This window comes from Solanum dulcamara, chromosome 6 (assembly GCF_947179165.1).
Source record: "Solanum dulcamara chromosome 6, daSolDulc1.2, whole genome shotgun sequence".
Taxonomy (NCBI): Eukaryota; Viridiplantae; Streptophyta; class Magnoliopsida; order Solanales; family Solanaceae; genus Solanum; species Solanum dulcamara.
Window position 1 is genome coordinate 64795333 of NC_077242.1, and position 72089 is coordinate 64867421.

General features: G+C 38.2%; 1 protein-coding gene and 2 pseudogenes across 1 annotated transcript; all 3 read left to right on the forward strand.

Annotated features, from left to right (window-relative positions):
* Positions 1-9959: 9959 nt before the first annotated feature.
* Positions 9960-10625, forward strand: LOC129892898 (G-type lectin S-receptor-like serine/threonine-protein kinase At2g19130). The gene has a single exon (XM_055968421.1). It carries the CDS (start codon positions 9960-9962, stop codon positions 10623-10625), a length of 666 nt encoding a protein of 221 aa, XP_055824396.1.
* Position 10626: 1 nt separating this feature from the next.
* Positions 10627-32351, forward strand: LOC129892899 (G-type lectin S-receptor-like serine/threonine-protein kinase At4g03230; annotated as a pseudogene).
* A 1046-nt stretch (positions 32352-33397) lies between these two features.
* Positions 33398-34610, forward strand: LOC129892900 (putative F-box protein At4g38870; annotated as a pseudogene).
* Positions 34611-72089: the final 37479 nt, after the last annotated feature.

Sequence of the window (72089 nt, forward strand, 5' to 3'; positions counted from 1 at the left end):
ACATCCTAAGGGACCCATCTTTCTTTCGAACAAATAGGACCGGAGCTCCCCATGGTGAGACACTCGGCCTAATACATCCCTTATCTAACAAGTCCTTCAACTGCTCCTTCAACTCTTTCAACTCGGCTGGGGCCATTCTATAAGGAGGAATTGAGATAGGCTGGGTATCAGGAAGAACATCAATCCCAAAGTCGATCTCCCTATCAGGAGGGACTCCAGGCAGATCTTCAGAAAAGACATCCGGAAACTCATTGACAATCGGAACCAACTCAAGGGATGGAGACTCAATGCTGTCATCTTTCACTCGAACAATATGATAAACACACCCCTTTGAGATTAGGTTCTTGGACCTAAGGTATGAAATAAACTTACCCTTAGGCACAATAGGACTACCCTTCCACTCTATGACAGCCTCATTCGGGAATTTGAATGTGACAATCTGGGTTCTACAATCAATAGAGGCATAACAGACATAAAGCCAGTCAATGCCAAGGATCACGTCAAAATCAACCATGTCCAACTCAACTAGGTCGGCCAAGGTATCCCTGTGATGAATGGACACAGTGCAATCTCTATAGACTCTCTCAGCTAAGACAGAATCACCGATAGGAGTGACCACACTAAAAGGCTCAAGAAGACGTTTAGGAATTTTATTGAATTTACTAGCCACATAAGGAGTCACAAAAGATAGAGTGGCACCCGGATCCATCAATACATAACAATCAAAAGAAGAGACTCGAATCATACCCGTCACAACGTTTGGAGAGTTCTCCTGATCTTGGCGACTACCCATGGCATATAGGCAGTTTGTACCTCCACTCGTACCTGAAGTAGTGCCCCTCTGATTACCCCTAGCTGGTGGTGCGGTGGTAGAGGATTGGGCCCTGTTCCCCTATGTTGGACACTCCTTCAGAAAATGGTCCATTTGGCCGCATTTATAACAACCAACCCTTCCCGCTCTGCTTTCTCCCAAGTGGAGCCTACCATACTTGCTGCATGGTGGCTTCCCCCTCGTACCTTGAGTTACACTGGCCTGGAATTAAGAACCCTGGGGTCTGAGATTCTGGCGACTCTGTCCTTGCCGGTCATACCTGTTCTACGGCAGAGGTGCACTTGCGGAAGATGAGGCATAATTAGGAGGCCTCTTCTGGAAGAAGGACTTGTTGCTCTTGTTTTGCCTCTGTTCATTCTCATGGCCCACCGATTTTGCCTTCTTTCTCAGGGCTCTTCTCTATCTTTTCTTTTCTCCTCCTCTACCTGTTGAGCATACACCATTAATCTGGAAAGATCCATATCCAAGATCAACAATGCTACCTTGCACTCCTTCTTCACATGCCTCCCTAATTCGGAGACGAACTTCCTCATCTTTGACCTCGCATCTGGAATCATTTCTGGAGCATAACTGGACAGTTGGATGAACTTTAGGCCATACTCCTTAACCGACATACCTTCCTATTTCAGGTTTACAAATTCCTCCACTTTCGCTTCCCTCAATTCTCGGGGAAAGAAGTGGTCAAGGAAGGCTCCCTTAAACTCATCCCACCTAGTAGGTTCAGCATCCTCACCCTTACTCTTTTCCCATTGGTTATACCAGTGGTTTGCCACATCTTTGAGTTGATAAGACACCAACTCAACCCCTTCGATTTCCGTAGCATGCATAGCTTTCAGAATCTTCCACATCTCATCGATAAAGTTTTGGGGGTCTTCATCGACCTTAGAACCCGTGAATGCCGGTGGATTCATCCTCAGAAAGTCTCTAATTCTAGTGGCAGCAGATGGCTCCTGGGAACTAGAGCTGAGAGTCGATGAACTCTGATTACCACTTCGGGCAGCCATTAGTTGCGTGAGCATTGCAATTGCCCCTCGAAATTTAGCCTCTGATGTGGGTATAGGTGGAGTAGATGGCACTTGAGGTGCCTCCGCATATCTCGCGGGTCAGCCTCTAGCCCTTGCTGGGCGTGCCTCTGACTGTGGCATCCCTGCATTATCAACATTCATCTGGCTAGCGGTACATTTAAGAGGCATTATCTGTAACGTATAAACGCACGAATTAGAAAGGAAGTTTCTTAGAGTTTAACTCCATCGCACGAATTAAGAGTATGAAAGAAGTGAAACAATTTCCTAATGTCCTATAGCCTCCTGCTTATAAGTGTGGTGCACAACACACCCATAAACAAGACTCTACTAGACATGGCTTCATAGACTCCCTAAGACACTTGAACTCTGTGCTCTGATACCATGTTTGTCACGCCCCGGGAGGGTACCCTAGGCGTGGTAGGCACTCGAAGGCCATTTTTGACCTCCGAGCGAACCACCTGGTCCAGTCACACATTCAATCAATCACTTTCTCTTAGCGAATAACTCAATTAAAGAAATACTATTCATATATAAAGGGCCGAAGGCTAAACATTTACAATCCAACAAGACAATAAAATAAAACTCCTCAAAATAACAGTTCGACCTCCCCACACTCCAGTCTATGAAGCCTCTATTCAAGTCTAAAAGGTGCCAATGGTAAGTCCATGGCTACCAACAATCAAAATAGAAGAAATGACAACAAAACTGTACAAGAAGGCTCAATATCCTCCGGGAACTAGGAGGACTCACCAACTGGCTGGAAGTGTATGTGGACTTCAACGTAGCGCCGGTTGATGATCTTTAGTACCTGTCTCTGCATCATGAAACGATGCAGGCCAAATGGCGTCAGTACATGGAATGTACGAGTATGTAAAATGGCCGAATACAACGAACATCAAGGAAGAATTTATCAACTCGGGAGCTCAACTCAAGAGGGATAACAACTCAATCAAATGTCCTAAGTCTAAACAAGAATATGGTTTAGACGGGACCAATCACATACCATTCAACTCAATCTGACTCAGAGTACTATCAAAACCTATTCGGGAGTTTTTCTTATCCGACAACCATCACTTATGAGCCAGTGAAGGTACAACAAAACGACGTTGTTGCCGCGCCCGTTCATACTTTGCCAGGGTATGAACGAATCAAACACTCATGGATCCAATCCAACCAAGTCCTATAATGTCAGGACAAATCTCTCGGGGAAGCATCCAAATTTAACAGTTCAATCCCCCCTACGTTTGGGAACATAGGTATTGGGTTTGAGTATGGATTATACTCTTGCCCAATTCTGTGCTCGATACTCCTCCTAAGACTCAATGCTCATAAAACTCCATCCAATCAACTCAATCAACTCATATCGACAAGTCTCGTTACAACCTTGTCATCTCATCAACTCTATCACAATCACATCTTTCTCAATCGTACTATCCGATCAATCTCAAGCATATCATTCAAAGAAATTTAAATGCACATATGTAGCATCATCTAGATATAATCAATCATTTCTTTTATCCATTTGAGAAATATTTTGAGGCTTATTACAATTTCAAGACTTTAAATTGACATTTCATATTGAGCAACATTTTCAAGAAAATGACATCCTTTATCATAATCTACATAGTTAAGAAGATAAATAAAACATATTTCACAACTCATTTCTTCATCAACTCATACTCACATAATGGCTCATTTTTGGAACCTCTTAGCTCAACAACATTGACACATATAGAATCAAATAAATAGGGAACAAAACTCATTCAACCATAAACCATACCAAGGAACTCCATTTCTTTTTTTTTGAACATCTAACCTCATACAAGAGTAGGGCACATGGGTGGACTTAACCCATGTTTGGATAGCCTTACATACCTTAGAATAGATGTTTGAAGAAACTTTGTTGTTGGATCTTCAATGGAAGCTTGAGGTCTTGAAGCTCTTGGAACAATTCCTTGTTGGAAATGGAGAAGAAGAAGAAGAAGAAGAAGAAGAGAGAGAGAGAGATAGGTTTCTAGGGCTTTTAGAGAGAGAGTGGGGGCTGAAGAAATGATCCCAAAATAGTCTAGGGTGATACATATATAATTTGGGGCAATTCCCAAATTGCCCCTTATCAAAAGTTCTAAAAAATAGGCAAAAATGCACCTGGCGCGATAGTGGCGCATCGCGCCATTGCAGCGCCAGGCCAATTACGCCTAAAACCTGCACACCTCGCAGTGGCGCGCCGCGCCAGAGACCAAACTAGTGAGGCATGTTTCTGGCGCGATAGTGGCGCGTTGCGCCCTTACAGCGCCAAGGCCATTATTTTGAGTTCTGGGAATTTGGCCTGAAAAACCCTGCACAACTTTTAGTGGCGCATCGCGCCAAGGACCAAACTACTGAGGCATGTTCCTGGCGCGATAGTGGCACATCGTGCCCTTATAGCGCCAAGGCTATTTCCCCCAGCAGTTGCAACCCAGGCCAGAAATGAAATTCCTACCATGCTAGTTCATCTTAGGATCATCATATCTTTTGACTCCGAACTCCAAAATTTACGTTCTTGGTGGCGTTGGAAAGAAGACTCAACGATCTTTGATTTGATGGGTCATGGGCTACCCAGATTGTTGTCTTTCAAAAGATAGGGTCGTTAGAAGTCGACCCCTTATGCGAACTCCTACCCAAACTTAGCCACGATGAATCTTTTGGATTTAATTTGATCCTAGGGGTCCTTCATGACCCTGCCTCACCTCTAACGCTGCTCAAATTCTCAAAGACTCATTTCGACTCATGCATACGCTCCTCAATACTCGAGTTCGACCCTACCCGTATACAAGAAGGGTTTGAATTCTAGGGGAAAATTTTGAGGGGTGTTACATAAAGTCGGATACTTCCCCAAGAGATTTGTCTTGACATTATAGGACCTGGTTGGATTGGATCCATGATTTGTTGATTCGTTCATACCCTGGCAAAGTATGAACGGACGCGGCAACAACGTCGGTTTGTTGTACTTTCACTGGCTCATAAGTGATGGTTGTCGGTTAAGAGAAATTCTCAAATAGGTCTTGATAGTACTCTGAGTCAGATTGAGTTGAATTGTATGTGATGGGTCCCGTCTAAATCATATTCTTAGTTAGACTTAGGATATTTGATTAAGTTGTTATTCCTCTTGAGTTGAGCTTCCGAGTTGATTGATTCTTCCTTGATGTTTGTTATATTCGGCCATTTTACATACTCGTACATTTCATGTACTGATGCCATTTGGCCTGCATCGTTTCATGATGCAGAGACAGGTACTAGAGATCATCAACCGGCGCTCCATTGAAGATCCACATACACTCTCAGCTAGTTGGTGAGTCCTCCTAGTTTTCGGAGGATGTTGAGCCTTCATATACAGTTTTGTTGCCATTTCCTTTATTTTGATTGTTGGTAGCCATGGACTTGTCATTGACACCTTTTATACTTTAATAGAGGCTTCATAGACTGGAGTGTGGGGAGGTTGAACTGTTATTTTGAGGAGTCTTATTATAATTGTTTGTTGGGTTGAAAATGTTTGGCCTTCGGCCCCCATATTGTGAATAGTATTTCATTAATTGAGTTTCCGCTAAGAAAATGTGATTGAATGAATGTGTGACTGGACTAGGTGGTTCCCTCGGAGGTCAGAAATGGCCTTCGGGTGCCGGTTACGTCTAGGGTACCCTCCCGGGGCGTGACAAAAACACACATAAACTATCTTCTTTTCTTGAGTTTCATACCTAAACTATCACTTATTAGTTTGAAAAACATACCTCAGTGGTGTCTGTAATACACTCTCTATTTTTTGAAAAAACCTTGCCACATGGATAAAATATTTCACCTTGACAAAAATTTAATAAACTATTAATATTAGTTAAAAGTTAAAGACTAAAGTATTTCTATCTCCAGAAGAATAAAATATTTTTTTATAAAAGAAATTACCTTTTTTTAAAAAAATTATTTTTGAAAAAAATAAATTTTAAAATATTTTGCTCACACATTCCACACCTTCCCCCCCCCCACACACAATCCTCGTCCTTTTTTTTAAAAAAAAAATTATAAAATATTTTTAAAAAATTCATGCTTCATCCCCTCCTTGCTCCTTCCTAAAAAATGTTATTGTGTTATTTTTTAAGAAAATAAAATTATACTCACTCCATCTAACCCTCCATTCTTAATTTACATTTTTCTTTTTATATTTTTCTCATTTTGTATTAGATATATACATATATTTTAAAAAAAATATTTTTTCCTAGTTGCATACCGAATATAACATTAATAAAACATTATTTTAAGAAAAAGTCTTGCGGCAAGTGAAAAATACTTTTCTAAAATTATATGTATATATATAACGCAAAACGAGAAAAAAATTTGAAAGTGGAGGGTTAGGTGGGGCTGGTTAGATTTTTTTTTAAAAAATAAAAATAAAAAATCTTAATTATTATTTGAAGGGGGGGGGGGGGGGGAGAAGTACGATATTTTTTTTAAAAAAATTATAAAAGAAATTTAATAAATAAAAACAAAACTAAAAAAATGGGGTGGGGTGGGGTGGAGAGTTTGGTGAGAGAAAGTAGTGTAGTGAGGTAAGAAAAATATTTTATATTTTATTTTATAATATTTTTTGGGCGGGAGATAGTAATACTTTAATCTTTAGTTTTAACTAATTCTAATAATTTATTTAATTTTTGTTAAGGTGGAATGTTTTGTCTATGTGGATTATGATATGACATTTTTTTTTAAATGAAGGAGAAGGTGTCGTATACGTACCATGATGAGAATGGATAAAAGAGAAATGTGTTTTTCAAATTAATAAGTGATAGTTTAAGTATGAAACTCACTCTCAATAATTTAAATATGAAAATCAAAATGACACTTGAATCTAGGGATCATTTTATTTAAAAGAAATAGAAAATGTATAAATAGATAGTTTTTTTAGTTTCATAGTTTAAAAAATATGAAAAAAAAAAGAAAAGAAAAAAAAAAGAGAAGGAAAAGAAACAAAATACGTAAGAAAAAGACAAATAATATAAAAAAAAGTCAGAAATGAGGAGGAAAAAAGAAAGACAAAAGAAAAAAAGAAGAAGATATGTTCCATTTAGTTATCAAAATATAAGGAAAATTTTGTTGAAGAAATTTCCATTAAATGAATGAAAATTATTTTTATAATTTTTTTTTTTATGAAAGACAAAATATCAACACAAATTCACAGGAAGAACATTTGTGAACTTAACCCGATAAATTTCCAGTGACAAAAAATTGTTACCTTCATGCTATTCTTCAATACCTGTGATTGGGGGGGGGGGGGGGGAGGGGATAATCATTATGTTCCCCACTTATCTCCTTCCTCTTTTTCCTTTTTGTTTTAAAAAAATATTTTGGCTTTAAATTTGTTCATCTTCACGTCATTTTATTTCTACACAATAAATATAATATTTAGCATAAACTAATATGATTGGATTAATATACGATTAAAATTACTACTAAGGCGTTTCTCAATGTCTATGCAATTATATAATTCATTTACAACCATTGAGAAAAGATTCTAAGAGATTAAAATCTATTTTACCCAATGTATTGTATACTCAAAAGGTTTTAAATCTTTGGCTTATAAGATTAAACTGGGTTAAAATTAGTTTGCCCAATCTGTTTTATACACTATTTATATGAGTAGATTACAATTCAATCCATTTTCAATCCGCCTAAATCGGATACAATGCTACCTTTTGCTACCACTAATTAGAAGTAAGAAAAATCAACTTGTTTTGACTACATTCTTCCACTCCAAAGCAGAAAAGTCTTGTTATTGTTTCAGCCTTTCAGGCATATTGAACAAACTAGTTCTCGAGCACGTGTGTTGCACGTGTATTCTATGCGGATTAGTATAAATTTCGTGAAATAATAGAAAAAAGAATAAAGAGATTGAGCAGATGCGAGAATTTGAAAAGATGATTAAATAAAATAAGTCACATAATATTAAAAATATCCGAAGATTGAAAATACAAGCAATGAACAACAAAGAGAAAAAGAGAAAAAAAATTATCAAGAGCAAAACAAAGGTCTACACAACTTAAACAAAGTTGGTTATATGTACTTAATTTAAAGGGAAGTTAATTGAAGAAACTAATATAAAAAGCATATACCTTCTTAGCTAAATATTGACTATTTTGAAGAAGAAAGCATATAATAATTTGACAATGGACTAAAGGCTTAAGCTATTGATCTGATAGAAGATAAAAGGATATGAAAAGTTCTTTTAACTGATGGAAGCTAAAAAGAAGTAGAATATAACATTAATTAAAAAAAAAGGGACAAATCGATCAAAGCTATGCAATGTATTTGCCTTCTTGTAGTTAATATAGTAAACAAAGCATTTAGCCGTTTTGTTTTCGTGAATTTACTAACATATAGTAATAACAAAAGAAATTAGTAATGTCATAACTAAAGTATAACAGTGCAACTCTTGGAATTCAAATTGTTATTATATAATTAAAATATTAATAGTTAATTAGATATTTAATCATTTTAATCAAGAAGAAGGGCAAAATGGTAATCCAATTTTGCACTTTGGAGCTTCACACTTTTAATAATATAGTAGTGTCTATGAACGTGCTTTGCACGTTACTTCTTATCAATTATCACACAAAAAAGAACTTTGATGACTAATTTAGAGTCTCATCCTGATATCCGGCACCTGACATGGAACTCGACCCCGACATCTGACCTCAACACCCGACACCTAAATTGAGACTCTACTTTTGAACCAAGACTTGACCCATTTGCTAATCCAACACTTGTTCCGAGACTCGATTCGAGACCTGACTTCTAACTTGAGATCCAATCTCGATATTCGACTCTGGACTTGACTCGAAAATCGACCCCGACATCCTACCTCGACACCTGACATCCGACATTGATTCGGGACAGCACTTCCACCACCAATTCTCGACCTAGACCCTATCTAAATCCCGGATCAAGACCTGACTTTTGACCTAAGATTCGACCCTGCATCCGACTTTCAAATTGGGATCTAACCCTACCCGACCCTTACATCCTACATGAGACTGATCCTGACTTTCGACTACTGAACCGACCCAACTTTTGACTCGAGATACAACCCCCACATTAGACCCTGTATCTGACTTGCGAATCTAGATCTAACCTCGAATCTGACTTAGGACCCAATTTCGACTTTCGACATAGGATGAGACTCCAACTTTTGATTCGGGATTCGACTTTCGAATTAGAACCCAACCACGAGATCTGACTTTCAAATCGGGATCTGATCCCGACACTTGACTCCAACGAACGATTAATGACCCACTCCGATATTTGACTTAGGACCCAAACTCAATTCTCGATCTGTAACCCGACTCCGACATCCAAGACGAAACTCTACCCTGACACCTAACTTGAGGGACCCAATCCTGATATCCCGGAATCTTATCTAGATTTCTAATTTGAGATCCGACACGCAAATTGAGATCCAATTCCGGTCCGACCTGAGTTCCAGGAGTTGGGTCTCGAATCATCTTGAATTTAGGAAAAAAAAGTTAATGATGGAAGGTTGTATCTCAATAAATTATTGATTGAACATTGCATTTATTGAAAGACTCTATAATAGATAAAATTATCATTTACTATTTTTCTACAATAGCCCAAAATGTCATTTACTATTTTCTTTAAATAATTGTTATTTAATTACTATGCAAATTTCTAGGACTTTGAAATTAATTAAAGTTATAACTATTAAATATTACTCCTTAAGGATATAAAAGTCGTTCAATATTTAATGGATATTTTGATCGATCAATATTATTAAACTTGTAGAAATTCCTTACTCATAGTTAACTTGAAATAAATTTAATGTTAAGCTCCTAGTATTAATAGGATAATAATATGTATCCTACAATAAACTTAGTCCTAATAAAAATATGTTTTGTTTAGTCCTAGTACAAAATTACATTTTTACCCGCTAGTAATTTTTTAGATGGAGAAAATTTTAACTTAAAAGGACAAATAAGTGAATCAACTTTTTGTTGATATTTTGATCAATCAACATTTATATTCGTGTTTTTATACTAATATAGTTAGATGATTGTGTAGCCATCGAAATGAACATATTTGTAGTACTCTTTTTAGGCTTGAGTCTGAACAATAATCTGTGTCTCGGAGGGGACACCATTTCTTTGAATAAATCTCTTTCATTTGGCGAAACAATAGTCTCTTCAGGTGAGAAATTTGAGCTTGGTTTCTTCAAACCAGGTAATTCTTTCAACTACTATATAGGCATATGGTACAAGAACACTATTTTATGGCAAAATGTTGTATGGGTAGCAAATAGGGATAAACCACTTGATTATGGTACTGCTAACTTAACAATTCTTCAAGGCAACTTGGTGCTTATCGATAAATTTCAAGGCATAGTTTGGTCAACACATGTTGCTAGAACTATAACTCCAAATAATTCAGTCGTCGTAGCAGTTCTTCATGACGATGGAAATTTGATTTTGAGTTATAATTCAAATTCATCAACACCCTTAATACTTTGGCAAAGTTTTGACAACCCAACAGATACATTATTGCCTGGTGCTAAGCTTGGATATGACAAACATCGTAATACACTAAGGGAACAGGTTCTGATATCATGGAAAGCTATGAGCGATCCAACACGAGGATTGTATTCTCTAGAACTAGATCCAAGGCATGCCCGATTTGTTATAAAATGGAATAGGACTAAAGAATTCATGGAATGGCCATACGTTCAGCCCATTACCTGAAATGGGGTTGGACTACATGTACAATTACAACTATACCGACAATGAAAATGGATCATATTTTACATATTCCCTTTCTAATTATACTAGTTCAAGGCCACCAAAGTTGAAAATAGATTTCTCAGGAAAAATTAACCAACTCGTATGGTTGGATAGCGACTCTCATTGGACTCTATTGTGGTCTCAACCTAGAGGAAAATGTGACGTTTATGCTTATTGTGGGGCATTTGGAGTTTACAATAATGCTAATTCATCCTGCAATTGTTTGAGCAGTTTCAAGCCAAGATCATATAGAGAATGGAGTTTGAATGATTATACGGGTGGCTGTGTAAGAAATGAAAAGCTAAAGTGCAGTGCTATTAATGAAGACGAAGATAGTTTTTGGATGAATTCAATTATGAGATTACCTACTTCTCCATATACTAATATCACCATTAAAGAAGTCTCACAGTGTAGATCTACTTGTTTCAACGATTGCTCTTGGACTGCTTATACTTATGATGGTTCCAGTGCCTGTTCAATTTGGACAGGTAATCTATTCAATCTGCAACAACTCAGCGGAAATGAAACAGGAACAAGTATCTTTGTCAAACGTGGCTCACCTGAAGGTTAGAACAGCTAAAACTTTTTAACATTTCATAATGGTAAAAAAACACTATGTTTTGTATAGATTTTCCTTATTATTATTAACCTTAGCACTTAACAACAATTCTTCTTTTCCTTTTCTTTAAGCTTGAAATAAATTCTTAAAAGATATTAACGGTAGGTTCTAAGGTCCTTCAACATCTGACTTGTTTTTGGCTCTCTACTTCCAGACCAAACGAAGGCTAAGAAACTGATGAAGCTAGAAGCTATCCTTTCATCCATAAAATCTCTTGTGTTTATACTCATAGGCAGCTTTAGCAATATTTACTATAGAAGAAGAGTGACAAAAAGAGCAGGTATTTGCTGAATGAGTCTCACTCTGGAAGATATTTTCTTTTATACCTTTTTAGACTTAATTCCAAAGGTCATTCTCAATCCAATTATGGTAATGAGATTATTATGTCCACCCTCCCCACCCCCACCCCCCGTTTTTTTTATCTCAGATAGAACAAAAGGTACTCAAGGTGCACAAATATTTCACTGGCACAAAGTTGAAAGAGAAGCAAAAGTATTGATGAATGAAATTAGTGATGAAGCTATTGATGTTCCAAACTTTCACTTGGAGACCATTTTGGCCTACAGACAACTTCTCAGATGCAAATAAGCTCGGACTAGGAGGATTTGGTCCTGTTTACAAGGTTAAAATTACAATCTTACATCTCTGTGGACGGGTATAGCCTCATTGACCTATAGTAATGAGAAGGAAAAACTTTTGGCAGGGCACCTTTCCAGGCGAAAAAGAAATTGCAGTGAAAAGGTTATCTAGTCATTCAGGACAAGACATAGATGAATTTAAGAATGAAGTGACTCTAATTGCAAAGCTTCAACATCAAAATCTGGTGAGACTATTGAGGTATTGCATCAATGCAACGTAACAAATTTTACTATATGAATATATGCCACATAAAAGTTTAGATACATTCATATTTGGTAAGTTTGCCAATATATGTTCTTTATTCTAAAGCTACTATACTTTTGACAAGAATTAATTTTGTTAATTGATGTCATCTACTCATTCCAATGATAACTATGCAAGATGGAAAACTTTGCAAATTATTGGATTGGAAGAAGCGCTATGACATCATATTGGGCATTGCACGAGGTCTTGCTTATCTTCACCATGATTCACGACTAAGGATCATTCATAGAGATTTAAAAACCTGTAACATTTTACTAGACAAGGAGATGAATCGCAAGATTGCAGACTTTGGCTTGGCGAGGATTGTTGAAGGAAAAAGAACCTAAGAAAAGACAAAGAAAATAGTGGGGACCTAGTAAGTACAACATACATCCCTTTCTATCAATTTTCTTGCAAACATCCTAATTACAATGGGTTTTTCGTTTTCCCTTTTTGTTTTTGTGAAATACTTATTATACCTTACACTTCTTTTCGCATGGTGTAATCAAGTGGCTATATGTTTCCTGAATATGCATCAGATGGACTGTTTTCCATCAAGTCAGATGTATTCAGTTTCGGAGTAGTCATACTAGTGATAATCAGTGGAAGAAAGAACACAGGATTTTACCAATCAGAAGAAGCATTAAACTTGTTAGGTTAAGTGAAGAAACTCAGACCTACATCTCTTTTGTCCTTTTTGCAAGTTTTGATATCTAATTAAAAGTTGTCACAGGCATGAAGATTGTGGATAGAAGAAAGGGCAATGCAATTAACAGAAAAGTCATTAATTGAATCATGCAATAGAAGTGAAGTGCTAAAGTGTCACGCCCCGGGAGGGTACCCTAGACGTGACCGGCACTTGAAATCCATTTCTGACCTTCAAGCGAACCACCTGATTCAATTACTCTATCCTTCAGTCACATACACTCAAAGGAAGGCTCAATCATAACGTGCTATTTACAATATGGGGGCCGAAGGCCAAACATGTTCAACTCAACAAAATAAGTATAATAGGACTCCTCAAAATAACAGTCCAACCTCCCCACACTCTAGTCTATGAAACCTCTATCAAAGTATGGAAGGTACCAATGACAAGCCCATGGCTACCAACAATCAAAATAAAGGAGACAACATAAAATTATACAGGGAGCTCAAGATCTTCCGGAAACTAGGAGGACTCACCACGGAGATGAAAGTGTGTAGATAATCAATGGTGCGCCGGTTGATGATCTCTGGTACTGTCTCTGCATCATAAAACGATGCAGGCCAAATGACGTCAGTATGTGGAATGTCCAATATGTAAAATGGCCGAATGAAACAAACATCAAGAAAACATCAATACCAACTCAGAACCTCAACTCATAAATAAATGAAAACTCACTCAAGTGTCCTAAGTCTAACAAGAAATAGTTTAGATGGGACTAACTCATAAGCCACTCAACTCAACTGACTCGGAGCGCTATCAAGACCTAAATGGGAGTTTCTCTTATCCGACAACCATCACCTATGAGCCAGTGATAGTATAATAATCAGACGTTGTTGCCATGTCCGTCTATACCTTGATAGGGCATGAACGCCTCCCTAATCATAGATACCATCGATTAGTCAAGTCCTATCATTTATGGACAATAAAAATGGGAAACATCCGACTTTAGCGGTTCGATCTTACAGGAAGCATCCGACTTTAACAATTCCATCCCTACCTACGTTGGCGTCATAGTTTCTGGGGTTCGAGTATGGACTGTACTCTTACCCTCTTGGATGCTCGATACTCCTCCCATGACTCCATGCTCATAAAACTCCCTCCAATAATCTCAAAAAAGCCCTCACGGCTAGTTTCATGTGGAACATTGCCAACTCATCAACTCTATTCTCATCTCAACTCAATTAAGTCATAATGGCAAGTCTCATTTAGGACCTCATCCACTCGTCAATTCTATCCTCCAATCAACTCAATCAAGCCTCATTTAGATAAGTATTTATGACATCTCTTCAAGACTCATCACAACTCTATGGCTTTAGCCCAACAATTCAAATAGAATAGCACATTTAAGGAAATTGACTTATGCAACATATTCACATGGTTAAAGAGATCAACAAAACGTATTAACAAGTCATCTCCATCAACTCATACTAACATGAAGATTTTTAGGAACTTCTTAGCTCAACAACATCAACACAAATAAAGTCAAATTAATAGGAGACAAAACTCATTCAAACATAAACCATACCAAGAAACTCCATCCTCATGGACCTCTAACCTCAAAGCAAGAGTAGGAACATGGGTGGACTCAACCCATGTTTTAAATAGCCTTACATACCTTAGGGAAGACTTGAAGAAAACCTTGATGTTGGATCTTCAATGGAGAACTCGAATCTTGAAGCTCTTGGAACTCTTCTTGTTGGAAATGAAGAAGAAGAAGAAGAGAGAGAGAGAGAGGAACTCCTAGGGCTTTTTATAGAAATTGTGCTGCAAAATTTGATCTCAAAATGGTCTAGGGTGATACATATATAATTTGGGTAAGTTCTCAAATTGCCCCTTCTCAAAAGTTTTGAAAAAATAGGGTAAAATGCTCCTGGCGCGATAGTGGCACGTTGCACCATTGCAGTGCCAGGTAGATTACGCCTAAAACCTGCACATCTATTAGTGGCGCGCCACATCAGGGACCAAACTACTGAGGCATGTTCCTGGCGCGTTAGTGGCGCATCGCGCCCTTATAGCGCCAAGGCCATATTTTCTGAGTTCTGGAAATTTAGCTTGAAAAACCCTGCACATCTCGTAGTGGCGCGCCACGCCAGAGAACAAACTACTGAGGCATATTTCTGGCGCGATAGTGGCGCATCGCGCCACTGGGGCGCCAAACATTTTTTCCAAAATTTCAACCCAGGCCTGAAATCCCTGCCGTGCTAGTTTGTCTTAGGATCGTCATATCTTTTGACTCTGAACTTCAAAATCTACTTTCTTGGTGGCGTTGCAAAGAACACTCGATGACCTTTAATTTAATAGGTCGTGGGCCACCCAGATTGTCGTCTTTCAAAATATAGGGTCGTTAGAAGTCGATCCTTTATACGAACTCACCCTAAAACTTAGCCACGATGAATCTTTCGGACTTAGCTTGGTCCTAAGGGTCCTTGTTGACCCCACATCACCTCTAACACTGCTCAATTTCTCAGGGAGTCATCCTAGCTCATGCATATGCTCCTCGATACTCAAGTTCGACCCTACCCATGTACAAGAAGGGTCCGAATCTTAGGGAAAAATTCGAGGGGTGTTACATTATCTCCCCCTTGGGATCATTCGTCCTCAAATGACGAGTAACCAAGAATGGACTCGGGGTACAAATCACAACCAAAATTTTAGTCACTCAACCAATCAAATTCTCAAACAATTATCAATCAAAACTCAACATGGACAAATGAATTCAAGTTAAGGAAATGGACATTACCTTCAACATTCTCTTCGGTTGGCACGAATAGATGTGGATATTTAGATTTCATGGCTTCCTCCGCTTCCCATGTGGCTTTCTCAACAAATTGGTTCCTCCACAAGACTTTGACTGAAGCGACCTCTTTGTTCCTCAATTTGCGAATTTGGCGATCAAGAATTTGGATCGGAACCTCTTTATAGGATAAGCTATCCTTAACTCTAATACTATCAATGGGGACTACCAATGGGGGATTGCCAAAGCACTTCTTCAACATCGAAACGTGGAATACTGGATGGATAGAGGCCAGCTCTGAGGGTAACTCCAACTCATAGGCAACACTTTCAATCTGTCTCGAAATTTGGTAAGGACCGATATATCGGGGACTAAGTTTTCCCTTCCTTCCAAACCTCATGACACCCTTTATAGGTGATACTTTCAAGTACACCTAATCATCTACCTCAAACTCTAAGTCTCTCCTCCTCACGTCGGTGTAAGATTTTTGGCAGCTTTAGGCTGTCTTTAGCCTCTCTTGAATAACTCTCACCTCCTCCATGGCATGGTGAACAAAGTCAGGCCCAATCAACTCAACCTCACCAACTTCAAACCATCCAATGGGCGATCTACACCTCCTCCCATACAAAGCTTTATAAGGAGCCATTTGAATGCATGCATGATAGTTATTGTTATATGCAAATTCTATGAGAGGTAAGTGGTCATCCCAATTTCCTTTGAAGTAAAGCACACATGACCTCAACATATCTTCCAATGTATGGATGGTGCGCTCTGCTTGGCCATCTGTTTGGGGATGAAATGCTATACCCAAGTTCACCTTCGAACCCAGTCCCTTCTGAAAGGATTTCCAAATTGGAAAGTGAATTGAGCTCCTCTGTCTGAGATGATATACAAGGGAACCCCATGCAGTCTGACGATCTCTTGAATGTACAACTTTGCATAATCTTCTGCGGTGTCAGTAGTCTTAACCGCCAAGAAGTGAGCTGATTTCATCATCCTATCCATAATTACCCAAATTGAATCGTGTTGCTTTCAAGACTTTGGCAAACCAGTGATAAAGTCCATGTTGATTATCTCCCATTTCCATTCTAGAATTTCTATGTTTTGAACTAAACCACATGGCCTCTGATGCTCGACTTTCACCTGTTGGCAATTCAGGCACTTGGAAACGAATTCCTCAATATCTCTTTTCATCCCACACCACTAATAGACTTCCCTCAAGTCATGATACATTTTCGTAGAACTGGGATGGATAGAGTATCTAGAACTATACGCTTCTATCATGCTCCGGGAGGGTACCCTAGACGTAACCGGCACTCAAAGGCCATTTCTGACCTTCGAGCGAAACACCTGGTCCAGTCACACATTCATTCAATCACATTCTCTTAGCGGAAACTCATTTAATGAAATACTATTCGCAATATGAGGGCCGAAGGCCAAACATTTATAAACCCGACAAACACATAAAATAAGACTCCTCAAAAATAACCATTCAACCTCCCCACACTCCAGTCTATGAAGCCTCTATCTAAGTCCAAGAGGTGCCAATGACAAGTCCATGGCTACCAATAATCAAAATAAAGGAAATGACAACAAAACTGTACAAGAAGACTCAACATCCTCCGAGAACTAGGAGGACTCACCAACTAGCTGGGAGCGTATGTGGATCTTCAACGGAGCGCCAGTTGATGACATCTAGTACCTATCTCTGCATTATGAAAAGATGCAGGCCAAATGGCATCAGTACATGGAATGTACGAGTATGTAAAATGGCCGAATACAACGAACATCAGAGAAAACAAATCAACTCGGAATCTCAACTCAAGGGAAATAACAACTCAATCAAGTGCCCTAAGTCTAAACAAGGATATGATTTAGACGGGACCAATCACATACAATTCGACTCAATCCGACTCAGAGTACTATCAAGACCTATTTGGGAGTTTCTCTTACCCGACAACCATCACTTATGAGCCAGTAAAAGTAAAACAAACCGACGTTGTTGCCACATCCGTTCATACCTTGCCAGGGTATGAACGAATCAACCAATCATGGATCCAATCCAACCAAGTCCTATAATGTCAGGACAAATATTTTGGGGAAACATCCGACTTTAATGGTTCAATCCCCTCCTACGTTTGGCGACGTAGTTATTGGGTTCGAGTATGGACTTTACTCTTGCCCAATTCAGTGCTCGATACTCCTCCCAAGACTCAGTGCTCATAAAACTCCATCCAATCAACTCAATCAAATCATATCGACAAGTCTCATTACAACCTTATCAACTCATCAACTCTATCATGATCAAATCTTTTCCAATCATACTATCCGGTCAATCTCAGTCATATCTTTCAAAAGAAATTTGAATGCACATTTATAGCAACATATAAGCACAACCAATCATTTCCTCTATCCATTTACTCAATCTTTGAAACTCATCACAACTCCAAGGCTTTAAGTCAACAATTTAAGATAAGCAACATTTTTAAGAAAATAGCATCCTTCATCATAATCCACATAATTAAGAAGATCAATAAAACATATTTAACAACTCATCTTCATCGACTCATACTCACATAAAGGCTCAATTTAGGAACTTCTTGTCTCAACAACATCGACACATATAGGATCAAATACATAGGGGACAAAGTTCATACAAGCATAAACCATACCAAGAAACTCCATTTCTATGGACATCTAACCTCAAAGCAAGAGTAGGGCACATGGGTGGACTCACCCCATGTTTTAGATGGACTTACATACCTTAGTGAAGACTTGGAGAAAACCTTGATGTTGGGTCTTCAATAGAGGACTCAAATCTTGAAGCTCTTGGGACAAATCTTTGTTGAGAATGGAGAAGAAGAAGGAGATGAAGAAGAGAGAGGGAGAGAGGAATTTCTAGGGCTTTTAGAGAGAGAGAGGGCTGGAAATTTTTGATCCCAAAATGACCAAGGGAAATACCTATATAACTTGGGTAAGTTCCCAAATTACCCCTCCTCAAAAAGTTCTGAAAATAGGCTAAAAACACACCTGGCGCGATAGTGGCACGTCGCGCCATTGCTGCGCCAGGATGAATACGCCTAAAGCCTGCACACCTCGTAGTGGCGTGCCATGCCAGAGAACAAACTACTGAGGCATGTTTCTGGTGCAATAGTGGCGCGTCGCGCCCTTACAACACCAAGGCCATTTCCCTAGCAGTTGCAACCTCGGCCAAAAATGAAATTTCTGCCGTGCTAGTTCATCTTAGGATCGTCATATCTTTTGACTCCGAACTCCAAAATTTACGTTCTTGGTGGCGTTGGAAAGAAGACTCGACAACCTTTAATTTGATAGGTCGTGAGCCACCCAGATTGACGTCCTTCAAAAGATAGGGTCATTAAAAGTTGACCCTTATATGAACTCATCCTAAACTTAGCCACGACGGATCTTTTCGACTTAGCTCGGTCCTAGGGATCCTTGGTGACCCCACATCATCTCTAACACTGCTCAGTCCCTCAGAGACTCATCTTAACTCATGAATATACTTCAAGATACTCGGGTTCGACCCTTCCCGAACACAAGAAGGGTCTGAATCTTTAGAAAATTTTTGAGGAGTGTTACATTATCTCTCCTTTGGGATCATTCGTCCTCGAATGACGAGAAATCAAGAATAGACTCGAGGTGCAAATCACAATCAAAACTCAGTCATTCAATTAGTCAAATTCTCAATCAATTATCAATCAAGACTCAAGATGCACAAATGAATTCAAATCAAGGAAATGGACATTACCTTCAACATTCTCATCGGTAGGCACGAATAGATGAGGATATTTAGATTTCATGGCTTCCTCCGCTTCCCATGTGGCTTCCTCAACAAATTGGTTCCTCCACAGGACTTTGACTGAGGCGACTTCTTTGTTTCTCAGTTTGCGAATTTGGCGATCAAGAAATTGGACCAAAACCTCTTCATAAGACAAGCTATCCTTAATTCTAATGCTATCAATAGGGACTACCAACGAGGGATCGCCTAAGCACTTTTTCAACATCGAAACATGGAATACCGGATGAATAAAGGCTAGCTATGAAGGCAACCCCAACTCATAAGCAACACTCCTAATCCGCCTTAAGATCTGGTAAGGACAAATATATCGAGGACTAAGCTTCCCCTTCTTTCCAAACCTCATGACACCCTTCATGGGTGACACTTTCAAATACACCTAATCATCCACCTCAAACTCTAAGTCTCTCCTCCTCACATCGGTGTAAGATTTTTGGCTGCTTTGGGCTATCTTTAGCCTATCTTGAATAAATCTCACCTTCTCCATGGCTTGGTGAACAAGGTCAGGCCCAATCAGCTCGGCTTCACCAACTTCAAAACACCCAATGGGCGATCTACACCTCCTTCCATACAAAGCTTCATAAGGAGCCATTTGAATGCTTGCATAATAGCTATTGTTGTACGCAAACTCTATGAGGGGTAAGTGATCATCCTAATTTCCCTTGAAGTCGAGCACACATGCCCTCAACATATCTTCTAATGTCTGGATGGTGCGCTCTGCTTGGCCATCTGTCTGGGGATGGAAGGCTGTACTCAAGTTCACCCTTGAACCTAATCCCTTCAGAAGGGATTTCCAAAATTGGGAAGTGAATTGAGCTCCTCTGTCTGAGATAATAGACAAAGGGACCCCATGCAATCTGACGATCTCCTGTATATGCAACTTTGCATAATCTTCTACGGTATCAGTAGTCTTAACCGCCAAAAAGTAAGCTAATTTCGTCATTCTATCCACAATCACCCAAATGAATCATGTTGCTTTCGGGACTTCGGCAAGCCTGTAATAAAGTCCATGTTGATCATCTCCCACTTCCATTCTGGAATTTCTCTGGTTTGGGCTAAACCACATGGCCTTTGATGCTCAACCTTCACCTGTTGGCAATTCGGGCACTTGGAAACAAATTCCGCAATATCCCTCTTCATCCTACTCCACCAATAGATTTCTCTCAAGTCATGATACATTTTCGTGGAGCCTGGATAAATAGAGTATCTGGAACTATGCGCTTCGACCATAATCCTCTCTCAAACATCATCGATATCAGGTACACACAATCTACCTTAGTACCTCAACACACCATCTCCCCCTTTGGTGAAAACCATCACCCCTTGTTTGTGAACCACTTCCTTCAATTGAAGGAGAATGGGGTCCTAATCTTGTTTCTCCTTTACCTCTGCTACAAGTGAGGACGTAGCCCCATCTTGAACGTTTACTCCACCTTCATTATTCTCTTCGAGTTGAACTCCCAATCGGGATAATCTCTGTACTTTCTTCGCCAATTCCCTCCTTTCTTCCTCCACATGGGCAGTGCTACCCATAGACAACCTGTTAAGAGCATCAGCAACAACATTAACTTTACCTGGATGGTAGAAGATGCTCATGTTGTAGTCCTTGAGTAGCTCAAGCCATCTCCTTTGCCTCAGGTTGAGTTCCCTCTGGCTGAAGACATATTGTAAGCTCTTATGATCGGTGAATACGTCGACATGCACTCCATACAAGTAGTGGTGCTAGATTTTAAGCGCGAATACCATAGCTGCCAGCTCAAGGTCATGAGTTGGGTAATTCTTCTCATGAACCTTAAGCTGTCTCGAAGCATAGGCTATCACCTTTCCCCTCTGCATCAGTACACAGCCCAACCCGATTCTAGATGCATTACAATAGACCACAAAGCCCTCTGTCCCATCGGGCAGAGTCAAGACAGGAGCAGTGGTTAGCTTGGCCTTCAGTTTCTGGAAACTCTCCTCACAAGCATCGGACTATTGGAACTTAGCCTTCTTTTGGGTCAGCTTAGTCAATGGTGATGATATGGATGAGAATACCTCTACAATCCTTCGATAATACCCGGCTAAACCCAGAAAGCTCCTTATCTCCGTCGGGGATGTGGGTCTAGGCCAATTCTTCACAGCTTCAATTTTTTGAGCATCAACCTGAATACAATCTCCAGATACAATGTGGCCTAGGAAGGCCACTGATGCAAGCCAAAATTCACATTTGGAGAACTTTGCATATAGTACCTGGTCTCTCAAAGTTTGTAGAACAACTCTAAGATAAAAGGAGTGCTCCTCTTCATTCTTGGAGTAGACCAGAATATCATCTATGAATACAATCACAAACATATCAAGATATGGTTTAAACACTCGGTTCATGAGATCCATGAAAGCTGCGGAGGCATTAGTCAACCAGAAGGACATGACCAAAAATTCAAAGTGGCCATAACGAGTCCGAAAAGCAGTCTTCGGAATATCACATTTCCTCACCTTCAACTGATGGTAGCCGGATCTCAAGTCTATCTTTGAGAAACATGTGTGAAGTTGGTCAAATAAATTATCTATTCTGGGGAGAGGGTATTTGTTCTTTACGGTGACCTTGTTTAGCTGCCTGTAATTGATGCACATTCTAAGGGACCCATCTTTCTTTTGCACAAATAGGATGGGAGCACCCCATGGTGAGACGTTCAGCCTAATGAATCCCTTATCTAACAAGTCCTTCAACTGCTCCTTCAACTCTTTCAACTCGGCTGGAGCCATTCTATATGGAGGGATTGAGATAGGCTGGGTATCAGGAAAAACATCAATCCCGAAGTCGATCTTTCTATCAAGAGAGACTCCAGGCAGGTCCTCGGGAAAGAGGTCGAGAAACTCCTTGATAATTAGAACCGACTCAAGGGATGGAGACTCAACATTGCCATCTTTCACTTGGACAATGTGATAGATACACCCTTTTGAGATTAGCTTCCTGGCCCTAAGGTAAGAAATAAACTTACCCTTAGGCATAACAGGACTACCCCTTCACTCTATTACAGCTTTGTTTGGGAATTTGAATGTGACAATCTGAGTTCTACAATCAATAGAGGCATAACAGACATAAAGCCAGTCCATGCCAAGGATCACATCAAAATCAACCATGTCTAACTCAACCAAGTCAGCCAAGGTATCCCTGTGATGAATTGACACAGTGCAATCTCTATAGACTCTCTCAGCTAAGACAGAATCACAGACAGGAGTAGCTACATTGAAAGGCTCAAGAAGACATTCGGGAATTTTATTGAATTTACTAGCCATATAAGGAGTCACAAAAGATAGGATGGCACCCAGATCCATCAACACATAACAATCAAGAGAAGAGACTCGAATCATACCCGTCACGATGTTTGGAGAGTTCTCTTGATCTTGGCGACTACCCATAGCATATAAACGGTTTGTACCTCCGCCGGTGCCTGAAGTAGTGCCCCTTTGATTACCTCTAGTCGGTGGTGCGGTGGTAGAATGCTGGGCCCTATTCCCCCATGCTGGACACTCTCTCTGAAAGTTGTCTCTTTGGCCACACTTATAGCAACCAGCCCTTCCCGCTCTGCACTCTCCCAAGTGGAACTTACCACACTTGACTCATGGTGGCTTCCCTTGCGAGCCTTGACCCACGCTAGATTGGGATTGCGAACCCCGGGGTATGAAATCCTGGCGACTCTGTCCTTGCCGATCATACCTGTTCTGCGGCATAGGTGCACTGGTGGTGGATGAGGCATAGTTGGGAGGCCTCTTCTGGAAGAAGGACTTGTTGCCCTTGCTTTGCCTCTATTAACTCTCATGGCCCACGGATTTTGCCTTCTTACTCAGATGCTCCTCTCTATCTTTTCTATTCTCATCCTCCACTTGTTGAGCATACACCATTAATCTCGAAATATCCATGTCTGAGATCAACAATGCTGCTTTGCATTCCCTTTTCACATGCCTCCCTAATCCGGAGATGAACTTTCTCATCTTTGACCTCACATCTGGGACTATTTCTGGAGCATACTTAGATAGCTAGATGAATTTCAGGCCATACTCCTTAACTGTCATACCCTCCTGTTTCAGATTCACAAATTCCTCCACTTTCGCTTCCCTCAATTCCCGGGGAAAGAAGTGGTCAAGAAAGGCTCCCTCAAATTTATCCCACCTAGCAGGTTCAACATCTTCACCTCTACCTTGTTCCCATTGGTTATACCAAATGTTCGCCATATCTTTGAGTTGATAAGACACCAACTCAACCCTCTCAATTTCCGTAGCATGCATAGCTTTCAGAATCTTCCACATCTCGTCAATAAAGTTTTAAGGGTCTTCGTCAACCTTAGAACCCGTGAATGCCGGTAGATTCATCCTCAGTAAGTCTCTAATTCTAGTGGCAGCAGATGGCTCTTGGGAGCTAGATATAAGATTCGGCGAACTCTGATTACCACCTCGGGCAGCCATTAGTTGCGTGAGCATTGCAATTGCCCCTCGAAATTCTGCCTCTGATGTGGGGCAGGTGGAGTAGCTGGCACTTGGGGTGCCTCCGAGTATCTTGCAGGTCGGCCTCTAGCCCTTGCCAGGCATGCCTCGAACTGGTCCATCTCGGCGTTGTCAATGTTTCTCTGGCTAGCCGTACGTTTAGGAGGCATTATCTGTAACGTACAAACGCACGAATTAGAAAGGAGTTTTATAGAGTTTAACTCTATCGCACGAGTTCAGAGTATGAAAGAAGTGAAACAATTTCTAATGTCTTATAGCCTCCTGATTATAAGTGTGGTGCACAACACACCCATAAGCAAGACTCTACTAGACACGGCTCCATAGACACCCTAGGACACTTGAACTCTGGGCTCTAATACCATGTTTGTCATACCCCGGGAGGGTACCCTAGACGTAATCGGCACCCGAAGGCCATTTTTGACCTCCGAGCGAACCACCTGGTCTAGTCACATATTCATTCAATCACATTCTCTTAGCGGAAACTCAATTAATGAAATACTATTCCCAATATGAGGGCCGAAGGACAAATATTTATAAACCCGACAAACACATAAAATAAGACTCCTCAAAAATAACCGTTCAACCTCCCCACACTCCAGTCTATGAAGCCTCTATCTAAGTCAAAGAGGTGCCAATGACAAGTCCATGGCTACCAATAATCAAAATAAAGGAAATGACAACAAAACTGTACAAGAAGACTCGATATCCTCCGGGAACTAGGAGGACTCACCAACTAGCTGAGAGCATATGTGGATCTTCAATGGAGCGCCAGTTGATGACCTCTAGTACCTATCTCTGCATCATGAAATGATGCAGGCCAAATAGCGTCAGTACATGGAATGTACAAGTATATGTAAAATATCCGAATACAATGAACATCAGAGAAAACAAATCAACTTGGAATCTCAACTCAAGGTAAATAACAACTCAATCAAGTGCCCTAAGTCTAAACAAGGATATGATTTAGACGGGACCAATCACATACAATTCGACTCAATCCGACTTAGAGTACTATCAAGACCTATTTGGGAGTTTCTCTTACCCGACAACCATCACTTATGAGCCAGTGAAAGTAAAACAAACCGACGTTGTTGCCACATCCGTTCATAGCTTGCCAGGGTATAAACGAATCAACCAATCATGGATCCAATCCAACCAAGTCCTATAATGTCAGGACAAATATTTTAGGGAAACATCCGACTTTAACGGTTCAATCCCCTTCTACGTTTGGCGACGTAGTTATTGGGTTCGAGTATGGACTTTACTCTTGCCCAATTCAGTGCTCGATACTCCTCCCAAAACTCAATGCTCATAAAACTCCATCCAATCAACTCAATCAAATCATATCGACAAGTCTCATTACAACCTTGTCAACTCATCAACTCTATCATGATCAAATCTTTTCCAATCATACTATCCGGTCAATCTCAGTCATATCTTTCAAAAGAAATTTGAATGCACATTTATAGCAACATATAAGCACAACCAATCATTTCCTCTATCCATTTACTCAATCTTTGAAACTCATCACAACTCCAAGGCTTTAAGTCAACAATTTAAGATAAGCAACATTTTTAAGAAAATAGCATCCTTCATCATAATCCACATAATTAAGAAGATCAATAAAACATATTTAACAACTCATCTTCATCGACTCATACTCACATAAAGGCTCAATTTAGGAACTTCTTGTCTCAACAACATCAACACATATAGGATCAAATACATAGGGGACAAAGTTCATACAAGCATAAACCATACCAAGAAACTCCATTTCTATGGACATCTAACCTCAAAGCAAGAGTAGGGCACATGGGTGGACTCACCCCATGTTTTAGATGGACTTACATACCTTAGTGAAGACTTGGAGAAAACCTTGATGTTGGGTCTTCAATGGAGGACTCAAATCTTGAAGCTCTTGGGACAAATCTTTGTTGAGAATGGAGAAGAAGAAGGAGATAAAGAAGAGAGAGGGAGAGAGGAATTTCTAGGGCTTTTAGAGAGAGAGAGGGCTGGAAATTTTTGATCCCAAAATGACCAAGAGCAATACCTATATAACTTGGGTAAGTTCCCAAATTACCCCTCCTCAAAAAGTTCTGAAAATAGGCTAAAAATGCACCTGGCTCGATAGGGGCGCATCGCGCCATTGCAGCGCCAGGCTGAATACGCCTAAAACCTGCACACCTCGTAGTGGCGCGCCGCACCAGAGACCAAACTACTGAGGCATGTTTCTGGCGCGATAGTGGCGCGTCGCGCCCTTACAGCGCCAAGGCCATATTTTTTGGGTTCTGGAAATTTGGCCTGAAAAACCCTGCACAACTTTTAGTGGCGCGTCACGCCAAGGACATTTACTCTACCTTCATTGTCCTCTTCGAGTCGAACTCCCAATCGGGCTAACCTATGTACCTCCTTCGCCAATTACCTCCTTCCCTCCTCCACATGGGAAGTGCTACCCATAGACAACCTACTAAGAGCATCAGCAACAACATTAGCTTTACCTGGATGGTATATGATGCTCATATCGTAGTCCTTGAATAGCTCGAGCCATCTCCGTTGCCTCAAGTTGAGTTCCTTCTAGATGAAGACATATTCTATGCTCTTGTGATCAGTGAATACATGAACATGCACTCTATACAAGTAGTGGTGCTAAATTTTAAGCGCAAACACCACAGTTGCCAGTTCAAGGTCATGAGTTGGGTAGTTCTTCTCATGAACCTTAAGCTGTCTGGAAGCATAAGCTATCACTTTTCCCTTCTGCATCATCACACAACCCAAACCAATTCTGGATACATCACAGTAGACCACAAAGCCCTCTGTTCCATCGGGCAAGGTCAGGACAGGAGCAGTGGTTAGCTTGGCCTTCAGTTTCTGGAACTCTCCTCACAAGCATCGGACCATTAGAACTTAGCCTTCTTTTGGGTCAGCTTAGTCAATGGTGATGATATGGATGAGAATCCCTCTACAAACCTTCAATAATAGCCGGCCAAACCCAAGAAGCTTCTTATCTCTGTCGGGGATGTAGGTCTGGGCCAATCCTTCACAGCTTCAATCTTCTGAGCGTCAACTTGAATACCATCTCCAGATACAATGTGGCCTAAGAAGGCCACTGATGCAAGCCAAAATTCACATTTAGAGAACTTTACATACAATACCTGGTCTCTTAAAGTTTGTAAAACGACTCTAAGATGATAGGCATGCTCCTCTTCATTCTTGGAGTAGACCAGAATATCATCTATGAATACAATCACAAACATATCAAGATATGATTTAAACACTCGGTTCATGAGATCCATAAAAGCTGCGGGGGCATTTGTCAACCCAAAGGACATGACCAAAAATTCAAAGTGGCTATAACCAGTCCGAAAAGCGGTCTTTAGAATATCACACTCCCTTACCTTCAACTGATGGTAGCTGGATCTCTGGTCTATCTTTGAGAAACAAGTGGCACCTTGAAGTTGGTCGAATAAGTCATCTATTCTAGGGAGAGGGTACTTATTCTTTTTGGTAACCTTGTTTAGCTGCCTGTAATCGATGCACATTCTAAGGGACCCATCTTTCTTTCGCACAAATAGGACAGGAGCACCCCATGGTGAGACGTTCGGCCTAATAAATCCCTTATCTAATAGGTCCCTCAATTGCTCCTTCAATTCTTTCAACTCAGCTGGAGCTATTCTATATGGAGGGATAGAGATAGGTTGGGTATCAGGGAGAACATCAATCCCAAAGTAGATTTCCCTATCAGGAGGGACTCCAGGTAGATCTTCGGGAAAGACGTCGGGAAACTCATTGACAATCGGGACTGACTTGAGGGATGGGGACTCAATGTTGTCATCTTTCACTCGGATAATGTGATAGATACACCCTTTTGAGATTAGCTTCCTGGCCCTAAGGTAAGAAATAAACTTACCCTTAGGCATAACAAGACTACCCTTCCACTCTATGACAACTTTATTCGGGAATTTAAACTTAACAATCCGAGTCCTACAATCGATAGAGGCATAACAGACATAAAGCCAGTCCATGCCAAGGATCACATCAAAATCGACCATGTCCAACTCAATTAAGTCGGCCAAGGTGTCCCTGTGATGGATTGACACAGTGCAATCTCTATAGACTCTCTCAGCTAAGACAGAATCACCGATAGAAGTAGCTACGCAAAAAGGTTCATGAAGATATTCAGGAACTTTATTAAATTTACTAGCTACATAAGGAGTCACAGAAGATAGGGTATCACCCGGATCCATCAATACATAAAAATCAAGAGAAGAGACTCGTATCATACCCATCACGACATTTGGAGAGTTCTCTTGATCTTGATGACTACCCGTGTCATATAGGCAGTTTGTACCTCTAATCGTACCTGAAGTAGTGCCCCTCTGATTACCCCTAGCCGGCAGTGCGGTGGCAGAATGCTAGGCTCTGTTTCCCCCTGTTGGGTACTCCCTCTAAAAATGGTCCATCTGGCTGCATTTATAACAACCAATCCTTCTCGCTTTGCATTCTTCCAAGTGGAGCCTACCACACTTGCCGCATGATGGGTTCTCCCTCGAACCTTTACTTATACTAGCCTGGGATTGAGAACCCTAGGGTCTGAAATTCTGGCGACTTTGTCCCTGTCAATCATACCTGTTCTGCGGCATAGATGCACTGGCAGTAGATGAGGCATGGTTGGAAGGCCTCTTCTGGAAGAAGGACCTGTTGCCCTTGTTTTGCCTCTGTTCACTCTCATGGCCCGTTGATTTTACCTTCTTGCTCAGGTGTTCTTCTCTGTCTTTTATTTTCTCATCCTCCACCTGTTGAGCATACACCATTAATCTGGAGATATTCACATCCGAGATCAACAATGCTGATTTGCATTCCTTCTTCATATGCCTCCCTAATCTGGAGACGAACTTCCTCATCTTTGACCTCATATCTGGGATCATTTCTAGAGCATACCTGGACAGCTGGATGAACTTCAGGCCATACTCTTTAACTGTCATACCTTCTTTTTTCAGGTTCATAAATTCCTCCACTTTCGCTTCCCTCAATTCTCGGGGAAAAAAGTGGTCAAGAAAGACTCTCTCAAACTCATCCCACATAGAAGGTTCAACATCCTCACCTCTACCTTGTTTCCATTGGTTATACTAAATGTTGGCCACATCCTTGAGTTGATAAGACACCAACTCAACCCCCTCAACTTCCATGCATGCATAGCTTTCAGAATTTTCCACATCTCATGAATAAAGTTTTGGGGGTCTTCGTCGACCTTAAAACCCGTGAATGCCGGTGGATTCATTCTCAAAAAGTCTCGAATTTTGGCAGCAACAAATGTCTCTTGGGAACTAGAGCTAAGAGTCACCGAACTCTGGTTACCATTTCGACCAGCCATTAATTGAGTGAGCATTGCAATCGCCCCTCTAAATTCTGCCTCTGACGTGGCTGCAGGCGGAATAGAAGGAACTTGGGGCACCTCTGCATACCTCGCATGTCGGCCTCTAGCCCTTGCCAGGCGTACCTCAGACTTAGGCATCTCTGCATTATCAACATTCCTCTGGCTAGCAGTATGTTTTGGAGGCATTATCTGTAACGTATAAACGCACGAATTAGAAGGGAAGTTTTATAGAGTTCAACTACATCGCACAAATTCAAAGTATGAAAAAGGGGGAATAATTCCTAATGTACTATAGCCTCCTGCTTATAAGTATGGTGCAATACACGCCCATAAGCAAGACTCTACTAGACACGGCTTCCTAGACTCCCTAGGACTCTTGAACTCTGGGCTCTGATACCATGTTTGTCACGCCCCGGGAGGGTACCCTATACGTGACTGGCACTTAAAAGCCATTTCTGACCTTCAAGCGAATCACCTAATTCAATCACTCTATCCTTCAGTCACATACACTCAAAGGAAGGCTCAATCATAACGTGCTATTTACAATATGGGGGCCGAAGGCCAAACATGTTCAACTCAACAAAATAAGTATAATAGGACTCCTCAAAATAACAGTCCAACCTCCCCACACTCTAGTCTATGAAGCCTCTATCAAAGTCTGGAAGATGCCAATGACAAGCCCATGGCTACCAACAATCAAAATAAAGGAGACAACATAAAATTATACAGGGAGCTCAAGATCTTCCGGAAACTAGGAGGACTCACCACGGAGCTGGAAGTGTGTAGATAATCAATGGTGCGCCGGTTGATGATCTCTGGTACTGTCTCTGCATCATAAAACGATGCAGGCCAAATGACGTCAGTATGTGGAATGTCCAATATGTAAAATGGCCGAATGAAACAAACATCAAGAAAACATCAATACCAACTCAGAACCTCAACTCATAAATAAATGAAAACTCACTCAAGTGTCCTAAGTCTAACAAGAAATAGTTTAGATGGGACTAACTCATAAGCCACTCAACTCAACTGACTCGGAGCGCTATCAAGACCTAAATGGGAGTTTCTTTTATCCGACAACCATCACCTATGAGCCAGTGATAGTATAATAATCAGACGTTGTTGCCATGTCCGTCTATACCTTGATAGGGCATGAACGCCTCCCTAATCATAGATACCATCGATTAGTCAAGTCCTATCATTTATGGACAATAAAAATGGGAAACATCCGACTTTAGCGGTTCGATCTCACGGGAAGCATCCGACTTTAACGATTCCATCCCTACCTACGTTGGCGTCATAGTTTCTGGGGTTCGAGTATGGACTGTACTCTTACCCTCTTTGATGCTCGATACTCCTCCCATGACTCCATGCTCATAAAACTCCCTCCAATAATCTCAAAAAAGCCCTCACGGCTAGTTTCATGTGGAACATTGCCAACTCATCAACTCTATTCTCATCTCAACTCAATTAAGTCATAATGGCAAGTCTCATTTAGGACCTCGTCCACTCGTCAATTCTATCCTCCAATCAACTCAATCAAACCTCATTTAGATAAGCATTTATGACATCTCCTCAAGACTCATCACAACTCTATGGCTTTAGCCCAACAATTCAAATATAATAGCACATTTAAGGAAATTGACTTATGCAACATATTTACATGGTTAAAGAGATCAACAAAACGTATTAACAAGTCATCTCCATCAACTCATACTAACATGAAGATTTTTAGGAACTTCTTAGCTCAACAACATCAACACAAACAAAGTCAAATTAATAGGAGACAAAACTCATTCAAACATAAACCATACCAAGAAACTCCATCCTCATGGACCTCTAACCTCAAAGCAAGAGTAGGCACATGGGTGGACTCAACCCATATTTTAAATAGCCTTACATACCTTAGGAAAGACTTGAAGAAAACCTTGATGTTGGTTCTTCAATGGAGAACTCGAATCTTGAAGCTCTTGGAACTCTTCTTGTTGGAAATGGAGAAGAAGAAGAAGAGAGAGAGAGAGAGGAACTCCTAGGGCTTTTTAGAGAGAGAGAGTGGCTGCAAAATATGATCTCAAAATGGTCTAGAGTGATACATATATAATTTGGGTAAGTTCCCAAATTGCCCCTTCTCAAAAGTTCTAAAAAATAGGGTAAAATGCTCCTGGTGCGACAGTGGCACGTCGCGCCATTGCAGCGCCAGGTAGATTACGCCTAAAACCTGCACATCTGTTAGTGGCGCGCCGCGCCAGGGACCAAACTACTGAGACATGTTCCTGGCGCGTTAGTGGCGCATCGCGCCCTTATAGCGCCAAGGCCATATTTTCTGGGTTCTGGAAATTTGGTTTGAAAAACCCTGCACATCTCGTAGTGGCGCGCCGCGCCAGAGACCAAACTACTGAGGCATGTTTCTGGCACGATAGATGCGCCACTGGGGCGCCAAACTTTTTTTCCAGAATTTCAACCCAGGCCTGAAATCCCTGCCATGCTAGTTCGTCTTAGGATCGTCATATCTTTTGACTCCGAACTTCAAAATCTACGTTCTTGGTGGCGTTGGAAAGAAGACTCGATGCCCTTTAATTTAATAGGTCGTGGGCCACCCAGATTGTTGTCTTTCAAAATATAGGGTCGTTAGAAGTCGATCCTTTATACGAACTCACCCTAAAACTTAGCCACGACGAATCTTTCAGACTTAGCTTGGTCCTAGGGGTCCTTGGTGACCCCACATCACCTCTAACACTACTCAATTTCTCAGGAATTCATCCTAGCTCATGCATATGCTCCTCGATACTCGAGTTCGATCCTACCCGTGTACAAGAAGGGTCCGAATCTTAGGGAAAATTTTTGAGGGTGTTACATAAAGTGTATCCATGTCTCACTCTTATGCGTGCAAGAAGATACAAATGATCGTCCTAAAATGTCAGATGTCATTGTAATGTTGGTAGTAGAAGGTAAGAGTCTTCAGAGACCTAATCGACCTGCTTTTGTAATAAGAATACACATGTCTAGCACACCGTCTTCTCCCTCAAAAGTCTCTAACAATCAAGTGAAAATTACAGAAGGAGGAGGACGATAACAACTATGTGAGATCAACTTAATCGGACATTTATATCTGAAACAGTTGTAATGTTTACCTACAGACTTCTGAAGCAGTAGCATAAAAATAATCTATAATATTTTTGCTTGTAGTAAATCCCAAATTGTTTCTATCTGCACCCCAAATAATCTAATACCTGGTTTTACAGCTTGATTAGTTGCCTATCTTCATGCATTCTTCTCCTTCCACTTAATTTATAATCTTTAATATCTCGATGATGGAGTTCTGTAGCTATTGCTTTGTTATCCTTGCACATATATTACATGCACTTTTCAGATCTCTTTAGCCTAAATCTTATATACGTTCGTGTTCAAAATAAATGTGCTTTGGCTTTTATACTTAAAGTTAATTTTATTGAGTTAGCTATCTCTTGTGATTTTGACAAAGTATTCTCATCAAGCCCAAAACTCGTCCTAAAAGGGATAAGCAGTGCTGCAAATATAATCTGGATTACTCAATGTTGACGGGTGCATGTCGGCTCCTCTAAAGTTAACGTATTTTTGAAGGATCCTAAACGGATGCAACAACATTCTTGGAGAGTCGTCCGAGCAACATATGTTTCAAAGAAGCTAACCAGGTCTCTAACAATTTAGTAAAGTAACACCACCCTTGAAGAAGATACCCTCTTTCCTACTTTGACGACAGACTTGAGAAATGACATTGCATCTTGATGTTTAACCTAAGGTTAGTATATATTCTGTAAAGATATGACACCTAAAACTAACTTAACCCCAAAAGCTAGCTCATGAGAGGAGGATTGCCCAAGTCCATATAAGTAAACCACCTGTCCATTCCCCAACCAATATGGGACTTTTACCTAATCTAATATATTTCATTTGAAGTCAATGAAGGCTGTTGTCACAAATTTAAAATAGTACTACAAAATAATAAGTAAAGCAAGGCTGTCTCTGTCTCTGACAGCTAATTACTAAATTAAGTATCCAAAGTGTCATCTTCATTACTATATAATAGTCTGTGCTGGGGATATAGAAGATGAAATTAACAACTTAGTCTACATGATGATTTAAGCCATTGAAGAATGGATGGTGTAATGGAATTGAGTTCCAACATCATGGATCTGCCTTGTGAAGTCTTGGTGGATATACTCTCTAGGCTTTCACTCAAACATGTCCATCAACTTCAAGCTGTTTCAAAGTTATGATTCAAAACTATCTCAAGTTCATATTTCAGAAGACTCTACAACATGAAATCCTTGACTCGTCCTCGAGCACGTGTAGTTCAAGTACCTGATTACAAGTATTCACCGATCTGGGAAATGATTAGTCAAACCATCATTATATCGACTATGGACCTCGATATTGACAACAGCGAGATCCAGGAAGAGTTCAGTTTTGAGGATATTATTGCCACTCAACACTCCTTCATCATATCGTCCAATCTCATCATTTTAAATCACAAGGTATGCAATCCCACAAGAAAAGAGATCATAGACATACCTAATTCAAGTTATCAATCAGTTACTTTTGATGTTGCGTATATCCCATCCAACAATACATACAAGATTATCATATCCCATCCAACAATACATACAAGATTATCCATCTATATTGTGCCAACATTGGTCACAACTACAACTTCAACCATGGTGGTAGCCCTGTAGAGTTCCGATTTGAGACTCTTAAGCTAAGAGACGGAGGACCAATTCCTAATTCTTGGAAAGCCCTGGCACACCAAGAATGGTGTTCTTGTAAGATAGAGTCAACATGTGTAAATGGTGTAATTCATTGGTTGGTTGAAAGAGGATGTCCAATGGAAAGGCATATCATTTCAATGGAAATTGAAAGTGAGGAATTCTTGAGTTCCATTGGTTGCCTCAATAATCCATATGTGGGAGAGATATCGATATTTGAGAATATCCAGTTAGCTGATCTGAATGGGAAATTATGTTTAGCTTAATACTCAGAAGAATCGTCAATTATGGATCTATAATTTGTCAAGGATCGGACAAACCAAGAATGGGTAAAGGAACATACTATCAATTTATCAGGTATGGGGAGTTGGTTAAAAATAGTGGGGTATGTACAATTACAAGGTAACAATGGAGACATTGTTATTGATGGTGAACAACTTGTTCTCTACAACATTGAAGATAATAGGTCTAGAAGTCTACCAAGACCTAAAATGAAGATTCATATTGGCTTGTACTTTGATAGATGTTTCAAGTTAGAAAGCAGAAAACTATCTATGCAACCAAGTGTAGTTTTGCTATCTAATTAATAGATCTTTGTAATTGTTTAAATTTTCTCAATTATTTCTTGATCTTTGTATTAATGAACTTGTACTCTAAATGTATTTGAGTCTTCTACCTAGTGAAATTTTAGCTATGGAGTTCACTGAAAAGGGATGCAAAACGGCATAGGGTGATTAGATTTCAGTTTTAGGAGATAAAATCTCTCTTCATACATACGGTGGCTTTTTCAACCGGGTCTAGAATTACAACTGCTTAACAAACCATGTTGCCTTCTACACAACTCCAGCACCTGCCAGAAAGGAGGTGATGTTGACCTCCATTTCATGCCTTTATATTGCTATTACTTGTGTTGTTTTTATATTCCCACCCGTTCTTGGAACGTGCTTGCATGTTTATCCAAAATATTTCATATAAATCTTGTATTGCAAATAACATATTTTATCTGCTTTAAATCTATTGGTATTTATTAAAAAAAAATCCATCATTTTTATGATAGAAATTACATATATCTTTTTAATAAAAAAATACATCTTTAATTATAAAATTGATTTAAAATGCGTAAAGTAAAAATAACTAACTATTATACAAATCCACTATTCAAATGAGGATGCTAAAATACATGTTAGGCTAATGTATACGAAGGAACAAACCACTATAAATTCTCAATAATAGTAACAAAACAATAAAAACTTGTACAATTAAAACAAACAAGAAACATAAACATTAAACAAAACAAATAAAAAGAGACAAGAGAAGAGAGCATAGAGATTTTGTCATATATTTTTTTCAACTGTTTTAAGTGTGTATAATATTGTGTCAAATATCTCTATTTATACGATAGGATTGAGGAACACAAAGAGTTGTCATAAATATGATATTAATCCATTTGAGATCATGGATGAGAGGTGGAAGTATAAAATATAATGAATATAATTATTAGTGGGAGTTACATATATTTATATAATGGAGAGTTGGTGAAAATAAAATTTATGTAATGTAATTCACATTAATACAAATATTTATATATAAAAAAGAATATAATATAAATTTGTATGATTTTTTTCTTTTTGCGAAGGGAAAACATAGCCATTCATATTTCTAATTGAAAGATGAACAAAACAAAATATTCATGAATTTACTCCAACATGGAATTAATATAAAGAATACATATTCAAGAGACTTTATGCCGGTTGATTCATGTACTAATATGATGATTTATTATTTAATATTTAATTTATTAAATAATTTATAACATTAAAAATTTCACGTAGGGATAAAATCGTAATCTATTTTTTCCTAACATTCTTCCCACTTTTAGTATAATATATATGTATATATGATATATGATATATCTCTTTATGTTATCTGTCAACCTGATATGAGTGTCTGGGCAAAGAATTTATGGAGTCAGTCAAGTTGCTGCATAATTATCACTATACAAGTCGCAGGAAGAATATGTACCTACCTCCATATGGTGGTGTATTTGGAACGAGAGAAATAAAAGATGTTTTTAGGGACAAGAGAACTCTATTTTGAAAGTATATCTCAAGAATGCTTGATTCCAATTCATATTGTATTGAGCGCAATGGACACATATATTATGTCTTGATTTCAATGCCTATTATTTTAAGGTAGAAAAGAGAATCCATAAGTTGAGAAGAGACTTTCTGTTGTGATTATCTGATCGTTATGAAGAATATTTGGGAGGAAAAACAACATTTCACAAGAATAGAATTACACAGAATTTACACTAAGAATTTCTTTCTACAAAAAACCTCACCAAACACTCTTTTCTTCTCACGATCTCTTTCTAGATTGTATTTTTTTTGTGTTCTATAAGTGAAACATAAGGCTCTATTTATAGCCCTAAAACTGTGGTTGGTGGTTGAATTTTTCATTGAGCAAAATGGTGGCTGATGGTTTCAACAATGGTGTGTTGCTTCTAGAATTGTGGGCTTCTAGAATGGCTATTAAACATATCAATTCTCCCCCTTCAGCTGCATTCCAACACAGCTACTATCTGAAAGTTATTCCAACCATGTCTCTGCATAGCTCTAACTTTTCTTGAGTTACCACCTTTGCTAACATGTCTGCTGAATTCTCCTTCGTATGGATGTTCACTAGTTTCAACAGTTGTTGATCCATCACCTCACGTATATAGTGATAGCGAATGTCGATATGCTTTGTCCGAGAATGATATGTTGAGTTTTTGCTTAAATCAATAGTACTTTGACTATCACAATGTATCTTATACTATGTTTGATTCATCCCTAGTTTTTGGAGAAACCGCTTTAACCACAATATTTCTTTACCAGCTTCCGCTACAGTAATATACTCTGCTTCAGTTGTGGATAGTGCAATACACTTCTGCAATCTTGACTTCCATGACACAGCTCCCCCTACAAAAATATAAAGATATTCTGAAGTTGATTTTCTACTATCAGGATATCCGGCCATATCTGAATCTGTATGGCCTTCCAAGACTGGATCAGCTCCTCCAAAGCACAGGCTTGATTTTAAAGTACCCTTAATATATTTGAGAATTCACTTAACTACCTCCCAATGTTTCTTTCTAAGGGTAGAAATAAAATGACTCACCAAACCTACCGCATGTGCGATATCTGGCCTTATGCAAATCATGGCATACATCAAACTTCCAACTGCTGAAGAATATGGAATTGTAGACATCTCCTCAATCTCTTTCTTGAATGAGGGGCACGAACTCTTGCTCAACTTGAAGTTATTTGCTAAAGGAACACCTACCGATTTGGCATTACTCATATTGAACCGTTTGATCACCCGTTCTATATAATTTTCTTGAGATACCCATAACTTCTTATTTCTCCTATCTCGAGTTATCCGTAATCCCAAAATTTGTTGAGCTGGACCTAAGTCTTTCATTTCAAAGGATTTAGTGAGTTCTTTTTTGATCTGTCTGATTTTTGTTTCATCTTGTCTGACGATTAACATGTCGACCACATAAAGTAGAAGTACACAATTGCCATCTGAATATAAACACACTAATCTGTAGCAGTCATTTTATATCTTTGACTTACCATGAATGAGTTAAACTTCTTATACCACTGCCTCAGTGTTTGCTTCAAGCCATATATGTTTTTTGTAAGCTTATAGATGAGGTTTTTATTTCCTGAAACCTCAAAACCTTTCGATTACTCCATATATTTCTTCATTTTGATCACCATGAAGAAATGCTTTCTTGACATCCATTTGTTCAACCTCCAAATTCAAACTGGCTACCAATCCAAGGATGATACGGATTGAAGTCAATTTTACGACTGGTGAAAATATTTCATCAAAGTTAATTCCCTTTTCTGTAGGAATCCTTTGACTACTAACCGGGCTTTGTGCTTCACCACCTTTCCGCTGCCATCTTTCTTAAGCTTGAATATCATTTTCTCTTTAGTGCCTTCTTTCCTTGTGGAAGTTTCACAATCTTATAAGTGTTATTTTTTTTGTAAAGAGTTCATGTCTTCGGTCATTGCTTGAAACTATTTTTCTTTATCCTTATGAGATATAACTTCATGGAAACTCTCTGGTTCTCCATCTTCAGTAAGCAAAATATATTCAAATTCTGAATATCGAATTTATGGAATCCGGCCTCTTTTAGATCAACAAAATTATTGATTATTAGCTTCAGGAGGTGTACCATCATCGTCTCCCTGTGATGGTTCTATAGCTTCTGGAAGCTTTTGTGCCTCCCCCTGCAGAACATTCTCTTATTCTGCTTCTGGTATTGCTTCTTGCTCCCCTATGCTATTTGTGGCAAACAACGTTGGTAATGGATCTGGACTAACTCTCTGGGAACTGAAACTTCTTTCATGAGACATTGTGGGCTTTTCAATGTCTTCTATTATCTGGTTTTCATGGAATACAACATCCCTAATTTTGATCACCGTCTTCTGTATTGGATACCATAATCTATATCCATTTTCTTCATCTCCAAAGCCTATGAAGATACATGGTATAGTTCTATCATCAAGCTTACTCCTAAGCTCCTTAGATATATGTGTATGTGCTAAACAACCGAATACATTTAAGTGAGAATATGAGGGATTCTTACCAGACCATATTTTCTCTGGAACCTCAAAATTCAACGGGGATGATGGTGATCGGTTGATTAAGTAGTAGGAGGCGCGAACTACTTCTCCCCAGAATGGGTTAGGAAGCTTTTCCATACTAATTATACTTCTGACTCTTTCCATGATTGTACGATTCATTCTCTCGGCTACTCTATTGTGTTGTGGGGTGCGTGGGACCATTTTCTCATGTCAAACTCCTTTGAAGTATACTCTCTTCTATTATCTGAGCGAAGGCATTTTAATTTCTTTCCTGTTTCACGCTCTACCATGGTATGAAATATCTTAAAATAGCCAAAAGCCTGGTCCTTTGTCTTTAAGAAGTACATCGATACCTTTTAAGAAGCATCATCAATGAAAGTCAGAAAATACCTATTATCGCCAATTAATTTCTCCTCCATGGGATCACAAATATCAAAGTGTACCATACTGAGTAACTCTTATCTCCTGGTTGAAGAAAATGTAAATGAGACTCTATGTTGCTTATTAAATAAACAATGATTACAAGGGTCTAAACTAGCATTCTTGTCCATTTTGATAAGCTACTTTTTCGTTAGAAGTGATATCCCCTTTTCACTCATGTGACCGAGTCTCTAGTGCCATAGGTTTTAAGATGCCTCTTTTTCTATAACATTGAGGTTGTCTGAGTATACCTTCATATGAGTTTTATATAGTTTCCACAAATATTTCCTCGAGCGAGAACCATAAATTCTTTCAACAATTTTCATGTGTCTTTTTTGAAATGACTTTTATAGCCCTGTTTGTCAAGAGCTATACTTGATATTAGGTTTAGATGAAGATCTGGCACATGACGGAAATCCTTCAGTATCATTGTACTCCTAATATTTGTTTGTATTTTGATATCACCAATTCCAACTATCTCACAAGAAGAAGTGTTCCCCATCTTCATTGCTCCAAAGTCTCCTATTTTGTATGTTGTGAAGAAATCTTTTCAGGATGTAGCATGGTATGATGTTATAGTATTTACCACCCATTCATTTTCTTCTTGACTTGAGACGTGAAGGCATGTCTCTTCTTGGATGGAACAAATGGCTACCTCTCCGTGGTAGTGACTAATGCATCTCCATCCTTCTGCTTCAACTGCTCCTTCTCATTCTACAATTTTCTACGGTTCTTCTTTAAATGGCCATTTATTCTGCAGTGGTAGCACTCATATGATGGCTTCCTACCATCTGTGGATTTTCCCTAACTCTTGTTTTTGCCTCTTCTCTTATCTTGACTTTTTCCTTATTGTCTCCCTCTTTCTGTAATAAGGGCATATGACTCACCATGATAGATGTCCTTTCTTCTGGCTTCTTCATTAAATAAGGCATCTTTAACCATAGACATGGTCAGATTTCCATCAGGAACTGAATTACTAAAAGAGACTACCAGCATCTCCCAATTATCAGAAAGAGAACTAAAAAGAAGCAAAGCTTGCATCTCATCTTGGAGCAGCATGTCAATAGACGATAATTGATTTTTCAAGCTCTGAAACTCACTGTTATGCTTGGCAACTAAAGTTCCATGCTTTAACATCAAATTTACCAAGTTCCTCATCAATAGGGCTTTGTTCCGAGCGATCTTAGCTTGAGACATACCTTTTAACTTTATCCATAGGGAATACACATCTGTTTCTTGTGCAATATGATGAAAAACACTATCGCCAATCCATTGTCGAATTTGATCGATAGTTTTCTTATTTAATTTCTTCCACTATACTTCTTTGGTGGAATCGGGGTTCAAGTCTTTACAAGTGAAGAGATCTTCCATCCGAGGTCTCCATAATGTGTAATTTGTGGAAGCAAGCTTTATCATAGCTCTAAAATGATGATGGCTCTTTCATTATACCTTTAAAATTGCTTGGTCAAATTTTTGGAGTAGAATCTCCCCAAACGAAACTCACCAATGCGTCTGGAATGGTGAAAACTATAGGATTGACTCTTCTTAGGTCAAAATTGGGCTTCTAGAAAATTTTCAAATTTACACCAAACTATTGGGTTAAATTGAAAATATACCGAACTTTTGGGGAAAAATTATAATTTCAGTAACTCCAGGAGTTATTTCATAAATTTTAGAAAATTTATTATGATTGAGCACAGACGTGGCACTGATTGGGTGCTGATGTGGTGCTGACTTGGCACTGATGTGGCAAGTACTGTTCGCCTTCTTCTTTCTCTAGACAAAAATTTACAAAAATAGAGCAAATTTGTAAAGTGCCATAACTTCTTTGTTTTAGCTTCATTTTGCCTTCAAAAAGTTGCGTTGAATTCATATTGAGCAAAAAATCTAATAAAGTGATTGAAACACATTGACGATCACGTTTTCAAAGAAATCCATCTCTGGCTTAAAATTTTTGTGTTCCAATATCTCTCAACGAACACAGAATCATGAGCTCTGATACCATTTGTTATGATTCTCTGGTCACTGTGAAAAATATTTGAAAGAAAAAATAACTCTATTTCACAAGAATCGAATTACGTAGAATTTACATCAAGAATTTCTTTCTACGAAAAAACTCACCAAACACTCTCTTCTTCTAACAATCTCTTTCTGGATTGTATTTTTTTTGTGTTCTATAAGTGAAACATAAGGCTCTATTTATAGCCTTAAAAATGTGGTTGATGGTTGAATTTTTTATTCAACAATAGTGGTTGATTGCTTCAACAATGGGGTACTTCTTCTGAAATTGTGGGCTTCTATAATGGCTGTTGAAATACATTGTAAATCCTTTAACTTAGTCAAATGGAACTCTTTCACCACAAAAGTAGAAGGAGGTTTGAGTATCAAGAATCTTGTAAGGATATGATACCTAGGCTTAACTTAACTCCACAAATTAGTTCATTAATGAAGCATTTGCCCAAGTCCACAAAATCAGACCAAGAGTCTATCCCCAACTAATGTGAAACTAATCCACTCTAACACCCCATTCATGCCCACACCCAACTGGATCGTAGATCAAAAGTCCAAATAGGGATGTGTCCGGCTCTGATACCATGTAAAGATATGACATCTTGGCCTAACTTAACCCAAAAGATAGCTCATGAGGGGAGGATTGCTCAACTCCATATAAGTAGACCACCAATCATTCCCCAACCAATATAGGAATTTAACTCACTCTAAAAAATCTAAAAATGCAACATAAGAGTCTCTTGATGAGATGGTTGTCGAGATTTAGGGGTCCTTTGGTAGCTAATTAGAAGTAATATAGAAATATGCATAACTAATATATGTATAGGAGTCTCTTGATGAGATTCTTGATTTGCAATATAGAAACCTGCATAACTAATAAATGTATAAGTTATGAAAAAATCTATGTATTGTTCTATGCAAGATAAAAGAATAACTAATACATGAATAACTAAAACCTGCATAATTAATAATTAATTCTTGTAATACTTATGCCTTCTTAACTCTAACCAACTAGCAAATGATCCCTTAGTGTTGAAGACAATGCTTTTTATAGAAATGGAGATTGCATGGAGTGACCGCTTGGAGAAACGTTAGAGCACTTTGTCCATTCTTTTCTCAGAATACTGCAATCAGAGAAGAAAAGTATATTTCTAGCATGACATTCACCTCCTAGATATCTATTTCCTCTCCTCTCTATAATCTTGCATAAGATACCAAACGTACTTTAACGCAAAGCAGGGAGGTAACAGTTGGAACATCCTTTTCACAAGAAATCTCAGTGACAGGGAAGTTGGAAGAACTATTGGTGTTTCCAATGTTTTATCCTTAGTTTCTAGTTTGAACAATAGTAATGATCACAGGCACTTTTGGCTGGTGGAAGAGGATGGAAAAGAAAGGCACCAATAAAAGTCATGTGCTTTGTGTGGTTGGTTACCAAAGAAGCATGTTTGACTCAAGACAATCTACAAAGAAGAGGGACACAACTAGTTGATAGATGTTACATGTAGAGACGAAATCAGTTTCCATTGCTCTATATCCACATAGATTTGGCATGTGTTATTTTTGTTGGGTTTTAAAGGTGTACATGGGGAATAAAAGGTTGTGACTTTTATAAAAGGTTATGCCATTTCTAAAGGGTTGTGACCATTCCAAAAGATTGTGACTTTTTCAAAGGATTGTGACCGTTTCGAAAGGTTGTGGCTTTCCGAAAGGTTGTGACTTATCCAAAAAATTGTGACTTTTTAAAAAAGTTGTGACTTTTTTGAAAGATTGTGACTTTTTCGATATGCCACGACAAGCACATGTTCACACTACCCTTTGTTATCCGTAAATAGAGGATTTTTCTCTCATCTTTGAAACATAGAATTTCTCCCTCTTTTACATATATTTTCTTACAAATAAAGTTGAGTCTTCATGTGATTTTTTTGCTGGCTTTTAAGGTTTTTGAAAATATGGAAATTTGAGGTACCGCTACTTCTTTAATAGTTTATCCGTTTTATCTATGGAGGAAATAATCTATAACCTCGGGTACAGTGAGGGAATTAAATTCCTTAAAGACACACAGTGACTTCTGTGGACTCGGATACTGATTTTCCTTTACACCTTTACTATTTATGGTTTACTAACTTTAATACAGGATAACAAGCTTAAGGAATTTAACATTTTTATTGTTAATCTGCATTCTGTAGAATTAAGCTCAATAATTCTCAAATAGCACCCTCTCTTCTATTTCAATTAATCAACCCCAAGTGCCTTTTATAGGACTTAACAAAAACAAACTCTCCAAAATTAAAGGACATGACCTGCAACTAAGCTATTGACTATAACAGAACTTGACTCTAACTATGACTCTAACTAAACCCACAAGAATAGGTCAATTATTTATTAAACAAAACAAACTAACAATCCCTCCCTTGAAATTAACTCTCTGAAGATTTCAGTTCACCAATACTCATTCCAAGTGCTTCTCGAATCTTCTGAAATGATGCCAACTTTAACGCCTTAGTCATCATGTCTGCCAGCTGCATTTCTGTGCTGCAATAAACCAATTTGATAGCACCTTCTTTGACTAAGTCCCTCAGAAAATGATATCGGACTCTTATGTGCTTAGACCGTCCATGCATGATCGGGTTCTTAGACAGTTTAATAGTAGATGTGTTGTCACATAACATCACCATGCTTCCAGCTTGTGCATGACTGATTTCTTCCAATATTCTTCTCATGCAAATAGCTTGACATGCACATGTAGCCGCTGCCACATATTCTGCTTCAGTGGTCGAAAGAGTCACAATAGGTTGTTTTCGTGAGGACCAAGCTACAGCTCCTCCACCCATTAGAAATACATAACCTGATGTACTCTTACTATCATTAATATCTCCTGCATAATCGCTGTCGGTATAGGCTACGAGATCACTTCCTTCTCCCTGTTTGTACCAAATACCATAGTTTACTGTTCCCTTTAAATACCGCATGATTCTCTTAACTGCTACATAATGCAACTGAGTGGGACTTGCCATAAATCTGCTAATGAGACTGACCACAAACATCAAATCAGGACGCGTTGCCGTGAGATACATTAAGCTGCCCACTATTTGCTTATATAAAGTTGAGTTGATTTTCTCACCATCTTCGTCTCGACCAATCTTTTGTCCAGGAACAATTGGATTGCAAACATAGTTGTAGTTTTGTATTCCAAATTGATCGATCACTTTAGCATCATACTTTCTTTGGCATATGAATATTCCACCAGCTCTTTGTATCACTTCTATTCCAAGGAAATATCTCATATTTCCTAAGTCTGTCATGTCAAACTCATTCTTCATGGATCACTTGAACTCATCCACCATCATATCATCATCACTAGTAAACAACAGATCATCAACATAAATGCTAACAATCAAAATTTTACCTCCATTTCGCTTGACAAACAAAGTCTGCTCACTGGAACTGCGTTTGAAACCTTCCTTGATGAAATAAGACTCTATGCGATTGAACCAGGCCCTTGGCGCCTGTTTCAATCCATAAAGGGCCTTACGTAGCTTGTAGACCATGTGTTTATTTCCTTCTATTTCATAACCTGGAGGTTTCTCCACGAACACATCTTCCTCCAATTCTCCGTGCAAAAAGGCAGACTTTACATCCAACTGATAGAGTCTCCATCCTCTTTGTGAAGCCAAAGCAATAATCATTCTCACAGTGTCCATTCGTGCTACAGGTGTAAACACTTCTGTGTAGTCCACCCCATATTGCTATGAATAACCCTTCACAACAAGTCTGGCTTTGAATTTATCTACCTCCCCCGATTCATTGAGTTTGGTTTTATAAATCCATTTCACACCAATTTTTTTGGCTCCTGCTGGAATCAAAGTCAGAACCCATGTCTGATTCCTTTCAATAGAATTTATTTCTGCATCCATTGCTTGTCTCCATTTTAGATGCTTGACTGCCTCTTAAAAACCCGTGGGATCTGAAATGACCATGAATGCAAGTTTATCAACCTCAAATTTGTCAACTTTTACAAGATTTACCTCATCCTCTACATCTGATATTCCTTCTCCTGAGGTGTAATCAGCCGTCCATAATGGTGGCTGTCTCACTCTTCCCTCCCTTGGTGTAACCTCTTCAATTTCAGGAACTATATGCGGTGGAGGAGGATTTTCATCATTTTGGTTCCCATTCTCTTCTTCTACTTCCTTATCGTTGTCATATTCATCTTCCCATTCAAGCTCCATAAACTGTTCAGCAGTGGAATTAGTATCCCAATTCCATGCCTTGTCTTCTTCAAATATACATCTCGACTTATATGAATCTTCTTCTTGACTGGATCAAACATTCTGAATGCTTTGGACTCACTGCTGAAACCTAGAAAAACACACTTCACACTCTTATCATCGAGTTTAGTTCTTTTCACATCTGGAATGTGAACATATCCTATACACCCAAAGATTCTGAAATGCTCTACAGAAGGCTTTTCACCACTCCACGCTTCTTCAGGTGTCATGTCTTTCATAGCCAATGTAGGAGATATGTTAAGAACATGTTTTGTCCATTGCACGGCTTCTGGCCAAAACATTTTTAGAACTCCCTTCTCTGTTAAAACAGCTCTCACCATGTTCATAATGGTTCGATTTTTGTGCTCAGCAACTCCGTTCTGCTGAGGGGTGTATGAGGTGGTTAACTGCCTTTTGATCCCATGTTCCTTGCAATACTCATTGAATTCTCCAGAATTGTACTCTCCCCCTCTATCTATTCTTAAACACTTGATAAACATACCTGTTTGTTTTTCTACAAGTGTTTTGAACTGTTTGAAATGATAGAAAGTTTCTGATTTCTCTAGCACAAAATATATACATGCTTTCCTAGAAAAATCATCAATAAAACTTATCAGGTACCTCTTGTGGCTGTTTGATGATGGCGTCATCGGGCCACATAGATCAGAATGGATGAGCTGCAATCTCTCAGTAGCTCTCCACGTGCTCTTCTTTGGAAGCGGTACTCGGTGTTGCTTCCCCTTCATACATGATTCACATGTAGTCTTTGCTTGTCTAATTTCTGGTAAACCGGTGACCATCCTCTTATTGTGCAAGGTGAGAAGACCCTTGTAGCCAAGATGCCCATATCGATGATGCCACAGTTTCGCTTTGTCTGAGACATCAACCTGAAGGCATTTTATTTCATCTGTCTTACTACAAGATTCAGCAAGTAAAACAAACATTCTATTTGCACTCATAACAGACTCGGCTATTTTTCCCTTCGTAGGGTGAAATATACTACATGTTTTACGTACTCCTCCCTTGAACAACACTTCTAATCCCTTCTCCTGAAGCTGTCCAACACTCAGCAAGTTGTTCTTTAGCTCAGGAACATAATACACATCACTCATCCCATAGCTTATTCCCTTAAGCATAATTTTCACCATGCCTTTACCATTTACAATCAATTTGTGATTATTCCCAAGCTTGACAGTATGAGAGAAAGTAGTATCCAAGCTTGAGAACATACCTCGATCTCCGTACATGTGATTTGAAGAACCAGAGTCCACAAACCAGGCATCATTTCGCTTTGCTCCTTGAAGTTCCACATATGCAATGAGAAGAACTTCATCTTCCTCCCCCACCTCTGCATAGTGAGCTTCTTTGTTCCATTTTGGGCACTCATACTGAAAATGTCCTAGGCTGTGACATTTATAGCACTCGACCGATGCCTTGTCGAAAGATCGCCCTCTGCCCCTACTTTTGCCTCGGTAGGAACCTCCACATCTGCCTCGGACATTGAGAGCTTGATCTTCCTCTTCATAACTTGTTCTCCTAAATTTTTGCTCATGAACAGCCAAAGAGCTTTGCAACTCATCAATAGACATTCTTCCGATGTCTTTGGATTCCTCAATAAAAACCACCACATATGTGAATTTTTCTGTCAGTGTTTGAAGGATCTTTTCAACGATCTTCGAATCTGGCATGTCTTCCCCATTGCTCCTCATTTTGTTCGAAACTGTCATTACTCTTGCACAGTAATCGTCAATTTTTTTGTCCGTATTCATGGTAAGGACCTCGAATTCTCTTCTCAGAGTATTGAGAAGAGAACGCTTCACCCTTTCATTTCCTCCAAACTTCCTCTTCATTGAATCCCAAACAATCTTGGATGTTCGACGATCAAAGATCTGTTCAAACACTGTCCGATCAATCGCCTGGAATAGGTAATGCTTCACCTGATGATCCTTTAACTTGAGATCCTCCAAGTGTTTGTGCTGGTCAGTAGTTATCTCAGCTCCTTTTGCTGGCTCAGTGTATCCCTCTGTAATCAAACTCCATAAGCCTTTTGCTCGCAAAAGATTCTCTATCAATTCACTCCAATGATCATAATGACCATCAAAGTGAGGAATTTTTGTGAGTGTTTTGTCGTCGCTCATGTTTTCTCTCTCAGATCACTTGGATTGGCTCTGATGCCAAATGTAGAATTAAGTTCAATAATTCTCAAATAGCACCCTCTCTTCTATTTTAATTAATCAACCCCAAGTGCCTTTTATAGGACTTAACAAAAACAAACTCTCCAAAATTAAAGGACATGACCTGCAACTAAGCTATTGACTATAACAGAACTTGACTCTAACTATGACTCTAACTAAACCCACAAGAATAGGTCAATTATTTATTAAACAAAACAAACTAACACATTCTTCTTTTGATGGAGATAAAAATGAAAAAAATTATTATTATTATTTTGGGTGACTGATAGAAAAATTTAAAGTGAACAAAACAATTTTTTAGTTACTATGACTTCACTAGGCCAATAAAGGAATTGGCCAAAGTGCAACTCAACATTTTTTGTCTCTTCATCTTATTAAAGATTTGTGCGAATTTTATGATCTTGTGATCCAAGCAATTAGTTTTTGGTTATTACTAATTAATTTAATTAGTTTGTAAAGGAGACAATTGACATGAAATTTGTTGATTCTAAAAGGGCAACTAGAACGGCAAGAGGAAAGAAAACAAAAGGGTGCTATTATTTTTATTTTCTTATTTCATTGTTAGATGATTTGTTTAGGTTGGAATACATATATGTCAACATTTAGTTTGGCAAGGAAATCATAAAATAAATTATGTTGTTTTTACTATGATTTGAAAAGGAAAAGAATAACCCTTTTAGTGAGAAGGAAGGATTCAAGAAAGAGTTACGTAGCCTGTGAATTCAAGAAAATACTCTGCATGTTCGATCCTAGTGGCTATAAGTTGATAAAATAACTGATTCAATGGTTGGTCATGTATTTTTTTAAAGGTTGTGTTTTTTCGTGAAGAAGTATCACTCGAAAGTTTGTGATTTCTCATGAATTATTCTGCTCGTGAGAGATAAGTGGCTCTTACCCTTGTTTTGTAGATTAAATATCTTTGGATATTTTATTGCATTATTGAGATTAAAGTCTAAGTATTTTTTACTGGATTTGAAGAATATAAAACTTCACCGAATAAATCAAATTGTGCATTTGATTTGAAGAATATAAGAACTTCACCAATTTATTAAACACTATGTTTGAATAAATATTCTGACTTGAAAAATATAAAACTTCGTCAATAATATAAAGGGTAAACGATTTGAAGAATATAAAAACTTTATTGTTAACTAGAAACAGTGTTAGATTTTTTTTGATTAAAACCTCTTGATTTTCTACTCCGTCTGAATTTGAAATGTAGTCTTTAGTGTTAGTATTTAAATACTAAGTGGTCTGTCTAATTGTGAAAGAAGAAAAAAATATTGGTGACATAAAATTAATAATTTTGTGTCTGCAATGGATGCTTCTATGAATTAAACTTTGACAATATGTAAAGATTGTCAAAGGGAATGGAAATACTATAATTCTTTTGTGAAGTATTATCACCCAAAGAGGTTTTGTATTGTCAATATGTATTTTGATAGTATACATTTGAAAGCCTGATAAAACAAATATGTGAAAAATTATTTTTAAGATACTTGAAAAATATTTTTGAGATCACATTTAAAATGTGGGGGTTCTTTGCTTGTGATAAAGATAAAATTGGACTTACCATCTAATTTAAATATAGAAGCACAAGATATGAAATTGAGTGGCATTCTTCTATTATGTTAGACCCACAAAATTCTTGGAGTATATTTTTGGTCGTTGAGTTTCTCTTTTACTAGTATATGATATGATATGACTAGTATGAAACTACTAAATTAAATATATATACTCGTTCAAAAGAGATGTGTTCTCTTATGAAAAAATTGTCATTTAAAATGTTGTGATCTTTCATAAAAATATATGTCTACTAAAATATAATTATTTGTATAGACCTGATTATTGATAAAAATTCATTTGTCATGTTTTGTGTTATAAAGTAGCATTTGGTTCATATGCTCTTATTGGACCGATGAGAATATGTTCATAGGTAATTCTGCAACAACCAAAATTGAACATTATGGAAAGGTCTTCTTGGAAAAGACATCTAACAAGGTGTTTACTTTAAACAATGTTTGTATTTGAAAAAATTATAATAGATAAGAATAAAATATTTGTAGGAAAAGGCTAACCTCATGGAGGGTCTTTTCAAACTCAATATTTATGGTCCTTCTTCCTTGCTTGAGTCAAATTGTTTATGGCATGAACGTTTGGGACATGTCAATTATAAAACCTTGTGAGAACGAATCAACTTAGAAGTTTTATCTAATTTTGAGTGCAATAAATCAAAATATCAAGTTTGTGTTGAATCTAAGTATGTTAAGCATCCTTATAAATTTATTAAAAGGATTTTCTATCCTTTAGAGTTTATTCACACTAACATTTGTGATATGAAGTCAACACCATCTCGTGGTGGAAAAAAGTATTTCATAACTTTTATTGACGATTGCACTATTGTTATATCTATTTGTTGAATGGTAATGATGAAACAATAGAATTCTTTAGGCAATACAAAACTAATGTTGAAAATCAGTTGGGCAAAAAGATAAAAATGATAAGAAGTGATAGAGTTAGAAAGCATGAATCTCATTTTGCAGAAATATGTTTGGAAAATGAAAGCATCCATCAAACTATTGCCCCTTACTCACCTTAATCTAATGGAATTGCAGAAAGGCAAAACCAAAATTTAAAGAAAATGATGAATGCTTTACTTATAAGTTTAGGTTTACCTCAAAACTTATGGGGGGAAGCCATCCTTATTGCAAATCAAATACTCAATAGAGTTTCCCACAACAAAACACAGTTTATTCCATATGAGAAATGAAAAGGCAGAAAGTCCAACTTAAAATATTTCAAAGTGTAGGGGGTATCTAGCCAAAATCCAAGTTCCTAATCCTAAGTGGGTCGCAATAGGACCTAAGATTGTGGATTGTGTTTTCATTGGATATGCTACAAATAGTAAAGCATGTTGATTTTTTATTCATAAGTGTGAATATATGGAAATTCATGATAATACGGTAATTAAATCAGATTACGTTGAATTCTTTGAACATTCTATCCGTATAAAACTAGACTTAAATTGTCTAGTGAAGGGTCTAAACGACCTCGAGAAGAACCATAGGAGAATGTACTTAATAAAGAGATTCCAAGGTATAGTAAATGTCAAAGGATATCTAATTCCTTTGGATCCGATTTCTTAATATTTTTTCTTGAACATGAGCCTTAAACATTCAAAGAAGTTATGTCCTCTACGGACTCATCCTCTTGGAAAGAGGCTATCAATAGTGAGATTTATTCAATATTGAGCAATCATATTAGGGAGTTGGTTGATTTTCCTCCAGAAGATAAAACTTTGTGTTTAAAATGAATCTTCAAAAGGAAAATGAAAGTTGATGGAACTATTGATAATTACAAAGCAAGACTTGTTGTCAAAGGCTTTTGACAAAAAAAAGCTCTTGATTTTTCAACACATATCCGACAGTAATTAGAATTACATCCATTCAGATGTTAATTGCACTAGCTGTGGTATATGACCTTGAAATCCGTCAAATACATGTAAAAGTAAATTTTTTAAATAGAGAATTGGAGGAAGAAATTTACATGAAATAACCCGAAGGTTTTGTGATTTCTGGTAAAAAAATAAAAGTGTGCAAACTTGTTAAGTTACTTTATGGACTAAAACAAGCACCCAAACAATGGCATGTAAAGTTTAACCAAACTATGTTGGCAAATGGGTTTAAGATTAATGAGTGTGATAAATGTATTAACATTAAAGATACTCCATACAAAATTGTCATTGTTTTTTTATATACAGATGATATGCTAATAATGAGTAACGACATTGCAAACATAAATGCTACTAAGCGTATGCTTTCTAGTAAATTTAATATGAAAGATCTAGGAGTTGCCGATTTAATATTGGGAATTAAGATTCACAAAACTCCTCAAGGTCTAGCATTGTCTCAAACTCATTATATACAAAAGGTACTTGAAAAATACAAGTACTTAAACTTCAAAAGTGCAAAAACACCAATTGATGTGAACCTTGATCTTGCTAAGAATATAGGTGAATGTCAGGCTCAATTGGATTATGCAAGAGTGTTGGAAAGTTTGATGTACATCATGAACTATACATGACTAGACATAACTTGTGCTATAAGTAAATTGATTCGATACACAAGTAATTCCAACCAAAATCATTGGATGGCAATGAAATGAGTTTTGGGGTATTTAAAACACATTCAAAACTTTTCTTTACATTATAATAAGTATCCAGCAGCTGTTGAAGGATATAGTGATGCAAATTGGATTACTTGGTTAACCGAGAATAAGTCTACAAGTGGATACGTTTTTACCATTAATAGAGGAGTGATATCTTGGAAATCATCCAAACAAACATGTGTAGCTCACTCTATAATGGAGTTTGAGTTCATAGCCTTAGACAAGGCCGGTGAAAAAGCAGAATGGATCCGAATTTTTTTAGAAGATATTCCATTTTGGCCAAAATCAATGGATCCTATATGCATACATTATGATAGTCAAGCTGTAATAGGAAGAGCTAGGAGCATTATATATAACGGTAAGTCTCATCACATATGACGAAGACATAATACTGTTAGATAACTACTCTTTAGTGGAATTATCACAATTGACTATGTAAAGTCAAAGGATAATGTGTCAGATCCACTTACAAAAGGCCTAAATAGAGAGGGAGTTGAGCGATCATTAAAGGGAATGGGACTATGGCCGAGGATAAATCATCATGATGGTAACTCTATCTAGAAGACTGAAGATCCCAAGATCTAGGTTCAAGGAGATCAAACAAAGTCATTGATGATGGTTCAACATTGTCAAAATAATTTTTATGATCCATTCTCATAATGCGACAATGTTCAATAACAAGAATAAGGCATTAGGACCTTTTAATGATATTTAAGTTTGATACAGAGCATATCAAATGGTGTTTCTATGGGATAACACATTTAAATATCACCTATATAATTGTGAAGTATAAGCCGCTTTAAGAAGAATCCGGTAAGGCTAGTTATCTACATACTTATGAATCAAGAAGTATTCATGGCTGAAACAAACAAGACAATGAGAACCAATAACAGTTAAAGGGTTGATTGTGTGACTTATATTGTCTAGGTATACACCAAAACTCGATGGTTCAAAGATATCAAATCGATCGATTAACCTAGTACATCTGATATATGTTCACTACGGAAAGTTCAAAGGAAAACCTACTTATCCAAATGCAATTAATCCTTACTTACGAATCATATAATTTTTCACGTATATGTTTTAACAATAGTCGTTCCCCATTCATGTGGGGGATTATTGGGTTTTAAAGGTATGAATGAGAAATAAAAGGATGTGACTTTTACAAAAGGTTGTGCCTTTTCTAAAGGGATGTGACCATTCCAAAAGGTTGTAACTTTTCCAAAGGGTTGTGACCGTTCCGAAGGATTGTGACTTTCCAAAAGGTTCTGACATTTCCAATAAGTTGTGGCATTTTTGAAGAGTTGCGATTTTTCTAAAAAGTTGTGACTTTTTCGAAGGGTTGTAACTTTTTCAATATGCCACAATAAACACATGTTCACACTAGCCTTTGTTATTTATAAATAGAGGATTTTCCTCTCGTCTGCATATATTTTCTTACAAATAAAGTTGAGTCTTTATGTGATTTTTTTGTTGGCTTTTGAATTCGCTGAAATTATGGAAGTTTGAGGTACCGCTATTTCTTTAATAGTTTATCCATTTTATCTTGGGAAAAAATAATCCATAACCTTGATTATAGTGAAGAGATTAAATTTCTTAAGTACATATAGTGAATTCTGTAGACTCGAATACTATTTTTCTTTTACATCTTTATTGTTTCTGGTAAACTAACTTTAATACAGGAGGAATAAAACTTTTATATTCTTCGATTGAAGTGGGCTATGCCAAAGAACAGATGCTGATTTGGTTTCATGCTCAATCGGAAAAGGGCTATCCAAGAAGACCTCTCTTGAATAAAGCCCGATTAGACTCATTCATGCAGCATGATTTGGGCATGTGGGTACTCCTAAGCCTTGGCTGCATACTGGGGGATTCATGTCACGCCCCGGGAGGGTACCCTAGACGTGACCGGCACTCGAAAGTTATTTCTGGCCTTTGAGCGAACCACCTGATTCAGTCACACTATCATTCAATCATATTAACTCAATGGAGGATTCAGTCATAAACACAACATTCATATTATGGGGGCCGAAGGACAACACTATCAACTCATCAAAACAAATATAATAAGCCTCCTCAGAATAACAGTCCAACTTTCCCACACTCTAGTCTATGAATCCTCTATCAAAGTCAAGGAGGTGCCAATGACAAGCCCATGGCTACCAACAATCAAAATAAAGGAAACAACATAAAATTATACAGGGAGCTCAACATCCTCCGAAAACTAGGAGGACTCACCAAATAGCTGGAAGTGTGCAAATCTTCAACGGTGCGCCGGTTGATGATCTCTAGTACCTGTCTCTGCATCATGAAATAATGAAGGCTAAATGGCGTCAGTGAATGTATGAGTATGTAAAATGGTCGGATGAAACAAACATCAAGAAAACATCGATATCAACTCAAGATCTCAACTCATATATACATAACAACTCACTCAAGTGTCCTAAGTCTAACAAGAAATGGTTTAGACGGGACCAATCACAAGCCACTCAACTCAACTGACTCGGAGCACTATCAAGACCTGAATGGGAGTTTCTCTTATCCGACAACCATCACCTATGAGCCAGTGATAGTATAACAATCAGACGTTGTTGCCACGTCCATCCATACCTTGCCAGGGCATGAATGCCTCCCTAATCATGGATACCATCAATTAGTCAAGTCCTATCATTTCAGGACAATAAAATGGAAAACATCCAACTTTAATGGTTTGATCCCATGGGAAGCATCCGACTTTAATGGTTCCATCCCTACCTACGTTGGCGGCATAGTTTCTGGGGTTTGAGTATGGACTATACTCTTACCCGCTTCGGTGTTCGATACTCCTCCCATGACTCCATGCTCATAAAAATCCCTCCAATCATCTCAAATAAGCCCTCACGACTAGTTTCATTTAGCACATTGCCAACTCTTCAACTCTATCCTCAATTCAACTCTTTCCTCAATTCAACTCAATCGAGTTATAATGGTAAGTCTCATTTAGGACCTCATCCACTAGTCAATTCTATCCTCTAATCAACTCAATCAGGCCTTATTTAGATAAGTATTTATAACATCTCACAAACATAACAGCCCTTTCCTCTCCTCAATTATTATCTCCTTAGGACTCATCACATCTCTAAGGATTTAGCCCAGTAATTCAAGTAGAATAGCACATTTAAGGAAATTGACTTATGCAACATAATCACATGGTTAAAAAGATCAAAAAAGCATATTAACAAGTCATCTCCATCAACTCATACTAACATGAAGGTTTTAGGAACTTCTTAGCTCAACAACATCAACACAAATAGGATCAAATTAATAGGAGACAAAACTCATTCAAACACAAACCATACCAAGAAATTCTATTCTCATGGACCTCTAACCTCAAAGTAAGAGTAGGGAACATGGGTGGACTCAACCCATGTTTTGGATAGACTTATATACTTTAGTGAGGACTTGAAAAAAACCTTGATGTCGGGTCTTCAATGGAGAACTCGAATCTTGAAGCTCTTGGAGGCAATTCCTTGTTAGAAATAGAGAAGAAGAAGAAGAGAAAAAGAGAGACTCCTAGGGATTTTAGAGAGAGAGGGGGCTGAAAATATATTCCCAAAATGGTCAAGGATGATACATATATAATTTGGGATGAATTCCCAAATGGCCCCTTCTCAAAAATTCTGAAAAAAGGCTAAAATACTCCTGGCGCGATAGTGGCACAACGCGCCATTGCAGCGCCAGGTCGATTACGCCTAACACCTGCACATCTGTTAGTGGCGCACTTCACCAAGGACCAAACTACTGAGGTATGTTCTTGGTGCGATAGTGGCGCGTCGCGCCTTTATGGCTCCAAGGCCATATTTTCTAGGTTCTGGAAATTAGGCTTGAAAACCCTGCACATCCCGTAGTGGCGCGCCGCGCCAGGGACCAAACTACTGAGGCGTGTTCCTGGCGCGATAGTGGCGTATCGCACCACTAGGGTGCCAAGCCCATTGTTTTCCAGAAAGTTCAACCCATGCCTTAAATCCCTACTGTGCTAGTTCATCTTAGGATCGTCATATCTTTTGACTCCAAACTTCAAAATTTAAATTCTTGGTGGCGTTGGAAAGAAGACTCGATGAACTTTAATTTAATAGGTTGTAGGCCAACCAGATTGTCATCCTTCAAAATGCACAATCGAATTCAAGTCAAGGAAATGGACATTACCTTCAACATTTTCGTCGGTAGGCACGAATAGATGGGGATATTTAGATTTCATGTCTTCCTCTGCTTCCCATGTGGCTTCCTCAACAAGTTGATTTCTCCATAGGACTTTAACTGAGGCAATCTCTTTGTTCCTCAATTTGTGAATTTGGCAATCAAGAATTTGGACCGAAACCTCTTTATAAGACAACCTATCCTTAATTCCAACGCTATCAATGGGGACTACCAATGAGGGATCGCCTAAGCACTTCTTTAACATCGAAACATGGAATACTGGATGAATGGACGCTAGCTCTGAGGGTAACTCCAACTCATAGGCAACACTCCCAACCCGCTTCGAAATTAGGTAAGGACCAATATATCGAGGACTGAGCTTCCCCTTCCTTCCAAACCTTATGACGCCCTTCATGGGTAACACTTTCAAGTATACCCAATCACCCACCTCAAACTCTAAGTCTCTCCTTCTCATATCGGTGTAAGAATTTTAGCGGCTCTGGGCTGTCTTTAGCCTGTATTGAATAACTCTCACCTTCTCTATGGCTTGGTGAATAAAATCAGGCCCAATCAATTCAACTTCACCAACTTCAAACCACCCAATTGGCGATCTACACCTCCTCCCATACAAAGCTTCATAAGGAGCCAATTGAATGCTTACATGATAGCTATTGTTATATGCAAACTCTATGAGAGGTAAGTGATCATCCCAATTTCCCTTGAAGTCAAGCACACATGCTCTCAACATATCTTCTAATATCTGGATGGTGCGCTCTGCCTGGCCATCTGTCTGGGGATGAAAGGCCGTACTCAAGTTCACCTTCGAACCCAGTCCCTTCTAAAAGAATTTCCAAAATTGGAAAGTGAATTGAGCTCTTTTGTCTGAGATGATAGACAAGGGAACCCCATACAATCTGACGATCTCTTGAATATATAACTTTGCATAATATTCTGCGGTATCAGTAATCTTAAACACCAAGAAGTGAGCTGATTTCATCATCCTATACACAATTACCCAAATCAAATCATGTTGCTTTCGGGACTTCGGCAAACTAGTGATAAAGTCCATGTTGATCATCTCCCACTTCCATTCCAGAATTTCTATGTTTTGGGCTAAACCACATGGCCTTTGATGCTCGACTTTCACCTTTTGGCAATTCGAGCACTTGGAAATGAATTCCGCAATATCTCTTTTTATCCCACTCCACCAATAGACTTCCCTCAAGTCATGATATATTTTTGTAGAGCCGGGATGAATCGATTATCTGGAACTATGTGCTTCAGCCATAATCCTTCCTCGAATACCATCGATATCGGGAACATACAATCTGTTTTGGTATCTCAACACACCATCTCCCCCTTTTGTGAAAACCATCACCCTTCATTTGTGAATAACTTCCTTCAATCGAAAGAGGACGGGATCCTGATCTTGTTTCTCATTTACCTCCGCCATAAGTGAGGATGTAGACCCATCCTGGACGATAACTGCGCCTTCATTGTTCTCTTCCAGATAACTCCCAATCGGGCTAATTTATGTACTTCCTTCACCAATTCTCCCCTTGCATCCTCCACATGGGCAGTGCTACCCATAGATAACCTGCTAAGAGCATCAGCAACAACATTAGCTTTACCTGGATGGTAGAGGATACCCATGTCATAGTCCTTGAGTAGCTCGAGCCATCTCCTTTGCCTTAGGTTGATTTCTTTCTGGCTGAAGACGTATTCTAAGCTCTTGTGATTGGTGAATACATCAACATGCACTCCATAAAAGTAGTGGTGCCAAATTTTAAGCGCAAACACCATAACTGCTAGCTCAAGGTCATGAGTTGGGTAATTCTTCTCATGAGCCTTAAGCTATCTTGAAGCATAGGCTATCACCTTTCCCCTTTGCATCAACACACAAACCAAACCAATTCTGGATGCATCACAGTAGACCACAAATCCCTCTGTTCCATCGGGCAAGGTCAGGATAGGAGCAGTAGTTAGCTTGGCCTTCAGTTTCTAAAAAATCTCCTCACAAGCATCGGACCATTGGAACTTAGCCTTCTTTTGGTTCAGCTTAGTCAATGGTGATGATATAGATGAGAATTCTTCTATAAACCTTCGATAATAGCCAGCCAAACCCAAGAAGCTTTTTATCTTTATCGGGGATATGAGTTTGGGCCAATTCTTTACAGCTTCAATCTTCTGAGCGTCAACCTGAATACCATCTCGAGATACAATGTGGCCTAAGAAGGACACTGATGCAAGCCAAAATTCACATTTAGAGAACTTTGCATACAATACCTGGTCTCTCAAAGTTTGTAAAACAACTCTAAGATGATGGGCGTGCTCCTCTTCATTCTTGGAGTAGACCAGAATATTATCTATGAATACAATCACAAATATATCAAGATATGGTTTAAACACTCGGTTCATGAGGTCTATGAAAGTTGCGGGAGCATTAGTCAACCCAAAGGACATGACCAAAAATTCAAAGTGGCCATAACGAGTCCTAAAAGCGGTCTTCGGAACATCACACTCCCTCACCTTCAACTGATGGTAGCCGGATCTCAGGTCTATCTTTGAGAAACAAGTGGCACCCTGAAGTTGGTCGAATAAGTCATTTATTCTAGGGAGAGGGTACTTATTCTTTATGGTGACCTTGTTTAGCTGCTTGTAATCGATGCACATTCTAAGGGACCCATCCTTTTTTCGTACAAATAGGATGGGAGCACCCTATAGTGACACACTTGGCCGAATGAATCCCTTATCTAACAAGTCCTTCAACTGCTCCTTCAACTCTTTCAACTCAGCCGGAGCCATTCTATATGGAGGAATTAAGATAGGTTGGGTATCAAGAAGAAGATCAATCCTAAAGTCGATCTTCCTATTAGGAGGACTCCAAGCAGGTCTTCAGGAAAGACTTTAGGAAACTCGTTGACAACTGGAACCAACTCGAGGGATAGGGACTCAACATTGTCATCTTTCACTCGGATAATGTGATAGATACACCTTTTTGAGATTAGCTTCCTGGCCTTAAGATAAGAAATAAACTTACTCTTAGGCATAATAGGACTACCCTTCCACTCTATGACAGCCTCATTTGGGAATTTGAACTTAACAATCCGGGTTCTATAATCAATAAAGGCATAATAGACATAAAGTCAGTCCATGCCAAGGATCACATCAAAATCAACCATGTCCAACTCAACTAAATCATCCAAGGTATCCCTGTGATGAATTGACATAGTGCAATATCTATAGACTCTCTCAGCTAAGACAGAATCATCAACAGGAGTAGCTATACTGAAAAGCTCAAGGATACACTCAGGGATTTTATCAAACTTACTTGCCACGTAAGGAGTCACAAAAGATAGCGTGGCACTCGGATCCATCAAAACATAACAGTTAAGAGAAGAGACTCAAATCATACCCGTCACGATGTTTGGAGAGTTCTTTTGATCTTGGCGACTACCCATGGCATATAAACGGTTTGTACCTCCCCTCGTGCCTGAAGTAGTGCCCCTCTAATCACCCTTAGTCGGTGGTGTGGTGGTAGAATGTTGGGCCTTATTTCCCTTGTTGGATACTCCCTCTGAAAATGGTCTATTTGGCCCCATTTATAACAACCAACCCTTCCCACTCTGTACTCTCCCTAGTGGAGCCTACTATACTTGACGCATGGTGGCTTCCCTTGCGAACCTTGACCCACGCTAGCTTGGAACTAAGAACCCTGAGGTCTAAAATTCTGGCGACTTTGTCCCTGCCGATCATACCTATTCTACGGCATAGGTGCACTGGTAGTGGATGAGGCATAGTTGGAAGGCCTCTTCTGGAAGAAGGACCTGTTGCCCGTGTTTTGCCTTTGTTCATTCTCATGGCCTGCTGATTTTACCTTCTTACTCAGATGCTCCTCTCTATCTTTTCTCTTCTCATCCTCCACCTGTTGAGCATACATCATTAATCTGGAGATATCTATATCCGAGATCAACAATGCTGCTTTGCATTCCTTCTTCACATGCCTCCCTAACCGGGAGATGAACTTCCTCATCTTTGACCTCACATCTGAGATAATTTCTGGAGCATACCTGGATAGCTGGATGAACTTCAGTCCATACTCCTTAACAGTCATGCCTTCTTGTTTCAGATTCACAAACTTCTCTACTTTTTCTTCCCTCAATTCTCGGGGAAAGAGGTGGTCAAGAAAGGCTCTCTCGAGTTCATCCCACATAGCAGGTTCACAATCCTCACCTCTTCCTTGTTCCCATTGGTTAAACCAAATATTTTCCATATCTTTGAGTTGATAAGACACCAACTCAACCCCCCTCAATTTCCGTAGCATGAATAGCTTTCAGAATTTTCCATATTTCATTAATAAAGTTTTGGGGATCTTCATCAACCTTAGAACTTGTGAATGCCGGCGGATTCATTCTAAGAAACTCTCGAATTCTAGCAGCAGCAGACGGCTCTTGGGAACTAGAGCTAGGAGTTGGCGAACTTTGGTTACCATTTCGGGCAGCCATTAATTGAGTGAGCATTGCAATTGCCCCACGAAATTCTACCTCTGATATGGGTGCAGGCGGGGTAGCAAGCACTTGAGGCGCCTCCGCATACCTTACAGTCGGCCTCTAACCCTTGCCGGGCGTACCTCAAACTGGGGAAACCCTGCATTATCGGCATTCCTCTGGCTAGAAGTATGTTTTGGAGGCATTATCTGTAACGTATAAATGCACAAATTATAAGGGAAGTTTCATAAAGTTTAACTCTATCGCACAAATTAAGAGTATGAAAGAAGGGAAACAATTTCTAATGTCCTATAGCCTCCTGCTTATAAGTGTGGTGCACAACACACCCATAAGCAAGACTCTACTAGACACGGCTTCATGGACTTCCTAGGACTCTTGAACTCTGTGCTCTAAAACCATGTTTGTCACACCCCGGGAGGGTGCCCTAGACGTGACCGACACTGGAAAGCCATTTCTGTCCTTTGAGCAAACCACCTGATTCAGTCACCCTATCATTCAATCACATTAACTCAATGGAGGATTCAGTCATAAACACACCATTCACATTATGAGGGACGAAGGCCAACACTATCAACTCATCAAAACAAATATAATAAGGCTCCTCAGAATAATAGTCCAACTTTCCCACACTCTAGTCTATGAAGCCTCTATCAAAGTCAAGGAGGTGCCAATGACAAGCCCATGGCTACCAACAATCAAAATAAAGGAAACAACACAAAATTATACAGGGAGCTCAATATCCTCCGAAAGCTAGGAGGACTCACCAAATAGCTAGAAGTGTGTAGATCTTCAATGGTGCGCCGGTTGATGATCTCTAGTACCTGTCTCTGCATCATGAAATAATGAAGGCTAAATGGCGTCAGTGAATGTACAAGTATGTAAAATGGCCGGATGAAACAAATATCAAGAAAACATCGATATCAACTCAAGATCTCAACTCATATATACATAACAACTCGCTCAAGTGTCCTAAGTCTAACAAGAAATGGTTTAGACGGAACCAATCACAAGCCACTCAACTCAACTAACTTGGAGCACTATCAAGACCTGAATGTGAGTTTCTCTTATCTGACAACCATCCCCTATGAGCCAGTGATAGTACAATAATCAGACGTTGTTGCCACGTCCATCTATACCTTTCCAGGGCATGAACGCCTCCCTAATCATGGATACCATCAATTAGTCAAGTCCTATCATTTCAGGACAATAAAATGGAAAACATCCGACTTTAATGGTTTGATCCCACGGGAAGCATCCGACTTTAATGGTTCCATCCCTACCTACGTTGGCGGCATAGTTTCTGGGGTTCGAGTATGGACTATACTCTTACCCGCTTCGGTGCTCAATACTCCTCCCATGACTTCATGCTCATAAAACTCCCTCCAATCATCTCAAATAAGCCCTCATGGCTAGTTTCATTTAGCACATTGCCAACTCTTCAACTCTATCCTCAATTCAACTCAATCGAGTCATAATGGTAAGTCTCATTTAGGACCTTGTCCACTCGTCAATTCTATCCTCTAATCAACTCAATCAGGCCTCATTTAGATAAGTATTTATAACATCTCACAAACATACCAACCCTTTCCTCTCCTCAATTATCATCTCCTTAGGACTCATCACATCTCTAAGGCTTTAGCCCAACAATTCAAGTAGAATAGCACATTTAAGGAAAGAGATCAACAAAGCATATTAACAAGTCATCTCCATCAACTCATACTAATATGAAGGTTTTAGGAACTTCTTAACTCAACAACATCAACACAAATAGGATCAAATTAATAGGAGACAAAACTCATTCAAACACAAACCATACCAAGAAACTCCATTCTCATAGACCTCTAACCTCAAAGCAAGAGTAGGGCACATGGGTGGACTCAACCCATGTTTTGGATAGCCTTACATACCTTAGTGAGGACTTGAAGAAAACCTTGATATCGGGTCTTCAATGGAGAACTCGAATCTTAAAGTTCTTGGAGGCAATTCCTTGTTAGAAATAGAGAAGAAGAAGAAGAGAGAGAGACTCCTAGGGCTTTTAGAGAGAGAGAGGGGGATGAAAATATATTCCCAAAATGGTCAAGGATAATACATATATAATTTGGGACGAATTCCCAAATTGCCCCTTCTCAAAAGTTCTGAAAAAAGGCTAAAATGCTCCTGGCGCGATAGTGGCGCATCACGACATTGTAGTGCCCGGTCGATTACGCCTAAAACCTATACATCTTTTAACAATACTAAACTCAACAATAAACGCAAAAGACTCAACAATAGATATGCAAATTAGAATTTAACAATATTTTACAAATCGACTCAATCATCAACAATCTCAATCAAACCAATCATATCATGCACAATCATATCCAATTTGGGAGTTTCTCTTACCATAATCATCACCTATGAGACAGTGATACACAATGAAGCAGTGTCATGGTGTAACGCCCTGAGAGGGTACCCTAGACGTGATCGACACTCAGAAACTATTTGTGTCTCCCAAGCGAACGACATAGTCTGATCACACATCCGTTCATTCACTCAATAAGTGGAATACTTAAAATAAAGAGTATTTGGTGAGAAATCCAAATCAAACTCCAATATTTGTCAAAAGAAAAAAATAGTTTGACAAGAACAATTCAAAAAAATAAAATACTCAGTCGATCCATCGCTATCCAGTCTATGAAGCCTCTATCACTACTATCTAATTGGTGCCAATGACATATTTATGGCTACCTCAAATTAAAATGAAAAGGCTAACTCGACGCAAGAATAACATAATCGGTGTCCTCTGAATGTAGGGGAGGACTCACCAATACGCTGAGTGTGTATAGATCCTCAATGATGCTCCTATTGACGATCTTTTAAATATGTCTCTGCATCATGAAATGATGCAGATCCAAATAGACGTCAGTATATAAAATGTACGAGTATGTAATATGGCATAATGAAACATACCTCAGGGAAGAGTAACGTTGCTTCAAATATCTCAACTCAAAAAGATAAGAGAGGCTCAATCAAAGTGTCATAAGTCTAAAGTAAGGATATATTTTTAGACAAAGACCAATCATATACCATACAATCCACTTCAATTATGTACAATATTGTTCGATCAAATCATTTACAATTCGATCCCATCAAATCACATACCACTCTATTCAACCCAATCACATATCATTCTATTTAATCCAATCGTACACTATCCGATCACATATCATTTAATCAAATCCACCACATATCACCTACTCGAATCCAATTATACACAATCCAATCATATATCATCCAATCTAATCCAATCATATACCATCAACTCAATAATCAACTCAACAATCAAGTCAAAGGACTCAACTCAATAAATATGCAAATTAGAACTTAGAAATATGATATAATCCAACTTAATTATCAACAAGCTCAATCAAACCAATCAAATCATGCACAGTCCACTCAATTTGGGAGTTTATCTAACCGACAACCATCCCACCACCTATAAGTAGGTGATGCACAACGAGCCACATCATTGCCACGTCCGTCCATACCTTGCCAGGGCATGAACGAATCAACCAATCATAGATTCCATCGATCAGTCAAGTCCTATCATTTTAGGATAATAAAATGGGAAACATCCAACTTTAACGGTTCGATCCCATGGGAAGCATCCGACTTTAACGGTTTCATCCCTTCTTACATTGGCGGTGTAGTTTATAGGGTTCGAGTATGGACTATACTCTTACCTAATTTGGTTCTCGATACTCCTCCAAAGACTCAATATGCACATATCCATCAAGTGAGTAAAATATTCAAAAATACTCATATAGTCTCTTAGAACTTAGTTTCAAATCAACTCATTTAGTCTCATTGGACTGTTTTAAAAACTCAATCAAATACTTGGACCTTATTCCAAATCAACTCATCTCAATCATAAAAATCTTCTTTTAAAGATTTGATACCATCTCAACTCAATGAATGCAGAAAACATTAGATGTCTTTAAAACATAATTTCAACTCCTCAACTCAAACTCAAAATAGACCTTTTTATGTAAAAAATGCTCAACTCATTTATACTTAAAATACTAATGTTCAAAATAATTAAAAGGCTTCTCAAACTCAACTCATGCTTAAACTCCTTTTAAATTGAAGACGAAAATAATCATTCTTTCAACCCAAAATAGTGTATAAATAGTTTATGCAAAAATGCTCACAAATCATTTACTTAAAACTCCTTATCAAACCATAATTTATACTCATATGACTCCAATCAAATCAAATTATGCAAGTCACATATCATGTAGTCATATTAACCTCCAATCCATTTCCTCTCAAGCATCATCATCAACATACCTCTTCATCAATCATTCTACATATGTCAAATAACCATAATTCACATCATCATTCACGCCATCATCAACACCATCATTCACATCACCATCAAATATTATCATCACATCATTATCAAATATTATCATCACATCATCATCAAACATCTCCTCCAAAATCCTTATTTTAATCCTATTTTCAATTTATAGAAACAAAAGGGCATTCTTAACTATCCAATTTATTTTTTTCATTCCAATCAATACATATATACACAAAATCATCCATCTCAACTTCCAGACAATTATGACAAAAGAAATCTCATCTTGGATTCATGTGAATGAAGCATGAATCCATACTCTCAACAAAACTCAACTCAAGAATACCATCAATACATCTTAATTTATATACAATAATTCATTTGTAGTCTATAATATAAAAGATAACTATTTAGTAACTCAAGTCATGAAAATCCTCAATAAATTAATAGTAGATAAAAATTATCCTGTAGTTTAGGAAAAAGTTTCAAGAAAACCTTCCTAGAAAGTTCAACTCTTTCACAACTCCTGTCCAACACATCTAAGGGGATATGGAAGAACTCAATCCATATTTTAGGTTAGCCTTATATATCTTGGTGAAGACTTTTAAGGAACCTTGATGTTGGGTCTTCAATAGAAAGCTTGAACATTAGAAATTCTTGAAGGCAATTTCTTGTTGGAGATGTTTGAAAGAGAAGAGGGGATGAAGGTTAGGGTTTTTGGTAGGTGAGGAGGCTGAAAATATGATCCCAAAACATTCCAAGTTGGGTATATATAATTAGGGAAAAAGTCCAATTTTCCCTTCCTCAAAAATCTAGAAAACTGGATAAAAATCTTGCTGGCGCTATACTGGCGCATCGCGCCACTGTAGCGCCAAGCCAAAATAGGCTAAACCCTGCACATCTAATAGTGGTGCATCACGCCAAGGACCAAACTACTGAGGCAATTTTCTGGTGCTATAGTGGCGCCGGACGCCACTGGAGCACCAAGCCTATATTTTGCCCAGGCCTGAAATTCCTGCAGTACTAGTCCGTAGTAAAATGGTCATAACATTTGACTCCGAACTCCAAAAATTGCAATCTTGGTGGAGTAGGAAAAAAGACTCAAAGACCTTTAATTTGATAGGTCATAGTCTACCAGTTCATTATATTCTAGGAGATATAGTCGTTTAAAGTTGACCCTTATACTAACTCCTCCGAAAACTTAATCGATTAGAAATATTTGGACTCGACTTGGTGTTAGTGTCACGCCCCGAGAGGGTACCCAAGACATGAATGGTACTCAGAAACCATTTATGGCTCCCAAGTGAACCACATAGCCTGATCACACATCCGTTCATTCACTCAATCAACGAAAGACTTAAAATAAAGAGAATATTTGGCGGGCAATCGAAATCAAACTCCAATCTTTGTCAAAAAAATAGTTTGACCAGAATAATTCAAGGAAATAAAATACTTAGTCGACCCGTCACTATCCAGTCTATGAAGCCTCTATCACTACTATCTAATTGGTGCCAATCATATGTTCATGGCTACCTAAAATCAAAATAAAAAGCCTAACTCGATGCAAGAATAACATAAATGGTGTCCTCTGAATATTAGGGAGGACTCACCAATATGCTGAGTGTGTATAGATCCTCAATGGTGCTCCTATTGATGATCTCTTAAACCTGTCTCTATATCATAAAACGATGCAGGTACAAATGGACGTCAGTACATGGAATGTACGAGTATGTAATATGGCAGAATGAAACATACCTCAAGGAAGAATAACGTTGATTCAAATACCTCAAATCATAAAGATAAAAAAGAGACTCAACCAAGGTGTCATAAGTCTAAAGTAAGGACACAGTTTAGACAGAGACCAATTAGAAATCATCCAATCCAATCACATGTCAATATCGATCATATATATTCCAATCACAATTTATCTAACCCAATCAGATCATATGCAATCAACTCAACAATCAAGTCAAAGGACTCAACTCAATAAATATGCACATTAGAACTTAGCAATGTTATACAATCCAACTCAATAATCGATAATCCCAATCAAACCAATCATATCATGCACAATCTACTCAATTTGGGAGTTTCTCTAATCGATAACAATACCACCACCTATATATAGGTGATGAACAATGAGCCACGTCATTGCCACGCTCGCTTATACTTGCCAAGGTATGAACGGATCAACTTATCATGGATCCATCAATCAATCAAGTCCTATCATTTTAGGATAATGAAATAAGGAAATATCTGACATGGTACAATCTCTTCCTATGTTGGCGGCATAGTTTATGGGATTCGAGTATGGACTATACTCATACCCAATTAGGTGCTCAATACTCCTCTCAAGATTCAATACGCGCATAGCTATCAAGTGAGTAAAATATTCAAAATACTCATTTAGTATCTTAGGACTTAGTTTCAAATCAACTCATTTAGTCTCATTGGACCTTCTTTCAAATCGACTCATCTCAATCATCAAACTCTTCTCTTCAAATTTGATACCATCTCAAATCAATGGATGTAGAAAATATTATGTGCATTTAAAATATAATTCCAACTCCTCAACTCAAACTCAAAATAGATATTTTAATGTAAAAATAGTCAACTCATTTATACTCAAAATATTCATGTTCAAAAATGATAATCTAGAGGCTCCTCAAACTCAACTCATACTTAAACTCCTTTTTAAATCAAAGATGAAAATAATCATTCTTTAGACTCAAAATAGTGTATAAATAATTTATGCAAAAAGGTTCACAAATCACTTATTTAAAACGCCTTCTCAAAAGATCATTTATTTTCAAAATGTTCATAAGACTCCAATCAAATCAATTTATGCAAATTACATATCACATAATCATATTAGACTCCAATCCACCTCATCACAAAACATCCTCATCAACAACATATTCATCAATCATTCTACATATGTTAAATAACCACCATTTACATCATCATCCACACCATCATCAACATCATCATTCACATCATCATCAAACATCATCATTCACATCATTATCAAACATCTACTTCAAAATTCTTATTTAATTCTATGTTCAATTTATAGAAAAAAAAGGTGACATTCTAGCTCTACCAATATTTCATTTCTTTTTATGCCATTCACATTTATAACTATCCCAATTCATTATTTTCATTCCAATCAATACATATACACACAAAAACCATCCATCTCAGCCTCAAGACAATTATGACAAAACAAATCTCATCTTGGGTTCATGTGAATGAATACATGAACCCATACTCTCAACAAAATTCAACTCAAGAACACCATCACTAAATATCAATTTATATTCAGAAATTTATTGTTGTCAATATGTAACTACGGTTTGTGAAATAAATATGAAAGATAATTATTCAAGAATTTAAGTCATGAAAATCACCAATCAATTTCTAGTACATAAAAATATTCTAGAGTTTAGGAAAATTTCAAGAAAACCTTCATAGAAGGTTCAAGTCTTTCACCATCTTCATCCAACACATCTATGGGGCATATGAAATAACTCAATCCATATTTTAGGTTAGCCTTACAAACCTTAAAGCAGATTTTGAAGAAACCTTGTTGTTAGTTCTTCAATGAAAAGCTTGAATCCTTGAATCTTGAGGGAAAATCTTGTTGGAGATGATTTGAGAGAGAAGAGGATGAAGATTAGGGTTCTTTGGAGAGGCAAAAGACTGAAAAATATGGTCCAAAATGCATCCAAGTTGTATATATAGGTATTAGGTAATTTTCCCTAAATACCCCTCCAAAAACTGGAAAACTGAACAAGTCCACGACAGGTCCACAATGCGGACGTGTCGCGCACCTTTCTGGTCGACAAAAAGTGAAATTTGGAAAAATTCGTCAAAGTTCGCTTCAGGTCCACGATGCGGACCTGTCGCGGACCTCTCTATTCAGCATAATATAACTTTTGACTCTGAACTCGAAAAAATGCAATCTTTGTGGCGTTGGAAAGAAAACTCAAAGACCTTTCAATTTGATAGGTTATGGGCCATCCAATTCATTGTATTCTAGGATTTATAGTCATTTGAAGTTGACCCTTATACGAACTCATTCGAAAACTTAGGCGAAATGAATTCTTTGGACTCGGCTTTAATCTAGGGATACCTTATGACCCTAAATCACATCTAATACACTTCAAATACTTAGAAAGTGATCCTAACTTATATATACAACTAGGAATCACTGAGTTTGATCCTACACGCACAAGAAGAATGGCTCGAGTTTTGGCTGAAAAAAAATTTGGCGTGTTACATTATTGTAACACCCCCTAAAACATTGTATGTCGGTATTTTAATTCTCGATGAAAATAATAATGTCTCTGTATTTTAGGCATAAATTTTCATAGATTAGTCCAAATTAGGTGATTCAAATTTCTGGGTAACCACAACATCATTACCTACAACTTTTATTAGAACACATCTTAAGATTCGGAGTTTAAATAGATCAAATAAATTAATCTTTGCAAGATATAGTGCTATGACGGAATGGAGTATTTGTAGAATAAAATTCATATCTCGATGTAAAATACTCCAAATTGGATGATTCTTGAACTAAATGAACTAGACCTTTAGATCTACAATTCTTATGAAAACACCAAATCCTAATAAGGAATTTATCTTGTTCAAACACAGCTTCAAAAATAGATATTCCATTAAAAGAGATCTCATCTCACCTACCATAGAAAGATCTACAACCATTTGACATCAAAATTCTCTATTGAATTTTCAAGATCATCCTTTATGATTATGTTTATTTATTGTTAGGTCCCTCCTCCACACCTATAAATACCCACCTTATTTCCTCATTTTATTCATCAAGCTTTCTTAAGCAACTCTTCTCTCTATATACTTCTTTACTTCTTCTCAAATATAGTTTTAGTTTTAGTAGTATAAAAATACTACTCCGGTGATTCTTATACTACGGGTAGTACACAAAATGCTCCGGTGAGAAGAAAAGGCCAGGGGTCCAAGAGTGTTCCAATTTGGAGTAAAGCTTCGGATTTAAGGTATGTAAGGCTTTCATAGCATTGGATTGAGTTCGTCCATGCGCCCAATATTTAAATTCATTATAATTGAGTTATAGTTGAGTTTTATCCAAATCTTGAATTCTAAATGAAATAATTCTTCTTCTATTGAGTTTGATATATTTATGCATTAGGGCAGCCCGGTGCACTTAAGCTCCCGCTATGCGCGGGGTCCGGGGAAGGAATATATTTATGCATTAATATTATTATTATTGTTATCTCTCATATTATTGGAATTATTGTTCATGGCTACTTTCCCATTAATCCTAATTGATTTGATGTTCATGAATATTTTTACACATGTTTTGAGTAAAGATGTTAGCTTTTTATTATTTTCATTGATAAAAAAAAAGTTATATGAATTAATACTATATATGTATTTTATTGAGTTTTGAAAGAGCAAAAGAGTTGAGTTTGAATGAATTTGAGCAAATGATATTTTGAGCAAGATGTTTTGATGAGATGTAAATGATATTTTTGGAAGTATAATGATTGATGAACATGAAATGAGATGAGTTTGATGATTTAAATTAAAGTCCAATGAGACTAGATGATGAGTTTAATATGAGCACATATTTTGGGAGTAGTATTGAGCACTGAGTTGGGTAAGAGTTTAATTGGCTCAAACCCTAGAACTACGTAGCCAGCGTAGGATGGAGGCTATGCCTCTTAAGTTCCAAAAAGAGGACTTTGATGAGTGGATCCAAGATGGTGATGTCTTTTACCCTGGCAAGGTATTGGATGGATGTGGCAATGATATCGCTTCATTGTAGCATCGCTAGCTCATAAGTGATGGTTGTCGGTTAAAGAAACTCCCAACTGAGTAAGAATTGCTTATTACTATTATTTTTATTATTATATTTTAAACTGGCATTACATATTAATGTTGAGATGATGTTGAGTTCTGAGCTGAGTTTTCTTGAGAGGAGTTTTTTGATATATGTCCTTACCTTCTTGCCATTTTACATACTCGTACATTCCACGTACTGACGTCAGTCGACCTGCATCATTTTATGATGCAGATACAGGTGTTAGAGATCCTCAACAGGCGCATCGTTGAAGATCATTTCTTTTCGGCTATTTGGTGGGTCCTTCTTGTATTCGAAGGAACTCTTTATCCTTTTATTATTGTTGAGTGTGATGTTTCTTTTGAGGTAGCCATGGATATATCATTGGCACCATCTAAGAGTATTAGAGGCTTCATAGACAGAGTTTGATGATGTAATCCGAGTAGTTCTCCTTAGAAACTACTTCTTCTAAGAATTATCATTTTTTCCTTTTGATATTGATGATAACAAGCCCACATTAGTATTCTTAAGTCTTCCGCTGATGAACAAATGAGTAATGAGACCAAGTGGTTCTCTTGAAAGCCAAAGATGGTTTCTGAGTGTCCGCCACGCCTAGGGTACCCTCTCGAGGTGTGATAATTATCTCTCTCTTGGGATCATTCATCCTCGAATGAATATCAATCAGAGCTCTACTCGAGGAATGAATAACAATTGTGACTCAATCAAATCAACCAATCAACCAAATCGAGAATTTTAAATAATCAACTATTCTGACTCAAGAATAGTCAAATCAATTCAAGTCATGAATAGGGACATTACCTTCATCATTCTCATCATTAGGCATGAATAGAACATTGAAACTCTTCCAATCGAATCATGCAAACATCTATATCATCAACCGTCGAACTCCAATTCATGAGTGACATTCCCAATCCTCTCCACAATTTCGTAAGACCAATATATCGGTGCCCAAGCTTCCCTTTCTTTTCGAACCTCATAACACCCTTCATGTACATCCAATCATTTCCCCCAAAAGTCATCAATAGCCTATTACTATCACTCTCATAGTAACAACCACACACTCAAGCCTATCACTGTAACCACTCCAACCACATATAATAATTGTCAGGCTTACTTTAACACTTCTACCTCCATTATTGTATGAGCTCTTACCCAGAGACATACTAGCATACTCTTACCTATATATTGCACATCATAATGTCTTATCTCTCTCCTCTTCCACACCTCTATCCTCAACCAGACAATTACAATACAACTATTATAATCGAGAAATACTTATCTTCCCCATTTATTCTCACTTAACTCAGCCTACTATCATCAACATCGCTATCATAATTAGGAGGTTCTCATTATCTCCTCCTTAGCTCAAAGGAAACAACTAATGGATACTAACTAGACACCCACAGCAACTCATAAAATTAGAGCCTCATTCAAATCTATACTATCTCATATACACCTCTTAAGTCTCTTCTTA

What these genes read in the sequence shown, in the direction of transcription:
- LOC129892898 (XM_055968421.1), top strand. Translation starts at nt 9,960, where the DNA reads ATGAACATATTTGTAGTACTCTTTTTAGGCTTGAGTCTGAACAATAAT.